The sequence below is a fragment of the Adiantum capillus-veneris genome, chromosome 4 (assembly GCF_014529385.1).
Source record: "Adiantum capillus-veneris isolate H3 chromosome 4, ASM1452938v2, whole genome shotgun sequence".
Taxonomy (NCBI): domain Eukaryota; kingdom Viridiplantae; phylum Streptophyta; class Polypodiopsida; order Polypodiales; family Pteridaceae; genus Adiantum; species Adiantum capillus-veneris.
Genome location: NC_140934.1, coordinates 126,338,617 through 126,402,505, shown reverse-complemented (window position 1 = coordinate 126,402,505; position 63,889 = coordinate 126,338,617). Strand labels below are relative to the sequence as shown.

At 45.5% G+C, this 63,889-nt stretch overlaps 1 protein-coding gene across 2 annotated transcripts; it reads right to left on the bottom strand.

Moving 5' to 3' along the window:
- Window positions 1–4,833: 4,833 nt before the first annotated feature.
- LOC147459948 (uncharacterized) lies at window positions 4,834–63,039 on the bottom strand. 2 transcript variants are annotated; one of them, XM_086511106.1, is made up of 2 exons: window positions 62,362–63,039; window positions 4,834–5,139 (listed from the first exon to the last, which is right to left on the bottom strand). In XM_086511106.1, the coding sequence occupies exons 1-2, from the start codon at window positions 62,974–62,976 to the stop codon at window positions 5,065–5,067; spliced, it is 690 nt and encodes a 229-aa protein (XP_086367232.1). In that variant the 5' UTR covers window positions 62,977–63,039; the 3' UTR covers window positions 4,834–5,064. The 2 variants fall into 2 exon arrangements, with proteins under 2 accessions (XP_086367232.1, XP_086367234.1); XM_086511108.1 differs by having other exon boundaries at window positions 62,329–63,037.
- Window positions 63,040–63,889: the final 850 nt, after the last annotated feature.

Sequence of the window (63,889 nt, the reverse complement as noted above, 5' to 3'; positions counted from 1 at the left end):
CCGAAAGTACTTGAGATGGTGTCGAAGTCGGAGACAGAATCAGAGAGTTCTATGTCGGAGAGTCCGGAGTCAGAGAGATGAAGCTGAAGAATGGGATGCTAATGCCGGAGAAGCCCACACACTATGTGTGGTAACGTCTCTGCTCTCTCTCTCTCTCTCTACACCAAGAGCCAATGTTGCTACTCAGAAGCCATCATTAGCTTGTTCTTTTTGTAGTGCTATGAAATAAAGGTTGCCAGCGTTAAAAAATCCCTACTGTGCTACTGTTTTCCATGTTTTTGTTCATTGTAGCAATAATCTATTGCTTTTCCAAGCTCATGATCCTCATTCTTCACACTGTCGAGCCCGAAGCCCTTACAAAACTCAATGAAATATCACCTGCTGCTAAAGGTTTGAGCCTTATCTCAAACCAAAGCTCATGCACTTGCCGCCATTGGAGCCAGGAGAATCATTGTGCTCTGATACCACTTGTGAGGCGCGATACGGAGTGTGTGCATGTGAGTGCAATTGCAGAGAGCAGTGCAACAGAACACGAGGTGTGGTGGAGCTCTTGTGGATCAAACTATCCATAGCCCCTTATCAAACTATACGTGGCGCCCAACCAGTATGGCCTGCACCCTTATAGTGGACCGATTGTCAATGAATCCAAAACAAAGGTTATGCTTGTGGACTCCAACCATAAGGAGAGGCCATGGAAGTTGTTGAGAGCTTTAAGTACCTTGGCCTTGAGGGCCAATCACAAGTGGCAGGAATGTGCTCTGCATCATTTGGAAGCTAGGAAGAGAGCATACTATGCATTTGAAAACATGTGTAAAGCGGGGGATGTCAAATTTTGCGTTCTCAAGACCTCCTTGACACATTGGTGACTATGATTCTTCTTTATGAAGTATGGGGTGGGATCATCTCAAAGTCCACTTGGAAAGAGTTTGAGAATGTCCAAAAACGCTCTCACAGTCTTTCTCCAAGTTGACACAAATAGCATATATTCTCGTACTTCTTGAGTCGAGACCTCTTCCAATTGAGGTTATGGGCACGGAATTTTATGTCGTTCTTTTCCTCTCTACTCTATCTCTCGCATGCATGCAAAGCACTCTAGTCGAGGAGGTGCACATGTCGTGCTCTCCCTTGCACTCTAGTGCTGTATCCCTCTCTTTGCTTGTGTATTTTGAGAACATTGTGCATAATTGATTCTGATGGTATGTATGTCTGCTTGCCTATATGCTTGCTATTTTATGCATTTGCAAGGTCGTCGCACCTCCAAATATTATAGCGCGCACATAGGGGTGTGTGTGTGTGTGTGTGTGTGTGTGTGTGTGTGTGTGTGTGTGTGTGTGTGTGTGTGTGTGTGTGTGTGTGAGAGAGAGAGAGAGAGAGAGAGAGAGAGAGAGAGAGAGAGAGGCAGGGAGGGAGAGGAAAGTCTAAGGAAAAAGAAGGAAGAGAGAAAAGTGAGTTTAGGTAGTGCCTCACCACTATATCGCATGACGTTGCGACATAGGTATCTATGGCTAGAAAGAGGCATTGCGAGAAATTTTGATCTTTGCTATCACATTCAATGACCTAGGAGAGCAATAAGGGTGTGAACTAGAGATGAACGAAGAGTCAAATTCAAGACTAGTGAACTAGGATGCATGTCAAATATTTTTGAGGACTGAAGCTTGGCAAAAGGAGAACTTGAGCTCAAAATCCTTTATTTAAACATGAAACACCTAGCCATTATGCTAATTTTCAGCAAGCGAGAAAATGTAGTTGTAGTTCCCTTACCCCTAGTTCATTGCACCTAGTGTGGTGGCAAGCCAATCTTGATGCCTATTTCTTGCCATAGATCCCCCTTGCCTTGACCTTATGCCACATTGTGACAATGCTACGGTAGACAAAAAACAAGAGGCTATGTTAAGTGCATCCATGGATACAATAGCAGTATGTGAGAGGAATAGCTTAACAAATAACTTAACAAATAGATTGTGAGAGGAATTTAGGAACATGGATGCAAGTACTTGATAAAGATAAAACAAAAAAAGGGATTATTGTTATGAGCTTCAAAATTCTCCATTGTAAAACCATGCTAATTGTTGCCATATTACGGTAGTGATGTGTGTGAATACAATTAGGATTGTCACAAACTTTTTTCCCTTACTAAGAGGTAATTTTCCCACGGCTTGTATACACACCCATCATTCTAAGGGTAGCCTCATCTTTGTAGCAACACACTCAATAATACATCTTCTAATCTTGTCTACCTTGAGCTTCTCCTTCTTCTTCTCCATCTTTGCATGCATCCTTGTAACCCGCTTTCCCAGTAATGATATTAAACCAAGCTTTGACATCCCAAATAGCATTACTACTATCCTCTTTTTGAGAGTGAGGTGATTTTGGTGAGTATATATATGGAAACATATCCTTAGAGCTAAGCTTGTGGACCTTGGTTCTTTCAAAACATTAACTGTGGTGATTTCTAACTTTGTTTCCACTATCAGCAGTATCATGCATGCAAATTTCAGTATTGTACAAGTATTTTTCCATGAAATTTTTAATAAAATAGGCACTTTAGAATCTTGTAGTTTGTACTATATAGCACATGAATTTTTTGTATCGAGTGCAATCACGGACCATGGAAGACAACAGATATCTTATGCATGTTGTCTTCTACACACAAATTGGATGAGAAAAACTACCCACAATCAGCATACATAATGAAATGTGTTCTCGCTGCAAACAGTGCTTTGAAATATTGTGCAAGGTCATGATGTATGACCAAGTTTTGTGAAAAATTATTTGTGGATGATGGTGAAGGTTCTGGTAGTTTTCTTGCTAGGATTGTTTTTCCCTTTGATGAACAAGCATGACTGATTGCATTCTTTGGCCAACATTCCATCACTTTATATATTTTGTCAACAAAATAGGAACACATGCATAGGATAGAGTAGCTGCCTTGTATGCAAGGTGTAAAGAGGAAAAATTTCTTACCTGTGAAAGGAGTATTTCTTGCTAAGATAAAATAAATCAAACAATTAATTGTTGTTGGTGAGCATATTCATGAAAATTCCCTTGTGTAGATAGTCCTCTTGGAGAATATCTAATTTTATGAAGGTTGATGGTCTTGTCTACGTATGCCACAAGAGGCCAACTATAGAAAAAAATAGGGTTAAGTGGCATGTTGTTGAATAAACATTTGTGGTTGCATTAAAGAATAATACTAATGTTGCCACCTCTCATGCTTCTTTGATTAACAAGCATGTTGCTATTTTTTTAATCTGCAAATGACAATAAGTTTTAGAAGTCTAGCAAAATTATCACGCAACACCCAAAGCTTAAGGCTAGAGAGGTTCATAAGAAAGAGGCAAATGCAGCCATTGCAGATGCTTTTATGAATGCAAATGCAAAAAATGTTGTGCAAGATGCAAAATGGGCTTCTAGTGCACAATGTCAATATGACCCATCCATTCACGATGCATGTGTCTCAAAATCTATGGATCATGTGAGTTACTTTGATTGTGGTGCTACCTCATCATGATCTGTTCACGTCTCTTGAGGTTGTACCCTAGAAGGAACAGTATCACATTTGCTAACAATGCTTCTTTTATAGTTAAGGGAGTTTATAAATTGTGTTTACTAATGGAGATGGCAGGTCTTTCATACTTGTTGATGCTATATATATATATATATATATATATATATATACCTAGGATTAAAAGATAATATATTGTCTATATTTTCATTTGCAAACCTCGGTCTTGTGTCAAATTTGTGGATGGCAGATGTACTATGCAACGTGATCTCTGTTTTGGTGATACAATGGTAGCATCTTGAACTTGTTTTATGAATGTATAAGCACAATTTTTCCAAAAGATGTATGGACGATTCATCGTGTGCAATTTTTTATTTTTCTATTTCAAATGGAAAACTTTTTCATGCACATTTTGATCATCTAGATTTATGGATGTTCATTGTCCCCTCTTGAGGCAATATTGAAACATATCTATGAGGGCTATATTTTGGGGAAATGCAATGATCTAAATTTTCTAAGGACACACAAACTAAAGCTTGCCCATAGTGACATTTGAAATTTAATGCATACTTTTCCTTTTGGAAACCATTTGTACTTTGTGACTTTTATTGGTGATTACTCCAGGCATGCATGGGTATAATTGCTTGTCGAAAGTTTTTATATGCTTTAAGCGATTTTTGCTTATGGTTGAGTCTATTTGGTTGCGCTATGAAACCCTTTGTTTTGATTAAGGAAACAATGTATTCAATGTATTCCTTGCCAGTCATGGCAAAAGACAACAATATAAAGTATTATTTATCCCTTAGAAATAGGGAAAAATAGGTTACATTTGGAGATGGCAGGATTTATAGTCAAAAGCCAAGCTTTGCCATATCCGTTTTGTCTTGAGGCTATCATGTGTGTTAGATATGCACTAAATAGGTGTCCTAGAGTATTGTAGTCTATCACGCCATATGAAGTTTGACATTACAAGAAGCTATCTATTGGTCACTTGTGTGCCTTTGGTTGCTTGGCCTATACCTTAATGCTTGGACAACAATTAAGAGAATTGGATGATAAGGCAGAGAAATGTATTTTTGTTGGCTACAATTAAAAAAGAAAACGAGTTGTATCATCCGCAAACCAAGTGAATTTTTGATTAATCAAGATGTGGCTTTTATGACAGATGCATTTCAACCTTTGTTAGCATGCACCAAGGAGATAGCTCGAAACACATCAAATTTTTGTGATAGATTGTTGTCTCTATTTTAATGACACAAGTACCAATGCAAGTCCTAATGAGACACGTGCACAACTTTGATGTTGTGGATCAACCATAACCAACTGTATCATTCGCAAACCAAACAAATCTTGATTAGTTGAGATGTAGTTTGTGGAAGATGCGATTGAGCCTTTGTTAGCAAGCACCAAGGAGGCTAATGTGAGCTCATTAAATATTTATGGTACATTGTTGTCTTGTTGTCTTGTTGTCTTGTTGTCTTTCAGAGGATCAATCACACGTAGAAAGAAACCAAAGCCCTAAATCAACTACCTTCAACCTTATCGAATAAATCTGGCTGTTACCATTGAGCCCTATCTCGTCCAGTCACGGACACGTACTGCCTCAAATCCTCAGGGAGGTAGTCCATCACAACCTGCAACATGCCAAGCCACTTCTAGCTATTACTCTCTTGAAAGATGATTACAAGAACACAGCACAGCCAGTTTTTAGCCACTCATCACCAAGTAATCAAAACATTACAAACAACTCAAAGGAAGCTTTCTTGGGGCTGCATTCAAGAGCAATTTGTTTACCAGCATTACACCAATCCCACGTTTATGAGACATCAACATAGAGGCACCGACTTTTGTACGATTGATTGCATTTCAAACGTGCCCCTCTCTCTCTCTCTTTCTCTCTCTCTCTCTCTCTCTCTCTCTCTCTCTTCACACTAATTCCACACCAACGAGGCACCCACTTTTGTACAATTGATTGCATTTCGAACGTCCCTCTATGTGTGTGTGTGTGTGTGTGTGTGTGATGGCACAGCTGAGCTTCATCCCCTGCATTCAGGATTTCACAGTAGGATTCAGATCATGCTCTCGACACTTTCCGTCTCCGCTATACATGTACACCAGAGACTGACTCTGTTTATACATATGAGATCTATAATCGTGTCAGGTGCAGAGGAAGAGAATAAGGATTTTGCTCGGATCTAGTACTCCGCAAACAAACACAAGGGACACTCTACTTCACTTGAAAAAACTTAACTGAATTGAACGAAAGAGAGATGACGAGAGAGAGAGAAAAGAGACGACACAAGGATGTCGGGTCCCAACCCTCAAGGGCCACCTTGCTCTGTTGCCAGAAGAAGTCTTTCTTTATTCTTGCACAAATGCTACTACAATGACTGGATGCTGAGATGCTGATGTTGTGGTACTGAGGTACTGGGTTCTATGTCGACGACAGGGAGGTCTATGTCGAAGATGATGAAGTCAACGACGAGGTACTAAGGGTCTTTGTCGATGACGGTGAAGTCGACGACGGTTCTGGGTCGAAGACAGTGATGTCGACGACGGGGTCTATGTCGAAGACGATAATGTCGACGATGAGTACTTCTGGTCTGTCAAGTCCGGGACTGCGATGATGATGACGAAGGTGTCGTCGTCAAGATAGGGATCTGCGATGACGATGACGAAGGTGTTGTCGTCAAGATAGGGACTGCGATGACAATGACGATGTCGATGACGACAATGGTGTCAACGATGACGGCGTCAAGGCTGAAAACTGAAAACGCCAGGCTGATATGGGCCTTCTTCTCCTTGAGAAAACGCTTGGGCTCTTGCTGAGGTGCTGCCTGGCTGCTGGGTGTCTGCCTCCTTATGTCCCTGCTTCTTCTACTTCTACTCAGTGCCCAATGGGTTTCTTTTATAGATCTTTAGCAATTTGCCCTACCTTCCAACAAACTTACAAAAAGAATTCCAAAAGTCACTTTTAATAAAATGACTTATAAGAGGTGGTTTGCGCGGTAAAATGCTTGCATGATGAAATGACTTTTCTTGTGCAAGAGAGGGTATGCAAGTGTGACTGGCATGGACATGTACGTCCTACTAGAGGCTCACAAAGGTGCCAAGCTCAATCCTAAGCTAAGACTCATTCTAGACTATGGCAAAAGCGTGTCCACGTGGCGCAAGTGAAGTGCGCACGTGACATCCCCCCCTGTTGAAAGTGAGGCACAGCTGCCGAACTTCTTTCTGTACTTCTGATGCTGACTGATGAATGCTTACGATGCCGTGGATGCACAAACCAATGCAGATTCCTCCGAAACTAGGGTCTGATGGTACTGTGGGTGCTCTGGGTGCTCTGGGTATTGTTGGCAATGCAAACACCGTGTAAGGGTCACTGTCCAGTCTTACTACGATTGCCGAATATCAGCCTGGGCTCTATACCAGATAGTGCTGACTTTGCCTGCTGTAGCAAGCGCTGTTCCCCGAACACTGACTGTGGTGAAAACATTACCGATGCTGATGGACTGTGGTGTGGTCCCGGAGTCCTTTCCAAAGGTTCAATGACGAGGGAAATGGATATACGCTACATACGAATGCAAATGGAGAAGAGGTTAGGGATCTTGTCTCCAACTCCTTCCATATCCGCATACAAAGCTAAGAGATCTTGGTACTCAAGATCTGGGTTCTCGTGTATCCGATGTCGATCTTCTTTCAAAGACATGGCAATGAAGATGGAATCTGGTAAATCCATGGTCGGGACTCGAAGATTCTTCAGGGAAAAAAATTTGGTAGAGGTTCCTTGGGTTCTTGGGCTCGATGGTTCTTCTTGGGTTCTTTGGGGTTCTTGGTTCTTGAGGTTGCTCTTTAGGTTCTTGATGGTTCTTCCCTTGAGTTCGCGAAGCCAAGGCACGCACAGAGCTCTAATACCAATGCCAGGTGCAGCGGAAGAGAATAAGGATTTTGCTCGGATCTAGTACTCCGCAAACAAACACAAGGGACACTTCACTTGAAAGAACTGAACTGAACTGAACGAAAGAGAGATGACGAGAGAGAGAGAAGAGACGACACAAGGATGTCGGGTCCCAACCCTCAAGGGCCCCCTTGCTCTGTTGCCAGAGCAAGTACTTTCTTTATTCTTGCACAAATGCTACTACAATGACTGGATGTTGAGATGCTGATGCTAAGGGGTATTGATGCTGAGGTACTGGGTACTGAGGTATTGAAGGGATACTGAGGTGCTATGTCGAAGACGATGATGCCAACGACGGGTACTGCGGGTTCTATGTCGACGACGAGGGCTATGTCGAAGATGATGAAGCCGACGAAGAGGTACTAAGGGTCTTTGTTGATGACGGTGAAGTCGACGACGGTACTGTGTCGAAGACGGTGAAGTCGACGACGGTTCTGTGTCGAAGATGGTGATGTCGACGACGGGGTCTATGTTGAAGACGATGATGTCCGGGATTGCGATGACGATGACGAAGGTGTCGTCGTCAAGATAGGGACTGCGATGACAATGACAATGTCGATGACGACGATAGTGTCGATGATGACGGCGTCAAGGCTGAAAACTGAAAACGCTGGGCTGTCTGCTGAAAACTGAAAATGCCAGGCTGATATGGGCCTTATGTCCCTGCTTCTTCTGCTTCTACTTAGTGCCCAATGGGTTTCTTTTATAGATCTTTCCAGTCGTGTGAAGGCTCCCATCCACCGGAGTGCTACTGGCTCGAGAGGCGTGAGCCACTCAGTTGGAACTGACTCTGAGATGTCCTGACACATGCTCTGCACCCCTTTCATGCCCTGTAGCTGGACAGCCTGCACCTCCTCCGACAAACCTGTGAACTCTAGCTAGTCACCTAGAGAGCGCGCTGGACCAGCTGCCATGGGACCCCAAGAAACATGAGGCCGACTCCCAACCAAGTGGCCTCTCTGAGTGCTAACCATGGGGTTCCAGACGAGGGGCTGCCGTAGGCGCTCCTCCGTGCACGTCAGCGGTCTCTGCTGTAGGCCACGCCGTAAAGCTCCCAAGATCGAAGCAAACTCACAGCAAATCGGTCCTCCAGTCTCCTGCTCAAACCAACTCGGCGCAGCTCTGTAAAGATCCATCTGGTCGAAGCTTGCCAAGGGCCTCCTGACTGAGGCACCATGGCACGAAGCCTCTGCAGCAAGAACTCCTTCCAGGGCTCCTCGCCTGGAAGAAGTCCTCTGGCGACGAACTTCCCAAGAAGGGCCCTGCTCTGCTGTGCTGGATCAATGATCCCAAGCCCTCCCTGAGAACAAGGAAGTGTGATGACCGACCAAGCCACCTTGGCTCGGGCAATCTGAGTGTCGCGACCTGACCAAAGGAAGTTCCTGATCAGCCTCTCTACCTGGCTGATAAAAGAACTAGAGAAGATCCAGCAAGAAGTGATGTACCACATAGTCGCCAACAACACCTGGTTGGCAACTACTACTCTACCAACAAGCGAAAGTTGTGCTGAGCTCCAATGTAACAGCTTTCTCTTGATGGACAGGAGAAGAGGAGCAATCTGCTGCTCGGGGGACAAGTCCAAACCAACCTGACAACCCAAGTACCGAACTGCAGTCCCTGGAGGAATCCACCTGAAACCCTCTCCTGGCATCCAATCTGGCACAGGAGCACTGCCAACCGAGAAAGCCACTGTCTTTCTCCATTTGATCAGTGCGCCCGATGCACAGCAGAAGGTCTCCAAAGCCTGCTCACATCTGTGTAAATTGGCCTCCTGGCCCTCGAAGTACAAGGCCGAGTCGTCGACAAACTCAGCGTCCAAAAGCTCATCTCCCCGTATAGGGAGTGCTAAGCCCCTCAGACCAACCTGCTGTGACACCAAAAATCTGCTCATCGCCTCCGCATAAAACAGAAAGAGAAAGGGGGCAAGAGGACAACCCTGTCTGACCGATCGTGTGAGCATGAAGCGCTCACCTCTACCGCCTGCCAAAAGCACCTGACTGTGAGCCTGTCTGTACAAAGCTGACACCCCTCTGATCCAAGCATCTGAGAAGCCCATCCTGCGAAGCGTGCCCTCTAGAAAGTCCCAGTCAACTTTGTCGTATGCCTTCTCAAAATCGAGAAGAAGAATCACAAGGTCCTCCCCACGGAGTCGTGCCAGGGCAGAAGCCTCCCAGAAGGTGAAGATGTTGTCAAGGATACTGCGTTCCTTGACAAAACCTGTCTGAGTCCCATGTATAAGGCTCTCCAAAAGTGGTTGAATCCTCAAACTCAGAGCCTTGGCAAGAATTTTGTAGGCTGAGTTTAGGATGGTGATGGGGCGCCACTGTCGAATCTCATCCAAGGAGCCACCCTCCTTTGGAATGAGGTAAATCAGGCCCTCACTCATGCTATCCGGCATCACTCCTGTGAGCAGAATGTACTGAAAGGCACTACACAGATCTCGGCCAAGCAGGTCCCAGTACTCCAAGAAGAAACTGGGAGTCAGCCCATCCTCACCTGGACAGCTACCACGAGGGAGGGCCCTAAGAGCTGTGTGCAGCTCCTCAAGCTGAAGAGGTATCTCTAGCCTCTGGCGCATCTCCTCAGTCACAAGACAAGGCATCTGTGCCCAAACCTGCTCCCTGCATGCATCCTGTCTCTCTGACTGGGGCTTAGCCGACAGTAACTCACGGTAAAAGTCAGTAGCAACTACACGCATATCCTCGGGCTCACAAACAACTGACCCATCTGGTCTCCTCAACTAATTGACCTTGGCATGCGAGTGCCGAGGTCCCACTGTCTCAAAAAAAGCACCTGTCACTCTGTCACCCACTGAGTCCACTAAGATGCCTGTCGGTGAAAGGCAAACTCATGGCGCCTCTCCTCTGTGCAAGCAAGCTCCTGTCGAGCCTGCTGTAACTGCTCCTCCAACCATGGACTGTCTGGATGCTGCTCCTGCATCCTCTGTAGTGAAGCAATGCCTCGTCTGAGACGCTGCTCCTCCTCTCTCCCTGCAGCCCGTCGAGCCAGAGACTCCTTTAGAAAAAAGTGGCTAAGCTGAGCTAGGCCTAAGGCCACTCTGTCTGCAGGTAGAGCCTGGCTGTCCATGCCCTCTGTCCAGAGAGCCTCTACCCTCTCTCTGAGTGCTGAGTCCAACAAGACCCGCTCTAGGATGCGAAGCATCGTGCTCCCACTCCTCTGCCTGTCTGCCACTGTGAGGATCACTGGTGCATGGTCCGAGAAGGATGTCCCTGCCAGGATGCCCACTGAGCCCCCCAAGTCACTGAAGTGGTCACTAGTGTAGAAGCGATCTATCCGCGATAGATTCACTCCTCCCACTCTGCGGTCCGATCTAGAGAAGGCAAGACTCTCTGGAGGCCTCACAAAGCCAGAATGCTGCCATGTATCCGAGACCCTCAAAGTCATACACAACCTCTCCCAAGTTGCTAACTCGCCTCCATGCAAAGTAGCATGGCTGCCTCCGATCCTGTCAGAAGGGTGCTCCAACATGTTGAAGTCCCCTCCTACACACCAATGGTTAACCTGTGGCAAAGACTCGACAATCTGTGACCAAAACTCTGCACGAGCACTCGCCACATTGGGCGCATAGATGTTCAGGAAGCCCACAAGGTCACCGTGAAGCTGCATAGTAATCCATTGAGCCCTGCCTGGCACAATAATCCCTCTGCCCACAATGGCCTGCTGCAGTGAGTCCGCAATAGTCATACATACCCCACCCTGGATGCCTCCAGGTCCAAAAGCAGCTGACCAAAAGGTATCATACCGTCCACGCAAAATCTGACCACATCGTCGAATGCGGCTCTCAGACAAATGGTGCTCCTGAAGCATAAGGAGATCAATCTCTCCTCCCACAAGGCAACGCTGAAGCTCCTGACGCAATCGGCCCCGCTGTCGCTGAAACTTGGGCCCACCTAGTCCCTGCACGTTCCACGAGACGATCCTCATGGGAAGCAATAGAGAACAGATGCTGCCGCAGCAGCAAGACGGGCTATCTTCGAGGCTGGCTTGGATGGGGAGTAATCCGCATCCGAGCGTCCTCTAGATAGGCGAGACTGCAGTGAGTGCCTGGCCCAAGCCTAAGCAGAGCGATCCGTGCGTAAAGCAACCTCCTCTGTCCAGGAGTCCTCATGAATGTATACATAGCAAGGCAAACACTGCGTATCAGCAAAAAAGTACACCACAATGTGCCTACATCCTGCTGAGTCTGGGGGTGTCACCGCAAACTTGGCCAGAGGCCACAAAGTCTGCAGCAAATCTGTAACTCCAAGTTCTCCCATGTGGTGAGAGAACTCGAGAACCTGTGTATGCAACCATCCCACCACTGAGTCTAGGGACCACTCTGTCTCGGTCCTCCCACAGAGGGGGAAGGAGAAACCAACTGCTGAGTCCAAGGCCTCTGTTCCCCTAGCGGCGAGGAACAAAGTGTGGACCCTGAAGCAGGCTGCCTCGTGGTCTGCTGCGGAATCGCCGAGGAAGCAAGTGAACCCGTAGTCGAAGAAATCCCAGCGGCGTCGAAGGTCAATGCTCGTCAGACCACGAGGGATAGCTGCAAGGGAAGATGTCTGAATCTGCAGAGGGGGCCGCAAGAAGGGCTGACCCTCTCTCGCTAGGCGACTCGTGGCAAAGGCGCTGCCAAGAGATCTCCTAGCCGCCGGCGAGGGACCAGTCTCCTGAGTCGACTGTGGTACTGGAGCAGGAGGAGGGGGAGAAGGAGCTGGGGGGGGGCGGAGGAGAAGAGAAGCGGGGTGGGGCGACAGAGACAGGAGGGCGAGGAGGGGAGTAGGCGGGAGCAGAGGGCGGGGGAGGGGATGTGGAGGAGGAGGGGAAATCTGAAGGTGGGGCGGCTGGCGAGGGTGAAGCTGAGGTGGAGGCTGGCGTAGGGGGCTCCTCCTGCTCAAGAGGACCAAAGCGGTTCCCCGTGGGAACCCACTGCTGCTGAGTAGGCACTTGAGGGCCACTCTGAGTGCCAGGCTGTCGCTATGGCCCCTGGCGTCGACGGCCACGGGCCTGCTGCCACCCCTCCTCCGCTGGAGCCCCAGGCTCGGAGGATGGCTCTGAATCTGTGCGCTGTGCCGTTGGCTGTGGCTGCGGCCCAGCCTTGGCAGGCTGGGGCTGAGACTGAGGTGTAGGTCGTGGCCTCCTCCGTGGACAGGCCTTCGCTAGGTGGCCCATTTGTCTGCAAATGAAGCACTGGTTCGGGAGACCCGAGTACTCCACACTCTGTCTAAACCAACCCCCACTCACCCGAGGCAGAAGGATGACCTTCGGGAGCGTGTGGGTATCTCTGACCAAAACTCGAACTAAAGGGATGCCAGCCGCCTTGGCAGCTACTGATGCTGCCGTACGAGGTGTCTCCAGGACAGTCCCGATGGCGGAGCCAATCCTGGAGAGAAGTGGAAGGTACTCCCTCCGTAAACCCGGAAAGCAAACTGAGATGGAGATGTCTGCCTCCTCTACGAGCACATCCGAAGTCGGGTCAAAACCATGTCGCCACTGTCGAAAGTGGGCGCGTGATGCTCGGATGGCCAGTGGACTCATAGCTATGACCTTGGAGGCCATCTCGGAAGTCTCAAACTCGATCTGGTAGTACCCCCGTCCGAGAATCTGGACATCCAAGATCTTGCCCACCTCTGCGAGAAGGCGGGTCTGGAGAAGGTCTCGCAGCTCTCCTCTGCTAGGACAGGTGCCGAGAACCTTGCAGATGACAGAAGTCGCCTGCAAGCGCTCTACCTCTGCGGCAAGGCTCGCTTGCTCTGTCGGCGAAAGAGCAAGTCGAATGGTGGGCTCAGCGGGGTTGGGCGAGGAGGCTTCACGCGAGTCCCTCTGTGGCGGAGCTCGAGCCTCCATCTGTGTCTACTGCTGAGTCGAAGAAGCCGACAGTGAAGGAAGTCTGCAGCCGAGTACGCCGAGCACTCGTCCGAAGAAGAAATGTTGCAGAGCCAGGTGTAGAAGACCTTCGGGAACAGTGAGGACGACGGGGGGGGGGGGGGGGGGGGGGGGACGGAGAGAGCGGTGAGCGAGAGACAAGAGGCTGCAGGCGGGGTGGGGGAGAAGCGGCCAGGGAGGGAGGGAGGGCAGCGGACGGGCTAGAGGGAAGGGGGGAAGGCAGCGGACGGGCGGGGGGGGGGGGGGGGGGGGGGGGGGGTTGGGCTAGGCAGCGCGAGGGTGAGGGAGGCAGCGTGAGGGCGAGGGGGGGGCAGCGCGGGGTGGCAGGAGGCAGCGCGAAGGGGAGGGGGGGCAGTGTGGGGGCTGGAGGAAGCGCGAGGGCGAGGGGGGGAGGAGGGGCAGCGATGGCGCAACAGGGGGGGGGGGGTGGGGTGGAGCGTGCAGCAGTAGCGAGCTCTAATCCAGGTACTTTTCCTTTACCGACTCAGAGATTTTTCATGTAAATGCTGCCCTACCTACTTTTCCAACAAACTTACAAAAAGAATTCCAAAAGTCACTTTTAATAAAATGACTTATAAGAGGTGGTTTGCGTGGTAAAATGCCTACATGATGAAATGGTTGTTCTTGTGCAAGAGAGGGTATGCAAGTGTGACTGGCCTGGACATGCACGTCCTACTAGAGGCTCACAAAGGTGCCAAGCTCAATCCTAAGCTAAGACTCATGCTAGACTATGGTAGAAGCGTGTCCAGGTAGCGCAAGTAAAGTGCGCACGTGACAAATCGTCTAGGTACAGCAGCCAGGCCAAGACTCTCCGTGGAGGAGATCACCACTTTACTGAGCAAGATGCAGCAGCAGAGGCAATACCCACAAACTCAGCCTGATCAGAGACACCATTCTAGGACCATGCCTCATAACATTTGGTATGACGAGGGTGTAGAGAGACGAGAGCACAGCTTCAAAGGGAGGGGTCATCAATCATAGACAGTCTCGAATAGCCTTCAGGTGCCTTGTGCGACGGAAGAAGTGAGCATTCCGAGCTTAAATGGAGCGAGGCTTATACCAGTTGTCCTTCAATAGAGACCCAAGAGAGGTATGGCGTTTCAGCAATTCCCTCCCTCAGTGATTACTTATGTTGATGTGTGCGGTCAGTAATATACGATCCCTGGACAGACACCCCTTCCAAATCCTGCTGAGCCATGCCTATCTAGGAGTACCTTCTTTACCACTCAGATGGTAAAGACGGCCATTGATAGGATGAGGACCGAGAGGGCATATGATCATGGTAGTCTAGTAGCAGAGCACTTTATACATGCCAGAGATATGTTGGCTGAGGTTCTTGCAGTTCTATTCAATCGTGTCATATGTGAGGATCTACCTGAGACTTGGAGACTGTCTACTATTGTGCCTATCTTCAAGGTAGGTGATCCTACGGAGCCTGGAAACTATCATATTGTTATGATTGGACAATGGACACACATTGGCACGGTTGTATGCATCTATCTTTGAGCAGTAGTTGAGCAGATGGGCAGAGAGAGAGGGCATACGGGCAGCAAGACAGGCTGGTTTTAGGAGAGGCTTCTTGACTCTTGACCATATTTCAACACTCAAAGCCATCATTGAGGAGGGTACGGCACATGGGAGACAGATTTATTGCATCTTTGTTGATTTCTGCAAAGCATTTGACATGGTGCCCGGAGCCAAATTGATACGAAGACTTCAGGAGATGAGAGTGCCCATTCGGATGATTTGGGGGATCACGGCTCTATACAGACTAGTGTTGGGACACGAACGCACTCCAGCGGTGATATCTGATTTAGTTCACTTCACTATTGGAGTGAAACAAAGCTGTCCATTGTCTCCTACTCTATTTGGTATAAGTTTCCTGATTACATTGACCCAACTGGCAGGGATCTAAAAATATACAAAAAATATATTTGTGAAGCTCTCAATCAGAGCCACGTGGTGGAAACGGTCTGGAGGTGACATCTGGGCATTTAACCCAACAACCTCCCACTTAAAGGCCCAGAGAGTAGCCTTTAAGTTATGTAACTTCCACCATCTATAGGCAATGCTCATAATGTGTCTTTGGCAAACTTTTAATAAGAGTATCTGTAGGGTTCTCATGTATACTAATTTTGATCAATGAGACCGAACCATCATCAAGCATTTGTCTAATAAAACTATACCGCACATCAATGTGTTTGGTTCGCGCATGAAACAACCAAGGTGTAAATGTACCCACTAGTTGACTTGTGGATATCAACATCACCTGCCATGTCAGAATATCCCTACACTTTTAATGGACCTTTTCCATAACACAAGCATTTGCTTTTGGTCCCTTTCAAATACCTCATTATGGACTTTACAGCATCCCAATGTGCTCTGCCAAGATTAGACATGAACTTGCTACAAATTGTTGACGTGTCAAACCACTGAAGACATGAGCCGACTTGCAGATCCAGGCGGAGGGACCTAAACCCTAGAAGCAGTAGAAGCAGCACAAGAAGTTTTACCAACTTGCAAAGTCTTGCCGAGAGGCCTATTTTCAAAGAAGAGACTTATGGAACCCCGTCCGATGGGGCCCTACAGACAAAAAATAAAGCAGGACCAACACACACACACACACACAAAAAAAAAAAAGCCTGGCGTAAAAACGTGATGATGTGGAAGATGTACAGACGCCCGCAATTTGCACTAATAACGTGGCAGTTGTAAGGACTTTCGCGAATTACGCTAGCAGCTCATGACGTGGCAAAAAGTACGGACAACCCCTCTAGCACTAGCTTTTGGGACCAGATGCTTTTAGAGCTTGAAGCTTTTCATGTAAATCGCTTTTAAAGGCCGAGGGTCTTTAAATATGACCCATGGGCTCTCACTCTGGCAGTCTACCTGGGGAAGATACAAAGGAGAGCCATGGGAGTTGTACCATGTTGAAGCAATACAAAGAAACACCGAAAGGGGCGCCAGGGTTTGGAGCGAGTGCTCTCTTGAGGTGGAACTCCACCACTCCCCATCTCGTGTGTCTCTCTCTCTCTCTCTCTCTCTCTCTCTCTCTCTCTCTCTCTCTCTTTTCAGTTCAATTGTTATTTAAAGTGCTAAAAGTTGTTTAGTTTGTTCTTGAATCTCTACCATATCTCCCCCCCCCCCCCCCCCCCCCCCCACCTTTTCTCTCATTGTACTACACATTGTACTGGGCACCTTTGTATTAGCTGGCACATCCATACAGTCCCAACTTGTACTGGTTGTATATTTTTTGTTTCAGTTCTTTTTTATTCCGGACATGGTATCAGATTCACTATGTTGTAATAGCTTGGTCTCATACGTCATTTTGGCCTTTTAAAGACGTTAATATATTATTTCATTTTTCCCGTTGGAACGTGGTGTCCGTTCCCATTACATCACTACTACCACCGAAAAAGTGTCACATGACGGGCACCATGTGCCAACAGATAAGAACAGACTGAACATACTTTTAGCACTTCAACAACAATTGAACTGAGAGAGAGAGAGAGAGAGAGAGAGTGTGGCGGATGTCACAAACTGGTGACGTGTATGGCCTTGGACAATTGGGGCAACAGTGGACAGCCGGAAACACGCCCGAAAATTACGCAGCTGTTGTACGGAAACCCGTGAATTGCAGAGCATTCCCCGCTGACATGCTGACGTGGCTGAGCGTACGGAAGTCCGCTTTTTGCGCTGAACTGTATGGAAAAGCAAGGCTGAAAATTCTATGCAATTTTTGGGAAAGCTTTGGAAAAAGTTGCTTTATTTTAAGTTTATTCTAAAAGAAGCTTTTGATTTTGAAGCTTTTGGGGCTCTGCTTTTAGCATCCCTTGTAACCTTTATTAAGAACCCAAGGGGGCTCTCTCTGCAGAGCATCTGGACGCAGAGTCTGAGAGCGAGCACCCGCGAGAGTTGTACTTTGCTCGAAGATTAATATAAAAAGAAATACCGAAAGGGGCGCCATTCTTTGGGGCCAATACCTCTAGGCACGGAACTACGCCGGGCCATGTCGACTCCAGTGTGAATCGTGAACTGTTTTGAAGTGAATCTCTACTGTGTCATGATAGAATCTTGACTTGGAGTGTCCAAGTTTGTTACAATGGTGTCAGAGCACACGAAGATTCTTCTTCTACGGAGGATCCGATCCTTTTTGCAGCGCACACAGCTTTTGAGAAAGAATCTTAGTGTCCCGACCCCAGACTTGAGAAAGAATCTTCCTACCCCGACTCCAGACTTATTAGCCACTCCCACCCTTCATACATCGCGCATCGGGCGCCCTCCCGTCTTCATTGCTCTGTCTTACAGGGCATAAACCCATTAAAAATCCCAGATTACACATGGATTCTAGTGAAGAATCTGACAGAGATGACACCTCTCAAGGGGAAGGCAAAGAAAAGTTGAAGATCAAGCGCGAGAACTGAAGAAAAGAATAAGATTTGGGCAAATTTTTTTTTTCCGACAAGTTTGCCTGAAAAGGAGTACAATCCTCAACTGCAGATTGGCATATGTGTGAACAGATTGATTAAGTACTCCAGAAACCCGAGATTGGTAATACACCTAAAGAATTACCAGATTGATACGATCTACTCAAGATGGCGTGTGGCCATTGCTTTTACTCTCAAGAAGGGAGTAAAGCCGAAAAGACAGACGAGTGCAAAAAGCAAAACTTGTACTCGCAGAAAGACATGGACAAGCAAAGCTTCAAAAAGGGCAAGAAAAAGGCAAAGAAGCCTAGATTGTGCCCAGTTTTTGACAGTTCACCGAGGACTCATCCTTAGATACTTCGGACTCCGACGATCACATGTTTTATGCAAAGAAGAAACATTTTAAGCCAACTCTCGCGAAGAAAAGTGAATTTTTCCTACCCGAGAAACACTTTTTGGGACACATTGTCTCAGCAGTAAGAGTGCAGATGGACCCGGCCAAGATAGAGACTATCCGTGATTGGCCCGATCTGAAGGAAGCTAGAAGCTTCTTGGGCATGTTCGTACTACAAGCGGTTCATTAGAAAGTTTGCAGAGGTTGCTTCCCCTTTGCATATCTTGACACAGAAAGAGAGTCCCTTTCTCGTGGGGATCCACAGAGGTGACTGCCTTTCAGACATTGAAAGAGAAATTGACTACAGGACCAGTTTTGACTTAGCCGGATTTGCAGAAGTCATTTGAAGTAAATTGTGATGCTTGTGGTCGTAGTTTGGGTGCGGTCATGTCATTGCCTACGAAAGCCGGTTGTTTTTAAGGCCGGAATTGACACCACAGATTTATGAGAAAGAGCTTTTAGCGGTTATCCATGCTCTTTACTCAGTGGCGACATTACCTACTCGGAGCGGATTTTACTGTCTTCACAGACCATCAGAGTTTACGCTACTTCTTGTCACAGAAGCAGCTATCGGAAAAGCAGATGCGGTGGGCGAACATCTTGTCACAGTTTCACTTCGAGATTGTCTATGTGCAGGGACAGAAGAATTTGGTGGCAGATGCTCTGTCTCGGAAGCCGTTGGTTCTGGCTATTTCCGTGATACATCATAGGAGCTTCGAGGATATGGTCGATCAATATGCCATAGATACAAATTTTGTAGATATTTTCACTTGGATACGGAATGGGGGGATAGTAGCGGGATATTCCATTCGGGATGGCTACTTGATGCGGAAAACCATGTTGTGCGTTACACAGCCGTTGAGGGAAAAGGTTATGACAGAATGCCACTGTCCACCTTTTACGGGTCACCGCGGCATTGTTACCACCTTGAAAGGTGTGGAGAGATACTTTTGTTTGGCCGAGACTCAAGAAGGACATGGACGATTTTGATACGCACTTTCTTAGTATGCCAGAAGGTTAAGTTTTGACAGGCATAAAGCACAGGGATTGTTACAGCCTTTTACCCATATCCACCCGCCCCTGGAAAAGTATTGCAATGGATTTCATTTTTTATCTCCTGAAAACACAGGGTGGGCACGCAAGTTTATTGCCAAGATACATGGCATGCCTAAGACAATTGTCTCCGACAGAGACCCAGATTCACGAGTTTGTTTTGGAAGGCTATTTAGGAGAACATTGACACGCGGTTGCAGTTCTCGTCATCGTTCCACCCGTAGACTGACGGGTGGAACGATGACCACTGAATTAGCAATCAGAGATTGCTAATTCAGTGGTACTGGATTTGTTGAAGTCTTCTTCCTTGAATCTAAAGACTTCATGGGAATATGCCTACAGAAACACGATCAACTTTTTGATGGGGAAGGTGCCATTTGAGATTATTGAATTTGCTACGAAGGTTTCACCCTTCCTTAGCACGAAAGATAAGATTTTTCTTTGAAGCCGACCAGTTCACGAAGGACTTGCACTTGGTCCGGAAGGCTTTGCAAAAATCTCAGTAAAAGGCAGTAGATCGACATCGTCACGATTTGAATTGAAGGAGAACGATTGGGTGCTCTTACATTTTGAAAAGGCACGCCTGAGAAAGAAAAAAGGAAAAGGAGCGGCTTTCTCGAAAGCTTAGCATGAGATACTATGGACCTTTCCAGATTCCCGAAAAGATAAATGATGTCTCCTTTAGACTGAAGCTGCCCGACACTTGGAGACTTCACAATGTTTTCATGTGAGTCTCTTGAAGCCTTTTGAAGGCGATGTGCCCGATGATGGGGAGCCAGATGAGCAACCCGAATTGGAGGAAAACGAGCATATACTCGTTCCAGATTAGATATTGGCACAGAAACATAGAAAGATAAAAGGTAAAGTGATAAGACGGTTCTTGGTTAAATTCAAGACCTACTCCGCATTGGATGCGAAGTGAATGGAGGACTTGGCAGATACTCCTCGAATTGTGAATCTTTACCTCGAAGCATTTGGTTTAGCATAGTCTTTTCCCAATGGAACCCCGAACTCAGCTTGGGCGGAATTTGCTGCAGCAGGTATGCACGAGAGGGGAGTCGTTCCACTCCTTTGTCAACAGATTGCCCTGATTTTTTTGATACTAAAGTCACTCATGTCTCTTTTGAGTTTCACGGATACTGTGAGCTGACATTTTTCTACTGAATGACTTTATGAACTGGAATTCCCGAACATGATACTGACTTGTTCTTGACTTGTTTAAGTGTAGGAACTGATAGACGAAATGACTGCAGCATTTCGGTCTGAAAGATCTCAAGAGACGTGACTGCAATAAGGATTAGTTAATCGGGCATCTATGAGGTCCCGAGTGGATCTAGATGCGATTGCTAATTACGTTGCCAATTAATCATGGTTTGAGATCCGAATGAATTTTGAATGTGATTTGTCATGTGATGTCCTCTGATGTGTGTCGATTGGTACATGTGCTAGATGTGTTTCCCTAGTGTGTCGGTACTAACAATCTGTAACCGGCCCGTGGGGTGGTAGGCGTTGGCTTTCACCCGAAATTCTTTACTTTAGACACAAACACAGAGCACTTTGCAAAGAGAACCTGCGACGGGAATTAACACTTGAATACACACACGGCTCGGAAGCTAGAATGTCCCGAGCAGACGCCGACAACCTGTAGGCCCCAAAATTGGCGCCCCTTTCGGTATTTCTTTATTCTTTGAGAGGGTAAATTACAAAGTAAGGTCCTGGGAATCCTTTACCTGTATCACACTAGATACTACCTAATTTGGCCAAATTTCGGCAACATAACAGCCCCAAAACTTGCGCGAAATCAATTCCCCTGCTGGATCTCACTTGCACTGGCGTATACCCTCTGATTCCTGCCCAAAAACAGTAAATTCAGCTTGCTGTATTTACTGGTTTTTGCCCTCTTTTCAGCCCCAAACAGTCCCCTAGCTGTCCTCTGCCAGTGGGGCACGATTCCCAAGAGTTATGGCGTCCGTATGGCTGAAAAACAGCCAATTTTCTGCACATACACAGCGCTGAATTTGCACCTGTACGGTGAGGTTATGACCCTCACCGGTGCTTGCTTTGGAGTAGCAGCTAGCTACCCCTGTTCTTGCTCAAGGAGGCTCTTGCCTCAACACAAAAGCATGAACACACACAGTTGTACATCAATCAAATGAAGAGCCCTCTTGTGGGGCATCACATAACTGCACGTAGGGGGGAGAGAGCAGTGTGTAGCGTGCAGGGCATCACTCCTAGCACCACACTGTACATGGGAGGGAAATAAAGCACTCCATAGCTCTTAACCTATGACAAAACCCAAATGAAGTCTCCTCCCAGATTAAAAATCAGCGCCCTTTTTTCTGCATGAGGCAAGTTCCTGAAGAATTGCCACTTGGTGCATTTACAAGCTTTTGCCCGTTTCAGGGTTGCCGCCTAAAAATCTCCCGACTGGTCGCCCAGTTGACTTCGCGTCAGAGTTGTAAAGTGTTCCCCTAGTCATACCGGAGGTTATGACGCGAACACATTTCGTGGCCCAAAATAGCAGTTCCCTAAATTTTAGGAAATGATTCCGTTGGGTTCCCTGTGGTCATCTGACCATCTATCCTCATTGGGACCGCATCCAAAAATGCAATGTGGCCCAACTGTCGGATATTTTCTGTTGGTAGTCCCACCTTGACTTTATGCCTTTATTGAGTTCACTTCCTAGTATACACCAACTTGCTAAGTGCGACGGGGAGACCTATATGATCTTGCTCTGAGCCTAGACATCCTCTTACTATACGAATTCCAGTGCCGACCACTACCCATTTGCGGGTGAAACTACAGTTCACATTGGCCATACAATGTCCAACCGTTTGCTACTTGAAAAAGAGTGTCTGAAAAATAAAACAAAACCCATTGGAAAGAAACCAACAACTAAAGTTAGTAGTTGCCGCGTCCTCGTGACATAGTTAACAGCTGCCACGTCCCCGTGACATACCCCCCTCTTGAAATCGCAAACGTCCTCGATTGCATACCATAAATACACGCCACTGATGATCTTGTGCTATTAACACTCTTTTATCATCGCATGTATCCGCAAGAAAGGTCGTAACTCATAGATATAAATGATTTAATGAGACCTTCTGTCATTTCCATCTATTACACTGAAGTCATATGTCTGTACTAGCTCTATCATTACCCCTCCTTTGCACACTTTGGGTTGGGGCATAAGTAGGTTGTAACCCAAAGGCTTCAAGGTAAAGCTGCAATACATTTGGTGACTCTGACAGTTCATGCTCTTCCATCCACTTTGCATCCATAGGCGGATAGTTCTTGAACTTCACCAAATAGCGTCTTGCAACTTGTCCTTTAACTTTTCTGTCCTTATATGCCAAACTTGCTCAGGTACCAAGATCTCATCAAGTTCTTCAACTTCTGGCTGATCCTCATCTGGCATATCTTCTGGCACATCACCTACGAAGGGTCTTAGAAGACTCATGTGAAACGCATTATGAATCTTCCACGCATCATGCAATTTTAGCTTGTAAGCCATTGCTGATCTTGTCAAGCACTTGAAAAGGCCCATAGTAACGCATATTGAGCTTAGGAAACAGCCGTTCCTTGCCCTTCATTTTCTTTAACCTTGCCTTTTCGAACCTTAACAAAACGCAATCACCAAGTGATAACAGCAATTCACAACGGTGACGATCAGCAACCTTTTTCTGTTTTGCCTGAGTCTTCTCCAAGGCAACTTTAATTTTCTTGTACATTTCATCCATGTTCTCAACATATCGATCTGCCTCAAAGATCTTGTCCTTTGTATGCAAAATGGGAGGAACCTTTTTGCCACCTTCAACAATCTCAAAAGGTGCTTTGCCAGTAGACGAATGCACCGTATTATTGTATGCATATTCAAGCATAGGCAAATACTGTTCCCACTTGCCCTTATTATCTGACACATAGCATTTCAGCAGATCTAAGACAGTAGAATTAGCCTCTTCTAACTGTCCATCAGTTTATGGATGAAACGAAGACAAGAACTTGAGCGTAGTGCCCATGTTCTCAAACAATCCTCTCCAGAACAAACTGGTCATGCGAGGATCACGATCACTAATAATCGATTGTGGCATACCATGGTACTTAAAACACATTGTACATGAACAAGCGTGCCATCTGATCAGATTTTATCTTCTTCCTGACAGGGATAAAATGGGCCTGCTTGCTGAACGTGCAGATAATGGTCCATATACCATCATTCCCTGTTGGCGTTCTTGGAAGATCAAAGATAAAGTCCATAGTAATGCTTTCCCATGGCTTATCCGGAATCGGCAGTGGTTGCAACAACCCTGGTGCCTTTTGCTTGTCAAACTTGACCTTTTGGCAAACTATGCATGCTCGCACAAAGGCATCCACGTCTCTCCTCAAGGTAGGCCAATAGAAGAATGTCTCAACCGCTTCAACTGTCGCATCAATGCCACGATGCCCTGCATACGGTGGGACATGACTCTCTTCCATGACCTTATGTCGTAGTGGCCTTGTGACACAAAGTCTGCCATGCATCATCATAAAACCATCTTTGAGGAGGTAGTGCTCATGATGTTGCCCCTCTTGTAACTGTTCAAAGATCCTTGCAAAATCTTCATCAGCAATATACTGTTCCTTCATGTCATCTAGCTCATGATGATAAGGAATTGACACAGCTGAAATTTGTGGCTTTCTTGATAACACATTAGCCACAACATTCTTCTTGCCTTCCACATGCATAATTTGGAAGTGGAACATGGAAAGAATGTTTGCCCATCGCATATGCTTTTCGGATAACTTTGACTGTGTCAAGAAGTATCGCAAGGTCTGATGGTCTGTTTGGACAACAAAATCAGCACCTAAGAGGCAGTGCTTCCAGCTAGAAAGCGCATGAATCACGGCCAAGAGTTCTTTCTCATAGACTTGCATAGTCTTGTCTGGCCCTTGCAAAATTCGGCTTTCATAAGCTACTACCCGTCCATCTTGTATTAGCACTGCTCCGATGCTACTACCACGCGTCACACTGGACCACAAATGACTTCCTGAGATCTAGCAAAACAATTACTGGATTTGAAGTCAACTTTTCCTTTAAGAGACTAAAAGCTGAAATCTCTTTCTGGGTCCATCTGAAAGTGACCTCTTTCTTTTGCAAAGCGTGAAGAGACGATGCTATCTCTGCAAAATTTCTGATAAACCTTCTATAGTAGGAACACAATCCCAAGAAGCTTCTCACATCGTGCACAATCTTCAAGTCTGGCCATGTCTTAATTGCTTCGACCTTTGCGGGATCCATTCGGACACCATCCTTTGAGACTATGTGGCCAAGAAAATGGATCTCTTCCAAGAAGAATTCACTTTTCTTAGGATTGACAAGTAGCCTATGACTGCGCAGCTCTTCGAACACAATGGTCAAGTGACGCCTATGCTCCTCTTCATTCTTCGAATACACTATCATGTCATCGAAGAACGTCCCAACAAACTGCTGATGTGAGCGGAAAATCCGGTCCATCATTCTATTGAACGTGGCAGAAGCATTTGTTAGCCCGAACGACATCACTAGAAACTCATAAAGAACAAATGTCGTTCTAAACGCAGTCTTGTGCACATCCTCTGGACTTTATACGAATCTGATGGTACCCACTCTTAAGGTCTATCCTGCTGAAAATTGCAGCACCCTCTAAACGATCGAGAATATCATCAATTCTAGGAATAGGAAACCTATTCTTGATGGTATTCTTATTCAACGCACGGTAATCAATACACATGCGCCATGAGCCATCCTTCTTCTGCACTAGGAGCACTGGGGAGCAAAAGGGTGAAGAACTAGGTTGAATCAGCCCCTTCTCTAATAACTCCTCAACCTGGCCCATAATCTCTTTCTGTTGCGCCGCACTAACCCTATAGGGCGGTCTATTTGGTGGGCTACACCCTGGCACCAAATCTATCCGATGATCCTCAAGCCTCTCTGGCGGCAATTGAGACGGTAGTGAATCAGAAAAACAGTCACTAAACTTTTGCAAAAATACTGACCTTTCTTTATCTAACACAGATAAATTTGACTGATCACTATCTGAGACATCACGTGCAAAAATCAAGTACACAGAAAGATGATACTTTATTACAGAAGTGATAGCAGAAGCAGATACAATAGGGACTGACTCTCCTTTAAGCTTTACATCCAAGATGTGAGTTTTGCCCCTATGCTGTACAATGATCTTTTTGTTGTAGGCATCCAAGACTCCATGCACTCGGAACATCCACGGGATCCCCAACAAGGTATCACATCCTTCCAGCGGCATGATGTAGAACTCTTCTGTGTCCACATATGACTGGGTATGCAGACGCAGCTTTCCAATAATGGGAGTAACACACTCTGAGTGGCCAGGACATGCCAACCCTGCATCTGCTGTGTACCCCATCTCTTCAGCTCTGATGCGTAGCTTCATAGCTAACTCTGGTGAGATAAAGTTGGCTTTAGCACCTAGATCAAAGAAGATGAGTGCCGTCTGATCCCTTACTTTACCCCATGTCTTGCATAACTCACTGGCATCTGTACTGGGCCTGTCACCCACCATATCTGGCACCAAACCTGCACTGGGTTTAGGCTTCTTGCCTTTCTGGTCTTCTTTATCATCGGAGTCAGCTGGTCTTTTCCTTTGTGGACAATTGGTAGCAAGTTGACCAGGCTGCTCGCATATAAAGCATTTATTTTCAGCCATTAAAACCTTCTTTTCCTCGAACCACTTGCGCACAAAAGGCTTCCTTTTTGTTTCTTTGCCTGCTCTCTAGAAGTCCCGGATGAATCCTTGTCCTTGGTGGCCTTTTCTGACCCCTGTGACACATCATGAGCTGTAACCGGCCTGTTCAATCCCAAAAAGGCGGTAGACTTTACTTTAAACCTTGATTTAGCTTTCACCCATTATTAGTCGTCTATTATACCTGCGCTATAGTGACACAAGAGAAGGGAATGGGATACAGATGCTAGAATGCACCTGTATGAGAAAACCGACACCAGATTGGCCCCTAACTTAGGCGCCCCTTTCGGTATTTCTTTATTGTTTAAAAGAGGGAATAAACGTTGTGGTTCTTTCCAAGCTGCCCCGCACAACCTTGGCTGAATTTTGACTGTTCTGGCCTGATTTCGGCAACATAACTATACTAGAACCCTTCACGGTCAGTATTCCCACGCATTAAATGACTTTCCCCATGCATAAGGGCACTTTGCAAAACCTGGCGAGAATCTGCAGCACGCTGAATTCTCTGTTTTCTGCCCTGAAAATGCGCCAGATCACCTGTACAACGGTCCCCTCGCGTCCCCGAACCTCCTGGGGGTATTAGGGTCCGTTTAGGGCCAAAACCCTAAACCTGCAAAAATACACAGCAGGCTGTAATTTACTGTTTCGGGCTCCCTTTCGCGTGCCGGTCGCATCCTTAGCAAGTCCTCGAGCTCCCGCACCTGTAGGGCTACTTGCCCTTTGAATCGGACGAGATTTCTAGCGTGAAACCTCTCCGAATTCACCTGTACCTGCGGGGGGATTAGCCGCTAGCTAATCCAGTACCTGTGCAAGAGGCTCTTGCCTCGGCAATCGCGCATGAACCCACACAACTGTACATTGGTCAAATGAAGAGCCCACTAGAGGGGCATAACATACTGCCAAAGAGGAGAGAGAGGGCAGTGCGTAGCGTGCAGGGCATCACTCCTAGCACCGCACTGTACATAGGAGGGAAAGCAAGCACTCCATAGCTCTTAACCTGTGACAAAATCTGAAAATGAGCCTCTCCCAGCTTAAAATTCAGCGCCCCCTTCTCTTGCATGAGGAAAGTGCACCAGAAGGTGCCACTTGGCACATTTACAAGCATTTTCCCGTTTTGGGGTTGCCGCCTAAAAATCTCCCAACCGGTTGCCCAGTTGACTTCACGGCAGAGTAAGAAAATGTTCCCTTTGTCATTCCAGAGGTAATGACGCCAACACATTTTCAGGTCCCAAAATAGCAGTTCCCTAAATTTTAGGAGATGCTGCCATTGTATCTTTCTAGGTCATCCGATCCTCTTTGTACACTGCGGCCACATCCAGAACTGAAATGTAGCCTCTGTAACAAAGGATTCCAGTATGGCTAGTCAATGACCCCACTTGGCTAACCATAGTCCTTGTCCAACTTTAGTGCTCTCTTGCTCTCAGGCCTGGACTCCCTCTGGACAGTTAAACACTAGCTATGCAATGCAGGGCAGTTAGATTTCCCGAGGGGTGTTTCCAAAAAGTGAAAGTAAATAGATAATAAGAAAAAAATCAACAAAAAGGATAGATAGTAGTCACACGCGGGTGACAGGAGCCGTTTTCACAAAGGGCTTCTTCGCTGAATTTTCTTTTGCTGCCCTCCTTTGTCGTTGCTCAAAAATCCACTGTCCTCTCCTTTCAACAAGACAAGACCAGTGTTCGCAACTTCCATTAGCTGAGTGAGGATAGCCACTCTGTTCTTTGTACAGTAATCGCGAAGCCCTTTAAGCAGCCCACAACAGCACTTCTCTATCTGCTCTTGTCATACCCCCCTCTTGAAATCTCAAACGTCCTCGTTTGCATCTATGTCGTACATGCTCCTAGTCAACACTGATGTATTCAACACCTGTCGACACATGTACGACACATACATGCTCATTGTCAACCCTGGTGTATTCAACACCTCGTCAACACATGTATTGCCTGCGTGTGAACCCTGTCCCAATGACATAGTGGTAGCTTCGCACTCTGCCATTGCTTTGAGTCACTAACTTTCCAATGACAAAATGATAGCTACACATTTTGCCACTGTCTTATAGTACACGTTGGATCCTGTAACACTTTCGAGCATACCCAAACCGACAGTTTAAGAATGCAGTTACACATGTACTCTTTAATAGAAGCAATTACTGTATCCTTGACAAACTGACAAGAAATACTCACTTCTATAGCACTAACCACACTTTTGGACATTCCATAAGAGCAATTGCCAAACTGACAATCTGTACAGCTCTAACATTCATGTAACACGTATTTCATTTGAACTCACTTTAAATACCATGTACATCATTTGTTTCAGAAGCCATTGTCACACTGACAATCCATGTAGCTTTGAAACTCAAGGGGTCAAGGTAGGTTGCAAATCGAAGGCTTCCAGGTAAAGTGATAACACAGTTGGTGACTCTGCAAGTTCACCTTCTTCCATCCACTTAGCATCCATTGGTGGATAGTTTCTGAACTTTACCAAGTAACGCCTAGCAACCTTGCCTTTCACTTTCCTTTCCTTGTGTGCCAAAATCTGTTCAGGGACCAAGATCTCGTCAAGTTCCTCGACTTCCAGCTGATCTTCTGCTGGTATATCTTCTGGCACATCACCCACATAGGGTCTGAGAAGACTCACATGAAACGCATTGTGAATCTTCCAACTATCAGGTAATTTCAACCTATATGCAACATCACTGATTATGTCGCATACTTGAAAAGGCCCATAGTAACGCATGCTGAGCTTTGGAAACAGTCTTTCCTTGCCCTTCAGCACCCAACCACCAAGTGAATATACCACTTCACGACGGTGACGATCAGCTGCTTTCTTTTGCTTTGCCTGAGTCTTTTCTAAGGCCACTTTGACCTTCTGGCACATTTCATCCATGTCTTGAACATACTTATCTGCTTCAAATATCTTGTCCTTTGTATGCAGTATGGGAGGAACTTTCTTGCCACCTTCAACTATCTCAAAAGGTGCCTTGCCAGTTGATGAATGCACTGTATTATTGTATGCATACTCCACCAATGGCAAATACTGCTCCCACTTTCCTTTATGCTCTGACACATAACACTTCAGCAAATCTAGGACAGTAGAATTTGCCTCTTCTGACTGCCCATCTGATTGAGGATGAAATGACGAAGAGAATTTGAGCGTTGTGCCCATATTCTCAAACAAGCCTCTCCAGAACAAACTTGTCATGCATGGATCACGGTCGCTAACAATCGACTGTGGCATGCCATGATACTTGAAAATATTGCTCATAAACAAGCGTGCCATCTGATCTGGCTTTATCTTCTTCCTGACAGGAATAAAATGAGCCTGTTTGCTAAATCTGCAAATAATAGTCCAAATACCATCGTTTCCTGTCTGCGTTCTCGAAAGATCAAAGATAAAATCCATAGCAATACTTTCCTATGGTTTATCTGGAATAGGTAGTGGTTGCAATAACCCTGGTGCCTTTTGCCTGTCAAACTTGACCTTCTGGCAAATTAGGCATTCTCGCACAAAGGCATCCACATCTCTTCTCAATGTAGGCCAGTAGAAGAATGTCTCAACCGCTTTAACTGTAGCATCGATACCACGATGCCCTGCATACGGTGGGACATGACTCTCTTCCATAACTTTGCGTCGCAATGGCTTTGTGACACACAATCTGCCATGCATCATCATGAACCCATCTTTGAGAAGATAGTGTTCATGACGTTGTCCATCCATTAGCTGCTCGAAGACCCTTGCAAAATCTTCATCATTTGCATACTGTTCTCTCATATCATCAAGTTCATGATGATAAGGAATTGACTCAGCTGAAATTTGTGGCTTCCTTGACAAGGCATCAGCCACAACGTTCTTCTTGCCTTCCACATGCACAATCTGAAAATGAAAATGGACAAGATATTTGCCCCATCGCATATGCTTCTCAGATAACTTTGTCTGTGTCAAGAAGTATCGCAAGGTCTCATGGTCCGTTTGGACAACGAAATCTGCACCTAGCAGGTAGTGTTTCGAACTTAAGAGCGCATGAATCACAGCCAGTAACTCTTTCTCATAGACCTGCATGGTCATCTCTGGCCCTTGCAAAATTCTGCTCTCATAGGCTACTACCCTGCCATCTTGCATTAGCACTGCACCAATGCTACTACCACAAGCGTCACACTGGACCACAAATGACTTCCTAAGATCTGGCAACACAATGACTGGATCTGAAGTCATCTTTTCCTTTAAGAGATTAAAACCTGAAATCTCTTTCTGTGTCCATCTAAAGGTGACTGCTTCTTTTGAAGGACATGTAAAGGTGAAGCAATCTCAGCGAAATTTCGGATAAACCTTCTATAATAGGAGCATAGTCCCAAGAAGCTTCGGACATCGTGCACCGTCTTCAAATTTGGCCATGACTTGATCGCTTCAACTTTTGCAGGATCCATTCTGACACCATCCTTTGAGACAATGTGTCCCAGAAAGTGAATCTCTTCCAGAAAAAACTCACTTTTCTTTGCATTGATGAGCAACCTATGACTGCGTAGCTCTTTGAACACAATGGCCAAGTGATGCCTATGCTCCTCTTCATTCTTTGAATAGACTATCATGTCATCAAAAAATGTACCAACAAACTGCTCGTGTGGACGGAAAATTCTGTCCATCATCCTATTGAACGTAGCAGGAGCATTTGTGAGACCAAACGGCATCACTAAAAATTCGTAAAGGCCAAACGTCGTTCTAAAAGCAATCTTGTGCACATCCTCTGATCTAATGCGGATCTGATGGTACCCACTCTTTAGATCTATCGTGCTAAACATAGCTGCTCCTCCTAATTTGTCTAGAATATCATCAATTCTAGGTATAGGGAACCTATTCTTGATGGTATTCTTGTTCAGTGCACGGTAGTCGATGCACATACGCCATGAGCCATCCTTTTTCTGCACCAACAACACTGGAGAACAGAATGGAGATGAACTGGGTTGAATCAGCCCCTTTTCTAATAGCTCCTGTACTTGGCCCATTATCTCTTTCTGCTGAGCCGCACTAACCCTGTACGGAGGCTTATTTGGTGGGCTACTGCCTGGCACCAAATCTATCGCATGGTCCTCGGGTCTCTTTGGCGGTAATTGAGACGGTAATGAATCGGAAAAACAGTCACTATACTGTTGTAAAAACATTGACCTTTCTTTATCTAGCATAGATAAATTTGATTCGTCACAATCTGACACTTCACGTGCAAAAACCAAGTACGCAGAAAGATGCTTTTTCATTACAGAAGTAATAGCAGAAGCTGATACAGTGGGAATAGACTCCCCTTTAGGCTTTACATCCAAAATGTGAGTCTTGCCCCTGCTCTGTACAGTGATCTTTTTGTTGTAGGCATCCATGATTCCCTGTACACGAAATAACCAAGGAATACCTAACAACACATCACATCCGTCCAGTGGCATGATGTAAAACTCTTCAGCATCTACATAGGACTGGATATATAGGCGCAACTTTCCAATGATGGGTGTCACAGCCTCTGTATGGCCAGGACATGCCAAACCTGCCTCTGCTGTATACCCCATCTCTTTCAGGTCTTTGAAGCCAATTTTGGGGAAATGAAGTTGGCTTTGGCACCTGGATCAAAGAAGATAAGCATTGTTTGATCCCTGACCTTTCCCCATGCTCTGCAAAGCTCACTTGCATCTGAATTTGGCTTGTCGCCCACCATATCTGGCACTAGACCAGCCATGGGCTTCTTTCCTTTCCTGTCCTCCTTGTCTTCAAAATCAGCTGGCCTTTTCTTTGTAGGGCAGTTGTAAGCAATGTGGCCAGGCTGCTCACAGATGAAGCATTTGTTCTCTGACCTCAGGACCTTCTTTTGCTCTTCCGACTTGCAAGGAAAACTTCTTTTCCATTTCTTCGCTGGTCCCTTTTCTGATTCAGCCGAAGCTTTTCCTTTCCCTACGTTGGCTGGCTCCTGAGTCACTTTCGGAGCCTCCTTGGGAACATACTTCTTCGCTGAATTTTTCTTGGCTGATCCTTCCTTGACGCCAGTATTGAATACACAATCTTCTCCCTTGAGCAAACCATTGCCAGTGTTTGCTACCTCGATGAGCTGCGTCAAAGTAGTGACTTTGGTCTTCGTACAGTACTTTCTCAATCCTTTGGGTAGGCCACAACACTATTTTTCAATCTGTTTTGTCAATGGCACAAACCTATAGGAAGTTACTGGAAGTAGAGCTTTCCAAAACTTCCGATTATAGTCATCCAGATTCTTGCAAGTAGCAGCATTAAGCTGGTGCCATTCTGTCATGACATCTGCTTCAAAGTCATCAGATAACCATGCTGCTGCAAAAATCTGCTTGAAGTAAATCCATGTGGACGGAGCTTGCCCTTGAAGCAATAAAGTTGTCCACCATTGTCCCGCATTCCCTGTCAAGAAAGTGGCTGCCTTGCGGACCTTGGAAGCCTCTGTAAAGTTTCCCCCTGCATAGGCCTTGTCAAACTACGGGAGGAATGAGAGAGCCTTCTTCCTGTCATCAAACCCTGTAAAGGTCGTGAAAGTTACACCTTTGCAACCTTCTTTGTATGGAGTTGGCCTCTCCAGCGGCGTTAAATTGTCATATGGAAGTGACTGAAACATGGGAACACTGTTAGGGTTCATTTGTGTTCCTTGGCCGCTATTAACTTGACCTGGAAATGCCATATTTGGCTGCTGATTTGTAATTCCAACCATACCAAAGTTTGTCTGTGGCATCCCAAATTGGCCCTGAGTGCTTTGAAACCCCGGTAGCATGCCCGTGATACCATACATGGGGTTAGGCATCATCGTTTGAGCACCCCCGAACACTGTTCCTGGCGTGTAAAACTGATTTCCAGGTGCATGACCAGCCATGCTCTGGAATACCGATCCACCTCCAAAATAGCCAGGGTGGTGGGAAGACCTGTTGCATAGCCTGTAGGTTGCTTCCCTGCCCATTAGAACCAGCTATAGGCTGCTGAAAGGTGGCGGGCTGAACTGGTACAGCTTGAAAGACTGGCATCTCAGCCACCTGTTCTTGCACCTTAGGCACAGGTTGTGGAGACTGCATGTTCTCCGTCAAGTCTACAGGTGTTTCCATTGACTGTGTAGTATGAATCACCTGTGCTCGAGCCTTAACAGGCTTTTGAATATGATCCAGTGACCCAACTTGCTGAGACGGAACAGGAGGTTGCAGAAAGGCTAAAAACCTTGGGTTCTGCATTACTTGTGTGAACATAGCCACAGCAGTAGCCAACTGGGTCCTGAATATATCATCATCTGTCTGTGGTGGTTTTGAGGACTCACCCACTTCATGTGTCTGTTGACCTTGTGAAGAGGAAACCTCTTCAGTCACATCATCTGGTCTGTCAGCCATAATTGCAATTCCCTGTGTCTGGTCTATGATCCCCTGTGTCTTCAAGCCCAAACTGACCAAGGCTCACTTCTATGGTAAAAAGTGATTTAATCCCGTCGATGGAACCATGTAACCGGCCTGTTCAATCCAAAAAGGGCGGTAGACTTTACTTTAAACCTTGATTTAGCTTTCACCCATTATTAGTCGTCTATTATACCTGCGCTATAGTGACACAAGAGAGGGGAATGGGATACAGATGCTAGAATGCACCTGTATGAGAAAACCGACACCAGATTGGCCCCTAACTTAGGCGCCCCTTTCGGTATTTCTTTATTGTTTAATAGAGGGAATAAACACTGTGGTTCTTTCCAAGATGCCCTGCACAACCTTGGCTGAATTTTGACTGTTCTGGCTTGATTTCGGCAACATAACTATACTAGAACCCTTCACGGTCAGTATTCCCACGCATTAAATGACTTTCCCGACGCATACGGACACTTTGCAAAACCTGGCGAGAATCTGCAGAACGCTGAATTCTCTGTTTTCTGCCCTGAAAATGCGCCAGATCACCTGTACAACGGTCCCCTCGCGTCCCCGAACCTCCTGGGAGTATTAGGGTCCATTTAGGGCCAAAACCCTAAACCTGCAAAAATACACAGCAGGCTGTAATTTACTGTTTCGGGCTCCGTTTCGCGTGCCGGTTGCATCCTTAGCAAGTCCTCGAGCTCCCGCACTTGTAGGGCTACTTGCCCTTTGAATCGGACGAGATTTCTGGCGTGAAACCTCTCCAAATTCACCTGTACCTGCAAGGGGATTAGCCGCTAGCTAATCCAGTACATGTGCAAGAGGCTCTTGCCTCGGCAATCGCGCATGAACCCACACAACTGTACATTGGTCAAATGAAGAGCCCACTAGAGGGGCATAACATACTGCCAAAGAGGAGAGAGAGGGCAGTGCGTAGCGTGCAGGTTATCACTCCTAGCACCGCACTGTACATAGGAGGGAAAGCAAGCACTCCATAGCTCTTAACCTGTGACAAAATCTGAAAATGAGCCTCTCCCAGCTTAAAATTCAGCGCCCCCTTTTCTTGCATGAGGAAAGTGCACCAGAAGGTGCCACTTGGCACATTTACAAGCATTTTCCCGTTTTGGGGTTTCCGCCTAAAAATCTCCCAACCGGTTGCCCAGTTGACTTCACGGCAGAGTAAGAAAATGTTCCCTTTGTCATTCCGGAGGTAATGACGCCAACACATTTTCAGGTCCCACAATAGCAGTTCCCTAAATTTTAGGAGATGCTGCCATTGTATCTTTCTAGGTCATCCGACCCTCTTTGTACAATGCGGCCACATCCAGAACTGAAATGTAGCCTCTGTAGCAAAGGATTCCAGTATGGCTAGTCAATGACCCCACTTGGCTAACCATAGTCCTTGTCCAACTTTAGTGCTCTCTTGCCCTCGGGCCTGGACTCCCTCTGGACAATTCCACACTAGCTATGCAATGCAGGGCAGTTAGATTTCCCGAGGGGTGTTTCCAAAAAGTGAAAGTAAATAGATAATAAGAAAGAAATCAACAAAAAGGATAGATAGTAGTCACACGCTGGTGACAGGAGCCGTTTTCACAAAGGGCTTCTTCACTGAATTTTCTTTTGCTGCCCTCCTTTGTCGTTGCTCAGAAATCCACTATCCTCTCCTTTCAACAAGACAAGACCAGTGTTCGCAACTTCCATTAGCTGAGTGAGGATAGCCACTCTGTTCTTTGTACAATAATCGCGAAGCCCTTTAGGCAGCCCACAACAGCACTTCTCTATCTGCTCTTGTCAATGGCACAAATGTGTAGGAGGTCACTGAGAGTAACGCTTTACAAAACCTCCTATTGTACTCCAGCAAGCTCTTGCATGAAGCTGAAGTAAGCTGGTGCCAATCTGTCATGACGTCGGCTTCACATTCATTTGACAGCCAAGCAGATGCAAACATTTGTTTGAAGTAAACCCAAGTGGCGGGTGCTTGTCCTTGCATTAACAATGTCGTCCACCATGTAAGCGCATTGTCCTTTAAGAAAGTGGCAGCTTTCCTAACTTTCGAGGCCTCTGTAAAATTCCCTCTTGCATAAGCTGTATCGAACTGCTGGAGGAAAGTGAGAGCCTTTGTCTTATCCTCGAAGCCACTGAAAGTACTAAACTTTACAGCTGCACCACCTTCTTTGTAAGCTTTCGGCTTCTCTAGTGCCCCCAAGTTGTCATAAGGAATGGTCTGCAACATGGGGTAGGCATGATCGGCACATCTTGGCCATTCACATTTTGCATCAGAGGTGCGATATCTGGCTGCTGTCCAGAAAAACCAGCCATGCCAAAATGATCCTGTGGCACCCCAAACTGGCCGCGGTTGCTCTGAAAACCCTGCTGCATGCCAATACTTCCATACATGGGGTTTGGCATCATGCCCTGCATACCCCCAAACATTGTTCCTGGCATGTACAGCTGACTTCCAGGCGCATAACCAGCCATACTTTGGAACACTGATCCACCCCCAAAATACCAAGGATGTACCGTGGGTGGTGGAAAAACTAGGTGCATTGCCTGGTATCCAGTTCCTTGTCCATTCAAGACAGCATGCTCGCTCTGAAAGGTGGCGGGCTGAACCGGAATAACCTGTGGAATAGGCGTTCTAGCCACCTGTTCAAGCACGGGAGGAACCTGTTTTGGAGCCCCTGACTCCGCAACATGCGAGTGTTCCCTATCCTCCCGAGCCGCATGAAGTACGTGGGCTTGAGCCTCAACAAGCTCCGTATGCAGTGTAGGTTGCCTATTTTGCTGTTGCACAGGTGGCGCTTGCAAGAACTCCATAAACCTTGGATTCGGCACCAGCTGCGAAAAGACATTCACCGCAGCAACTAAGTCCTGAACGCATCATCCTCAAGTTGCCCAGTCATAAAGCCCTGTACTACTCGAGGGACATTCACATTGAGAGGATGTACAGACTGACGTGGCCGTGAGCTCTCGCCAAACTCAAAAACCATAGGAGTCTCCTGCCTGTCCTTCGAAGAGGAACCCTGTAACAAACTTGGACACTCCAAGTCAAGAATCAACCGCGACAGCACCAAATAACCACTTCAAAACAATTCACAGATCACAATAGATTTGAACTGGCCCGGCGGAGTTCCGTGCTTAGAGATATTGGCCCCAAAGACTGGCGTCCCTTTCGATTTTCTTTTTATATTAATCAGATCAAAGTACAAGAGTGTGGCTAGGGTTTCACTCTCAGACTCTGCGTCCGCGACAGCACCAAATAGCCACTTCAAAACAATTCACAGATCACAATAGATTTGCACTGGCCCGATTGATTCTTGACTTGGAGTGTCCAAATCTGTTACAAACCCTCTTCCATAATGCCCTTCCCTTTGTGGGCCATAGTGTAATCCCACGTTCCTGTACTCTGTGTCTTTACCCAAAAGAACCGAGGCTCACTTCTTGAGGAAAAAGTGATTGATGTCCCGGCAAAACGGAACCATGTAACCGGCCCATGGGGCGGTAGGCAGTGGCTTTCACCCGAAACTCTTTACTTTAGACACAAACACAGAGCACTTTGCAAAGAGAACCTGCAACAGGAATTAACACTTGAATACACACACGGCTCAGAAGCTAGAATGCCCCGAGCAGACGCCGACAACCTGTAGGCCCCAAAATTGGCGCCCCTTTCAGTATTGCTTTATTCTTTGAGAGGGTAAATTACAAAGTAAGGTCCTGGGAATCCTTTACTTGTATCACACTAGATACTACCTGATTTGGCCAAATTTCGGCAACATATCAACCCCAAAACTTGCGCAAAATCAATTGCCTTGCTGGATCTCACTTGCACTGGCGTATACCCTCTGATTCCTGCCCAAAAACAGTAAATTCAGCTCGCTGTATTTACTGGTTTTTGCCCTGTTTTCAGCCCCAAACAGTCCCCTAGCTGTCCTCTGCCAGTGGGGCACGATTCCCAACAGTCCTAGCGTCCGTATGGTTTAAAAACAGTCAATTTTCTGCGCATACACAGCGCTGAATTTGCACCTGTACGGTGAGGTTATGACTGTAACTAAGTCAGACTTTGTAAATAATTAATTTATTTACAAGAAAAGAATTATCTAATTAGTTGTGTGCACATCAGAATAGATTTAGAAGTTTTGGGGCCTCAGGTGCGCCCAAGTTTAGGCCAGTGCACCTCAGGGAGACCCTAGCAGAAAATACCCTGAAGCCCTAGCGATTGGGAAATCGGGTCTTCAATGAAGGGGTAGATAGTAGCCTCAAATTTCAGGCTCAAAAAATTACGCGCGCTAGTGCAAGCACAGGAATGAGATGGGGTCCTTAGAAAGGCTTGATTATTTTACGGCCTTAGGATAAGTTAGTTAAAAGTATTCTTAAATGATTTGCGCTGGACCAAATGGCCGGACAAGTGCGAACAGGTAATGCCAGAGCATTGCTGGTACGGCAATGCGCTTGGGAGCAGATACAGTTTCCATTTGTTGCATCTATGTGTGCAGTTGTGCACTTAATTGCACATTTCATTAACTAGCATAGGATTTTTAAAGTCAAAAGTTGAATGGTTTAAAAATTTTAAAGGAAGTGTGTCACTTGGCACACTTTCCCATGCAATCTCTCTCTCTCTCTCTCTCTCTCTCTCTCTCTCTCTCTCTCTCTCTCTCTATGCTAGCGCCCCCTCTTCTCGGAGGCTATAAGAGAGCAGCCCCTCCCCCTCTTGCCACGTTGGCAGTGCACTACCCCCCCTAAGTTGAACGTCCTCTACGCAGTGAAGCTCTCCATTGAAGCTTGAGAGCAGCACCTTGTGGTGTATGTGGAGCCTCTGTGCACCCATCACCTAGAACAAGGCCTCTCATGGTCAAAGGCAGCTGTGGGAGAAGTTTCATCGCGTAAAGCAGTAGAAAACTCTTTTTCTCTCCCTACTAGCTGCTGCAAATTCTCTGTTTTCAGCCCCTAATCACCTGTATTAGGGTGAATTTCAGCAAAGCTTTAGTAGGAAACTATTCCTCTCTACCTACTATACACACACACAAAGTTTGGAGCGTTTCCGTCGCGAAAAGGACCTCCGTTTCGGCATTGGAACGCGCTCAGGTAACAATTTCTGGTTATGTGCAGAAAACTACAGCAAGCGTGTGTGCGAGTGTTTTGCATATTTCCTTCCTGGGTTGACTGCAGGAATGATTATGTCCGAAGAGACATAGTTAGCGGAAGATAGACTCTCGTTTTTGAGGGCTTCCGATGAGTTTTGTGGAAGATAGACTCTCCTCTACGAGAGCTTCCCAAAATCTCACAAAAAAGGAAAGATCCTCTTAGTAGTCAGGAGAGCAGTTCTTCTACTCTCTCAGTCAGAAGAAGAAGAAGGACAAGAAAGAATAGAGGGCGGGCTTTCGCCCCGTTCCTGTGCTTGTAAAGAATTCTCCCTTAGTAATAAAGATATTCTCTTTATGGGGGGGGACCAGCCCATCTTCTGGTCGCCAATGATGTGTCAAGCTTTCTCTCTTTCTCTCCAAAGTCTCGAGTATATAAATTGCATTTAACAGTCAGTTTTCGCTTCCGTACTTTTGTGACAGTGGTATCAGAGCAAGGTCATCTCTCTCTTCTTTGAGGGATTGACGACTCTTGGCAGACTGCAAAAATGGGAGGATGCGAGATAGAGTTCTCTCTCCTTCAACAGCAGGTGGAAGAGTCGCAAAAAGCTCTCTCCCATCCAGAAGTCCAAAAGATTCTCCATACTCTTGAGAAAGGGAAGGAGAAAATGCCGATGGGATCGGGAGAAATCCCGCAGAACCCAAAGGCGCCAAAACCAAGGAAAGAACCTTTGATTGGAACCTCCCGCATGCACGAGAGGCACAGGAAACCTCCAGAACGTCATGTGCGGTTTAACCCAAAGGTTCAAGAGCGGGATCCCCCTGATTCCCCTCAGTTCTCTTTCATGAAGGATCTGGATGACATCGTTGCTCCAGCAGACATGTTTCTTGACGATCCGTCGCAGCAAGAAGTGCATTCAAGGCAAAAGACTCTTGTCCATAAGGAGTCTAAGCATAGAAAGAAGGAGCATCATAAGAGGAAGCACCACAGGCAGAAAACATTCAAGTCGGAAGACAAAGATGTGAAATTCGACACCTACAATGGACGGCATGATAATGACAAAGCTTTGGCTTTCATCCGCCAATTCGAAGTTGCATTTGCTGAAGGGAATTTTAAAGAAAGCTCCAAGCTTCGCCATGTTAGTATGTACCTGAAAGGCACCGCCAGCAGTTGGTGGTTAACCCTTATCCTGGAAGATCGTAAACCCCAAGATTGGACTGCTTTCAAGAAGGAGTTCTACGCACAGTTCCTTCCTCCAGACTATGAGGAAGAGGTAAAGAAAGAATGGGATCGACTTTCACACTCAGAGAATGAAACTGTTCCACGCTATGTGGATAGGTTTTGGGACGTTCTCTTGAAAGTCACTCCATTCAAGAAGATTGACGATTCGGAAAAGATGCGCAAGTTTGAAGCAGGATTGCATGAAGCCTTGCAAAAGGCTATGAAGCTTTACACTCAAGGTAACTTGCAGATACTTATGGAATCAACCCGCATAGCTGATGGAATACATGACAAGGGTACTCCCAAGAAGATGGAGCAAAGCACTTACCATGCCAAGCAGAAGGCTCTCCATAAGCAGCCTACCTCTACTTCTTCTTCTAAAAAGAAGAAAAGAACCGCCTCCGAAGCAGAAGCAAATTCAAATCAGCCCAAGAAAGGGAGATATCTCTCTCCTGCTGAGCTGCGAACTTACATTAGTGAAGGAAAATGCTTCAAGTGTGGACAAGTTGGTCATATGAAGGGTGATTGTCTTACCAAACCTCCGCAACCACCCTCTTCCAATGCAGTCCCGGATGTACAGGGAAATACAACCAAGGATGGAAAAGAAAGAGTTCTTCTCAAAGCATGGGGTAGTATCAACAACCAACGGGCTCTCATTTTGTTTGACCCTGGCAGTACAGACAACTTCATCTCTACAAAGCTAGCTGATGACCTGAACTTATAGCCCAATCGTTTTGGAGTTTCTATTCAAGCACAATCTGCTTTCAAACTCTACTCCAATCATAGGGAAGTTGAATCTAAAGGTCGACGACTACAAAGATCAAGAGTCTTTCTTACTAGCTTCACTTGAAGGATGCGATGTTATCTTGGGAATGCCTTGGCACTACAAGATGCATCCCATTCCTGACTATGTTCAGAAAACCTTATCCTTTGGTCATAAAAGAAAGGAGTATCTTTGTACAGATGCAGGTGATTGGCGTATCTCTATCGCCAATCACATTGCCATCAAGAAAGAAATGAAAAAGTGTCTTTCAGCGTACTTGATTTTTGCAAGAGAGAGAGATGTGTCTGTTTCACAACTTTCTTCCTCTTTAGAGCAAAAAAGACTTAAGTTATTAGAAAATTATAAAGATTGTTTTGCAGATGAACTTCCAAATGAACTCCCACCTCCTCGACCTGAGGATCATACAATTGATTTGATCCCAAGAAGTTCTCCTCCAAATCAGTCCCCCTTATCGAGTTAGTCTAATGCAGCAAGAGGAAATTCTCAAGCAGGTTAACGAACTTTTGGAGAAGGGCTTAATAAGGTGTCACCAGCGTGTGACTACTATCTATCCTTTTTGTTGATTTCTTTCTTATTATCTATTTACTTTCACTTTTTGGAAACACCCCTCGGGAAATCTAACTGCCCTGCATTGCATAGCTAGTGTGGAACTGTCCAGAGGGAGTCCAGGCCTGAGGGCAAGAGAGCACTAAGGTTGGACAAGGACTATGGTTAGCCAAGTGGGGTCATTGACTAGCCAAAGTGGAATCCTTTGCTACAGAGGCTACATTTCAGTTCTGGATGTGGCCACAGTGTACAAAGAGGGTCGGATGACCTAGAAAGATACAATGGCAGCATCTCCTAAAATTTAGGGAACTGCTATTTTGGGACCTGAAAATGTCTTCGCGTCATTACGTGCAGTTTGACATGGGGATCATTTTGTTACTCTGTGGCCAAGTCAACAGAGGCTGCAGGTGAGATATTTTTAGACCCGAGGGTCTAAAGCGGGAAAATGCACAAATGAGTGACACTTGGCACTTTGAGGCCAGTTTACTACTTATAGAGAAGGCAAAAACGTGATTTATAGCTGGGAGGCTCATTTTGCAAGTCTCTGTCAAAGGTTAAGAGCTATGGAGTGCTTGCTTTCCCTCTTATGCACAGTGCGGTGCCAGGAGTGATGCCCTGCACGCTACGCACTGCCCTCTCTCTCCCCTTTGGCAGTATGTTATGCCCCTCTAGTGGGCTCTTCATTTGACCAATGTACAATTGTGTGGGTTCATGCGCGATTGCCGAGGCAAGAGCCTCTTGCACAGGTACTGGATTAGCTAGCGGCTAATCCCCCCGCAGGTACAGGTGAATTCGGAGAGGTTTCACGCCAGAAATCTCGTCCGATTCAAAGGGCAAGTAGCCCTACAGGTGCGGGAGCTCGAGGACTTGCTAGGGATGCGACCGGCACGCGAAACGGAGCCCGAAACAGTGAATTACAGCCTGCTGTGTATTTTTGCAGGTTTAGGGTTTTGGCCCTAAACGGACCCTAATACCCCCAGGAGGTTCGGGGACGCAAGGGGACCGCTGTACAGGCGATCTGGAGCATTTTCAGGGCTGAAAACAGAGAATTCAGCGTGCTGCAGATTCTCGCCAGGTTTTGCAAAGTGCCCGTATGCGTCGGGAAAGTCAGTCAATGCGTGGGAATACTGACCGTGAAAGGTTCTAGTACAGTTATGCTGCCGAAATCAGGCTGGAACAGTGGAAATTCAGCCGAGTTTGTGCGGGGCAGCTTGTAGGGAACCACAGCGTTTATTCCCTCTTTTGAACAATAAAGAAATACCGAAAGGGGCGCCTAAGTTAGGGGCCAATCTGGTGTCCGTCTACTCATACAGGTGCAATCTAGCAGCCTGTATCCCTCTCCCCTTTGTTGTGTCTTGAAAGTACAGGTAAAATAGACGACTAATAATGGGTGAAAGCTAAATCAAGGTTTAAAGTAAAGTCTACCGCCCTTTTTGGATTGAACAGGCCGGTTTCATAAGGCCTAGTACTTCACCATATTGTTCACCTATCTTGCTAGTACAGAAAAAGAATGGCACATTCCGCATGTGCATAGACTATAGATCTCTAAACAAGATCACAATCAAGAATCGATTTCCAATCCCTTGGATTGACGACATTCTTGACAAGTTACAAGGAGCAAGTGTTTTTAGTCGTATAGACTTGAAGAGCGGTTATCATCAAATCCGCATAGCTCCTCAGGATGTGCATAAGACTTCATTTAGAACAACCTTCGGGTTGTATGAATTCTTAGTGATGCCTTTTGGACTCACTAATGCACCAGCCACATTCAACAGAATGATGGATAGAATCTTCCACTCATATAGAAGCTTCACAGGCGTTTTCTTTAACGACGTCTTAATCTTCTTAGAGACGGAAGACGAACACTATAAGCATCTCGCCTTAGTGTTTGAAGAATTACGCAAACACAAATTATTTGTGAATGCTAAGAAGAGTGAGTTCTTTCTAAAAGAAATCCACTATTTGGGCCATATAGTATCTCACATTCAGGTGAGAATGGACCCTGATAAGATTCAAGCAGTTGTAGAATGGCCTACGCCAACTACAGTACATGATGTACGAAGTTTCCTTGGCCTCTGTTCCTATTATCGGCGTTTCATTCGAGCTTTTGCCGCGATAGCAGGTCCCCTCCATGACCTGACAAAGAAGCGGATTCCATTCCATTGGGGGTCTGGACAAAAACAAGCTTTTGAAAAGCTTAAGTATCTACTCAGTCACGGACCTGTTCTCACCGTCCTTGATCTTCGCAAACCTTTCGAGGTATACTGCGATGCATCTGGAGATTGTGTAGGAGCAGTTCTGAACCAAGAGGGTCACACGATAGCCTATGAAAGTCGGCGCCTTAAAGATGCAGAGTTGCATGTCTTCATATACGAGAAAGAGCTAATGGCAGTAATTCATGCTCTTTCCATTTGGAAACACTATCTATTAGGAGCTGATTTTATTATCAAGACACATCATCAAAGTCTTCGCTACTTTCTCACACAGAGAAAGTTATCAGAAAAGCGCATGAGATGGGCCAACTTTCTTTCAATGTTCCATTTTCAGATTTTACACACTTCTGGAACGAAGAATGCAGTTGCAGATGCTCTCTCCAGGCGTCCAAAGATCAATGCACTAACAACAATTTATCATGAGGAACTAGAATCTCTCAGCGAGATGTATCCTCAAGATCCCGACTTCGCCACAATTTGGGCAGATCTTCAAGCTGGTCACTCAAGGCCACCTTATTTCATTAGGGATAATACGCTCTATCATCAACAAGCAATATGCATAGCTCAGCCCTTACGACAGAAGGTGATGGATGAAGCACATAATTCTCCTTATGCCGGGCATCGGGGAATTGCTTCCACCACTAGTGCCCTCGAAAGGTATTTCTTTTGGCCAACACTCCGTGCGGACATTGAAAAACATGTACGTGAGTGTTTAGTCTGCCAAAAAGTAAAATATGACAGACATAAAGTTTATGGCAAGCTTCAGCCGCTCCCTGTGCCTAACACGTCGTGGGAAAGTATTGCCATGGATTTTATTACGGATCTTCCTCGATCCAAGAATGGAAATGATGCAATATGGACTATAGTAGACAGATTCAGTAAGCAAGCACATTTTCTTCCAGTAAAGAAGACGGTCAAAGCTGATCACATGGCTAGAATATTTCTAGCTCAGATTTTTAAACACCATGGATTGCTAAAGACTATTGTCAGCGATAGAGATCCCCGCATGACTAGTCTATTTTGGCAGGTATTGTTTGAAAACTTGGGAACTAAGCTTGACTTTTCATCAGCTTATCATCCTCAAACAGATGGTCAAAGCGAAATCGCTAATGCCACTATTTTAGATATCCTCAAGTGCTATGTTTCAGAACGACAATCCGAATGAGAACAATACTTACCAATAGTTGAGTTTGCGTATAATAATACCATACATTCCTCAACTGGTAAAGCTCCCTTCAAAATTATTTATGGGAAGCCACTCTTACTTCCTATTATGGTTACCAAAGAAAACATCTTCGTCACAGATGAATTTGTGCGCAATACTGATATTGCCCATCAACAAGTAAAGCAATCGATTCTTCGTACTCAAGAGCAACAGAAGAGAAAAGCAGACAAGCACAGAAGGAATCTCAATCTAGAAAAAGGACAATATAACCTGCTTCGGTTTGAGAAAGCTAGATTCAAAAAGCGGGTCGGAAAAGGGAAAGTTGTCAAACTTTCCCATAGATTTTACGGCCCTTTCAAAATTACAGATAAAGTCAATGACATAACTTTCAGATTGGATTTGCCTTCTCACTGGCGCATCCATAATGCTTTTCATGTCAGTCTCCTCCGACCATATGTTGGACCTCCTCCAGTGGCGCTGTCACGAGTTTTTTGGAGCAAGGGATTGCGCACATGTACATATACATGCATGGTGCATCAAATAAAGAATTGCCCATTTTTCAGAGCCAGGTGGTTACGTGGGGCCCACATGTGTACAGGTAGGACAGCATGTACATAGTGCATCAATTTTCATTATTACCAGTACCAGTATGTTTTTTCTACAATAATGAGGAGTTTATAGCGCGTAAAACTTCTCGAGGAAGCTATCCGCAGGCCGACGACACGAGGTAAGCAGGTGCGTCAGATGGCATCTAGTGGCGTCAGGAGGGCGAACGAGGTCAATATTTGCACGTGGATGAATACGGACACAAAGTGGTGTTTTCTTGTGAGAGTTGTGTAGAAAGGTCATCATTAGGACCACTTTTTGGGGCCACTTCACGTGGTTGCGAGACGCATTATTGAAAAGAAATGAGTGCCAGGTGTGCGCATGGATGCAGCAAGGTGACAACTATGCACTGCGAGGTCAGTTTTTGGCCAATTCAGGGTCCGTTTGAGGTCATCTAAAAGGCCAAGGGTGCCCAAGTAATAAAGCTAAGTGTGGGAACTGAAAAAACAGAGAGAAGACCAGAAAAAACGTGGAGAAGAGAGGAGGAACAGCCGCAGGTGTGTTTTTGGGGTTTTTGGAGCCTGTTTTGGCCGTAAACTGCTCATCCGAGGTCGGATTTGAGCACTTTGACATTGTAGACTGGGGTTTTGGGCCGTTCCGGACGCGATGGCGCTGTCCATTTTGCCAAATTCCTCACTCTTTTTCTGTTGTTTTTGCTGTGTAAGTTTCTCCTATGAGCGAAATTTCTGCTCTAGTTTGTGATTGTATCTGGCTTATTTTACCCATATTGTGTGAGCTATTTACCCCATTGGTGTTGGCCCAAGCTCAATTGTATCTAAACATCAGAAATTCTCCTCTTTTGAGATGAGTTTTTGGGGGGGGTGTGTGTGTGTGTCTCTGTGTGGAGTGGGCAAGTGGATAGTCTCTCTCCTCTCACTCCATAGGTGTGTTTCCTGTCTCGGCCAGGTGTGTTGTGTAAGCCGAGTGGTGCCCCCTAGTGTGTGTGTGTATCTTCCCAAGAGTGTGTGTCGGGTCGTTATAGAGACGTTGTGTGTGTTTTCATCCCGCTCACATTCTTTTGGTGCCCCCACTGAGGATCTTCTTCGAGTACCTTCTGCTTCGAGCTTCAAGCTTTGAGCTTCGGGATTACAGGTTACAGGTTAGGTACAGGTACAGGTGATTCACACAGGTACAGGTAGCTGGAGTACAGTGATATACTAGCATTGGTGTCACTTGCAGTTGTTGTGGGTATGGGTATGCATCATTTGGCGCCTGTTTGAGCGCATTGTCTGCTCGATTGTACGTTACTTGTGGAAACTGCCATTGTACGCCTTTGTGGAGCCATATTTGGTTTTATTTGGCAGTCCCAACCATTTCTGAGACTTGGTCTGGAAGATAGTCATTTCTGAGACTTGACTATACGCGATTTGCATTCGCCTTCGTGTGAGGGTCGATAGCATGAGGTTTTATTGAGCTGGGGGATTCTCAAATGTGGAGATCCTTTCGGTGATACAGGTAGCTGGAGCACCCTTTTCGTGACCTCGCCATAGGCTATGTACTAGTGAGTCCTACTTGATGCTCGAGTTCTAGTGTTGGCAGTTTATGCATACATATACAGTCTATATTTTGGGTTCCTACTGCTCTACTTCTGGGGAAACTCTGTCAAAATTTTTCCAAGTTATGATGGTTTGTTTCTTGGTCTTTTGAGCCATTTATGCTGTTATGCTGCTGAAATTTTGGCAAAATCAGAGGTTAAGTCAGGTGTGCCTTCTTGGGAGCTTCATGGTTGGCTTTAATGGATGATCAAAATGGCCCTCAGTTCACTCCTTTTCATTTAACTCAAAGAATTCAGATTAATGTTCATGTGTCCAGGAAGATCTTTTTCCAGCAGCGCATAGTCTTTATGTTTGGGCCAAGAAGATTGAGAGAGATCCTGGAATGTCCTTTGCCTGTTGTCATTCCGATGATTAACTATGAAAACTCATTTGATGTGCATGTGTTTGTCCTTATCTAAAGCTGAGCTCCATTGAAGTTTCTGGGGATTGGGTAGTGAAAAGTTTTGGGTTCTTGCACGTGTGTTCGAAGGGGTTCTCAAAGCATCATAATTTGGGTAGCCATGGCTTTCTCTTATCCGGAGTTTCATGGAAGAAGTGATGAAGATGTGGAAGAATTTTTGGAAAAGATTGAGGTTGCCTGCATTAGCAACCAGATTCATGACCCTACGCAAATGTTACGCCTTCTCCAAATTTGTTTGAAGAGTGATGCACGAGTTTGGTCCAAGGCATTTGAAGAGGAGTTGCGTGCAGCGGATCCACCTGTAAGATTGAGTTGGGACAATCTAAGGCATAGATTGCAAGTGGAGTTTGTGAAGATAGAAGATCCTGACAAAGTGTGGCAGAAGTACAAGGTTTGGTGCAAAAGGAAGGTGAGCCAGTAGATGCGTACATACGTAAGTTTTCATTGGCATGGGAGCGAATGTGCAAGGCCTTAGCACCACAGGTACCCCCGCCTGACATGATGAAGAAGGACAGGTTCTTGGCTGGTCTTTGGGAGAATATACGTTGGAGAGTGGAGCTAAAGAAGCCTAGGACATATGAAGATGCACTAGAGGTAGCAAGGAACAAAGAGTGGAAGTTGAGGAAAATGAGCCAGTTAGGGGTGGAGTCTTTGCCAATGAGGTCTGAATTTCATCCTATAGAGTCTTTACAAGGTCGCATGTCAGGGGTTCATCATGAACCAGTGGTTCCTCTTACTACTCAGGTTATGCCAGCAGTGGTCACTACATCGGTGCAAGATGATGGGCTAAGGCAAGACATGAGGCAAATGGTAGATTTGATGAAGAATCTCAGCCTAAACATGCTAGGTCAAGTGGAAAATAATCGAGGTCGAGGGAGGTTTGCAAATCAGCCAGGAGGTGAAGAAAGGCCTAGGAATGGTGTTGGACAAAGCAATGGTAGGTTTTGGAGGCAGACGCCCACATGTTATAATGGTGGAGAGTTGCGTCACATCAGCCCGCAATGTGATAAGCCACCAAGGATGGGGGGAGACATGTATCCATTGCCAAGACAGGTGCTAACTAGGTCAAATGATTATGGCATCGAAATTAAGGGAGACGAAGGAACCAGTGGACTGACCCAAGAGGAAAAGGGAAAGACAAAAGTGCTAAGTGTAGTCACCTTGGAGAAGGCATCAAAGCTAGAGGATACATTAGTGATGCCTATTGGGAAGAGGACCACAGAGGATAAGAAAGGAAGAAGTGCCCCAGGTCCTAGTAAGAAGAAAGGAAAGAGCCATGAAGGCGAGGATGTCAAGGCCAAGAGGAAAAGGAGAGCTCGTCGAAAGTTTCATGTTTCAGATTTTCCATTAGGGGATGGGCAATTAAGCTACGACTTGAAAGAGGATCTGACGAGCAGGAAGGCAGATGTTACTTTTGGGCAGCTTATAGAGATGGTGCCTAAGCTAAAGCGACAGTGGAAGAGTATGGTTAACCCAATGGAGAAAGAGCCAGAGAGAGGTTCAGTAAAGGTGTTGGCAATGGATGAGCTACCAGACATTTGTCCAATAGTAGATGTGTGGCATAAAAGGAAAAATTTGGGACAAGGTTATGTGGATGGCGGAGCCAAAATATGTGTCATAACACACTCATACGTTGAGAAAATGGGTCTCACAGTGGCTGACACCGGTCTCACAGTGGCTGGGGTGTCAGGTTTTCGGATCAAATTGGCAAACCATCAAAAAGTAAAATGCTTGGGTGTTGTAAAGAGCTTAGAAGTGGAGGCATATGATGCAAAAGCAGTGGTTGATTTTCATGTGATGCCAACAGGGTTGGGAGCATATCCTATTATACTGGGCAGACCATGGTTACGTGCAGTGGGAGCTGTTCAAGATTGGCGACATGGTACGATTAGCCTCTATGGAAAGACAGGTACCAAGAAGCTTTATAATATGGACACAAGGAAACGATTAGAGGAGCTTTATGAAGATGAGGATGAGTCTAGTGATGAAGACACTTCCACGGTGACAGATGAGGACAGTGATAGCACTACCAGCAGTGATGAGGATGCTGATGTTGCATTTCTTTTGATGGACAAAGAAATACAGGAGTTTGGTTTAGTTGCATTTGCGAATGAGGTTGAAGATGAAAGTGAAGGGCCTTATGAAGTGATTGAAGGGTTGATGCAAACCAAGGTTGAGTTGTCAAAGAAGCAGGAATTGATGACACAAATGATCAGTGGAGACCTCTCAGCTATGGAGAAGGATATATATTTGCACATGCTGGCTAGTTTTCCTGATTTGTTCATTACTTCATATGAAGAGATCAGAGGGTTCAAGGGCGAAGAGATGCATATAGAACTGAAAGAAGATGCTAAGCCAGTGCGGCAAAGGCTAAGAAGGATGGGTCAAGAGCAAATGGAAGCCTTGCGAGAAGAGGTGGACAAGTTGTTGAAGGCAGGGTTCATAGTCCCTGTGGAGACCACAGAATGGGTGAGTCCAGTAGTAGTCAGTCCAAAGAAGGATGGGAAGTGGAGGATTTGTGTAGATTTTAAGCCCTTAAACGCAGCCACTAAGAAGAACCCATATCCTCTTCCATTCATCGATCAGATCTTGGATTCAGTGGCAGGTTATGAGAGGTACAGTGTGTGTGATGGTTTTTCATGCTATTTTCAATTGAAGATTGCTCTTAAAGACCACACAAAGACCACTTTTATTACGTCGTGGGGCTGCTATTGCTACACAGTATTGCCATTTGGGTTGTCAAATGGACCTTCCTTCTATCAAGCGAGAGCGAATTGGGTGTTGGAACCATTCATTGTAGTTGTGTTAAAGCTTTTATGGATGACTTCTGTGTTTATAGCAGTAAGGCTGAACACCATGAGAAGCTGCAGATGGTATTGGCTCGATATGATGAATGTGGAGGACAACTAAATCCAAAGAAATGTCATCTAGCACAGCCAAGGGTGAAGTTATTGGGCCACATGGTGTCAGAAAATGGCATTGAGGCTGATCCAGACAAGGTTAAGTCTATTATTCTTCTTCCATCACCTACGAGTACGAAGCAATTGGCAACCTTTATACACAAAGTGAAGTACATGGCAAGGTTTATTCCATTGTCTTCTCAGATTCTTTATCCATTACAACAAGTGGCAAAGCATGATCCATTGCAATGGGATGACAAGTGTGAAGAAGTGTTTCAAGAGGTGAAAGAGGTGTTAGGGGGGTTGTCAGCCATGCAGGCTCCTCATTGGGAGAAAGTGTTTTATGTAAATCCATCAGTAGGGGATGATGCCATTGGAGCCAGAAAATGGCATTGAGGCTGATCCAGACAAGGTTAAGTCTATTATTCTTCTTCCATCACCTACGAGTACGAAGCAATTGGCAACCTTTATACACAAAGTGAAGTACATGGCAAGGTTTATTCCATTGTCTTCTCAGATTCTTTATCCATTACAACAAGTGGCAAAGCATGATCCATTGCAATGGGATGACAAGTGTGAAGAAGTGTTTCAAGAGGTGAAAGAGGTGTTAGGGGGGTTGTCAGCCATGCAGGCTCCTCATTGGGAGAAAGTGTTTTATGTAAATCCATCAGTAGGGGATGATGCCATTGGAGCCATGCTATTGCAAAAGGGGAAGGGCAGCCATTATATGAGGCCAGTGTATTGTGCAAGCCGAATGAAGTTGGTAGCGGGGAGAAAGTTCTCGGAAGTAGAGCTAGTGATGGCCAGTGTAATATTTGCTTGTCGACGATTTCGTCATTACTTGCTACCACGGCCTTTTGTTTTCTTGACGAGTTATGCCTTTTTGCCACAGTTAATTAATGGTACTAACATGTCAAATGTGGTGAAGAAATGGGTAATTGAGCTGCAAGAGTTTGAGTTCTCTTTTCTAGTGGAAGATAGTACAAGGGCTACCCTAGCTGATTTGTTGACCTACAAGGAGAATCCCCTTATTGTTAAGGAAGAGGTGGTGAGAAAGGTAGTTGAAGAAGTGTCACAGATCAGCAATGCACATGTGTTGTTCTTTGATGGTTCATACAGAAAGAGCCATGATGCAGCTTTAGGGGGTATAGCACTTTATCATCCAGAGGGGAAGCTAGTATGCAAGAGAGGGTTCAAATTGGATGCTCATAGTAACAATGAGGCTGAATATGCTACTCTGGAAGCCGGATTACACATTTGTTTAAAGCATGGGGTTCGAAGGTTGAGCATAAAAGGTGATGCCTTGTTAGTGGTGAAGCAAGTGCTGGGTGTGTGGAAGAGCAAGAATGGCTCATTGAAGGAAATGTGTTTCAGAATTAAAGGCCTGTTAAAAAAGTTTGAAGCATGGAGCATCAGACACATTGAACGTGCTCTAAATGGGGAGGCACATGAAGCAGCTCAAGGCATGATTGGGGAGCTATTTGTGTTGAGGACCAACTTACCTCTTTACCATGGTCGGGAAAGTTTGGCTCAAGAAGAGGAGTTTTTGCTAACAGGAATCATTCCAAAGGAGATTCAGAAGTCTAAGAAGTATGGCTTTGTGTGTAGAGCATATAGGTACAAATTGACTGGTGATGTCTTATACATGAAAGGGGCTGATCTCGTGTTGAGACGTGTACCTTGGCGAGAGGAGCTTTACAGAGTGTTGGAAGAGAATCATGAAGGCGCATGTGGTGGCCATTTTGCTCTAAAGATCACCTTACATAAGATTTTGCAAAAGGGGTATGTATGGCCTAGTTTGCACAAGGATGTTCACCATTGGTGTAGGTCTTGCAATAGGTGTCAAGCATTTGGGAAGAGAGTGTTGAAGCCAGAGCTACGAAAAACCATTATGGCGTTTGATGTGTTTGAAAAGTGGGGGATTGATGCAATAGGCCCGTTACCTATCACAAGCAGGGGCAAAAGCTATATCTTGACGGCAGTGGACTATCTTTCTAGATGGACAGAGGCTATAGCAGTAAAACAGATCACTGCAAAAGATGTGGCAAATTTGTGTATGATGAAATATGTTGCAAGTTTGGGGTGCCATTAGAGCTACTTTCAGATAAGGGGCCAGGATTTAGAGCTAAACTGCTAGACTTCTTATGCACAAAGATGAAGATTAGGCACCAGCATACCACTCCTTATTACCCGCAGTGTAATGGCTTAAATGAAAGATTCAATGGTGAGTTGGTACAAATTCTTTCTAAAGTGACAGAGCACCAAGGAAAGAATTGGGATTTGGAATTGCCTAGTGCATTATGGGCTTACCGTACTTCGGTGAAGACAAGTACAGGGTTTACTCCATTTCATTTGGTGTACGGAAAGGAAGCACTATTGCCTGTGGAGGTAGAGTTGCCTGCGGTCAAGATGTTAGAGAAGTTGCTTGGGCCGCCTAGTGATGCATTCAAAGAGAGGCTCTTGCAGTTACAAGAGGTCCAGTTGGATAGGATGAGCGCATTGGAGCATTATGGGCAGATGCAGGATAAGGCTTTGGCAAAGATAAATGAAAAGGTCAAAAGTAAGGGTATCAAGAAACATGACTTGGTTTTGCGCTACAACAGTAAGCTGGATAACACCTTCCAAAAGAAGTTTCAAATTAAGTGGGAAGGCCCTTTCAAGGTAGTGGAGTGTTTCCCGAATGGTACATATCAGTTGGCTAACCTGGATGGGTTTCTACATAAGTCAAGGGTAAATGGATTGCGTCTTAAATTGTATCATGCCAGGTTGATGATAGTCGAGCAGGATGAGCTGTATGTGGATCAAGGAGTGTTGGTGAGGGATGAGGAGACCTGTGATGCGGCGAGTCTCATATCTCTTTTTGCTGCTGCTGATCATGAATGATCTAGCAGGCTAGGGCGTGGGCAAATTATGTCAGGAGTTTTTTGGAGCAAGGGATTGCGCATATGTACATATACATGCATGGTGCATCAAATAAAGAATTGCCCATTTTTCAGAGCCAGGTGGTTACGTGGGGCCCACATGTGTACAAGTAGGACAGCATGGACATAGTGCATCGATTTTCACTATTACCAGTACCAGTATGTTTTTTCTACAATAATGAGGAGTTTATAGCGCGTAAAACTTCTCGAGGAAGCTATCCGTGGGCCGACGACACGAGGTAAGCAGGTGCGTCAGATGGCATCTAGTGGCGTCAGGAGGGCGAACGAGGTCAATATTTGCACGTGGATGAATACGGACACAAAGTGGTGTTTTCTTGTGAGAGTTATGCAGCAAGGTCATCATTAGGACCACTTTTTGGGGCCACTTTACGTGGTTGCGAGACGCATTATTGAAAAGAAATGAGTGCCAGGTGTGCGCATGGATGCAGCAAGGTGACAACTATGCACTGCGAGGTCAGTTTTTGGCCAATTCAGGGTCCGTTTGAGGTCATCTAAAAGGCCAAGGGTGCCCAAGTAATAAAGCTAAGTGTGGGAACTGAAAAAACAGAGAGAAGACCAGAAAAAACGTGGAGAAGAGAGGAGGAACAGCCGCAGGTGTGTTTTTGGGGTTTTTGGAGCCTGTTTTGGCCGTAAACTGCTCATCCGAGATCCGATTTGAGCACTTTGACATTGTAGACTGGGGTTTTGGGCCATTCCGGACGCGATGGCGCTGTCCATTTTGCCAAATTCCTCACTCTTTTTCTGCTGTTTTTGCTGTGTAAGTTTCTCCTATGAGCGAAGTTTCTGCTCTAGTTTGTGATTGTATCTGGCTTATTTTACCCATATTGTGTGAGCTATTTGCCCCATTGGTGTTGGCCCAAGCTCAATTGTATCTAAACATCAGAAATTCTCCTCTTTTGAGCTGAGTTTTTGGGGTGTGTGTGTGTGTGTGTCTCTGTGTGGAGTGGACAAGTGGATAGTCTCTCTCCTCTCACTCCATAGGTGTGTTTCCTGTCTCGGCCAGGTGTGTTGCGTAAGCCGAGTGGTGCCCCCTAGTGTGTGTGTGTATCTTCCCAAGAGTGTGTGTCGGGTCGTTATAGAGGCGCTGTGTGTGTTTTCATCCCGCTCACAGCGCCAATACAAGAAGATCCTCCAGAAGTCGAAGAGACTGAGAAAATCCTTCAACCTGAACAGATAATACACCACTCAAAGAGACAACTCAAGTCGGAGAGTCTACATCGAAAGTATTTAGTCAAGTTTAAGAATTACACTCCTTTCGATGCAAAGTGGATGACTGAGTCCGATCTTAAGAACTACCCAGACATCTTGCACAGTTATGTTCACGCTCTACAGTTGAGGTCAACTGTTTAGAACCAAGAGGGATGTAACTGTCACGTGACACATCCCAACCCTATGTGTCCGTGGACAAGCTACACCACAGCAGGGTTCAATCAGTCCGATCAAGTTAGATTGGCAGTGATCTGGCCCTTTTGTGAGTCTATTCTTAGACCGTGCATGCCCAGTCACTTAGCATAGATGCATATCCTCCGGTTGCACACAGCATGATCATCGGAATTCCCATCAGAATCCATTAGAAGCAATTAGGGAAATTTTCCAGTGCATTTATCCTATTTTCCTATTTTCACTTATTATTTTTAAGTGACTTTCCAACAAAAGTAGGTAGGGCAATTTTGCTAAGTTAATATATAAGCAAACCCAAGTTAGCACTAAATGGCAGAAGAGGCAGCAGGAGCACCTTGCTCAACAGGCAACTTCTGAACAGAACCTTGGTGGATTTCCTCCAAGCAAGATCCCAAGCCTTGGCGTTTTCTCCAAGCAGCAGATTCCTATCCCTAGCGCTTTCAACAGCATTCATCGCCGGAAAGCCAAGCCCTTGGCGTTTTTGCATCAGATCGTCATCGGAAAGACCATCACATGCCTGTCGTTTTTCATATGCCCAACGTTTTTGGAAATGCAAGATCAGCTAGCGTTTTTAGCCAACCTCAGTCTCTAGCGTTTTGGATTTCAGCAATAGAAAAAGTAGCAGATTCAACCCCGTAAAGATCATCAGTTTTCAGCCATGAAGAACCTCAGTTATCATCCCTAAAACGCAGATCTGCAGCAGTCAGAAACGCAGATTTTCAGCCTATGGAATAGCAACAGATCAGCCCCAGGTTGGTTGCAAAAGTCCCCCCAAGTTTAGCCTAAAAACACAGCCCAAAACAGTCATTTTCAGCCACCGAAACAGTCTCCGAATTCAGCGATTAGAAGATTTTCAGCCATCTCACCGTCGTCGTCATCGGCATAGTCCAAATTGCATCAGTCCATTGCATACGCATTGTACACCTTTGTGCAATCAAAGTAGACCACTCTCGCCAACGAGAGTGGGGCCTTCGGAGGAGGGCTTTACAACCTCTCGGTGTCGTATCTCTTCTCTCTCCTTCTCTTAGTCTCATTCACTTGCACGCACAATATCCACTCACTTTGTTCATGATCATAGCACTCTACAAGACGAAAAGCTCTCTCTTTCCCTAAAGAACTAAAAGGAACCTTGAGCAATAAAGATCACTAATCTTGAGAAAATACAACATTCATTCCGCTGCACCTAACAGTAACTAAGTCAGAATTCGTAAAAATTTAATTTATTTACGAGAAAAGAATTATCTAATTAGTTGTGTGCACATCAGAATAGATTTAGAAGTTTTGGGGCCTCAGGTGCGCCCAAGTTTGGGCCAGTGCACCTCAGGGAGACCCTAGCAAAAAATACCCTGAAGCCCTAGCGATTGGGAAATCGGGTCTTCAATGAAGGGGTAGATAGCAGCCTCAGATTTCAGGCTCAAAAAATTACGCGCGCTAGTGCAAGCAAAGGAATGAGATGGGGTCCTTAGAATAATAACCCTAAGGCCTGATTATTTTACGGCCTTAGGATAAGTTAGTTAAAAGTATTCTTAAATGATTTGCGCTGGACCAAATGGCCGGACAAGTGCGAACAGGTAATGCCAGAGCATTGCTGGTACGGCAATGCGCTTGGGAGCAGATAAAGTTTCCATATATTACATCTATGTATGCAGTTGTGCACTTAATTGCACATTTCATTAACTAACATAGGATTTTTAAAGTCAAAAGTTGAATGGTTTAAAATTTTTAAAGTAAGTGTGCCACTTGGCACACTTTCCCATACAATCTCTCTCTCTCTCCCTCACTCCCTCTCTTCATGCTAGCGCCCCCTCTTCTGGGAGGCTATAAGAGAGCAGCCCCTCCCCCTCTTGCCAGGTTGGCAGTGCACTACCCCCCCTAAGTTGAACGTCCTCTACGCAGTGAAGCTCTCCATTGAAGCTTGAGAGCAGCACCTTGTGGTGTATGTGGAGCCTCTGTGCACCCGTCACCTAGAACAAGGCCTCTCATGGTCAAAGACAACTGTGGGAGAAGTTTCATCGCATAAAGCAGTAGAAAACTCTTTTTCTCTCTCTACTAACTGCTGCAAATTCTCTGTTTTCAGCCCCTAATCACCTGTATTAGGGTGAATTTCAGCAAAGCTTTAGTAGGAAACTATTCCTCTCTACCTACTATACACACACACAAAGTTTGGAGCGTTTCCGTCGCGAAAAGGACCTCCGTTTCGGCATTGGAACGCGCTCAGGTAACAATTTCTGGTTATGTGCAGAAAATTACAGCAAGCGTGTGTGCGTGTGTTTTGCATGTTTCCTTCCTGGGTTGACTGCAGGAATGATTATGTCCGAAGAGACATAGTTAGCGGAAGATAGACTCTCGTTTTTTAGGGCTTCCGATGAGTTTTGTGGTAGATAGACTCTCATCTACGAGAGCTTCCCAAAATCTCACAAAAAAGGAAAGATCCTCTTAGTAGTCAGGAGAGCAGTTCTTCTACTCTCTCAGTCAGAAGAAGAAGAAGGACAAGAAAGAATAGAGGACAGGCTTTCGCCCCGTTCCTGTGCTTGTAAAGAATTCTCCCTTAGTAATAAAGATATTCTCTTTATGGGGGGGGGACCAGCCCATCTTCTGGTCCCCAATGATGTGTCAAGCTTTCTCTCTTTCTCTCCAAAGTCTCTTGAGTATATAAATTGCATTTAACAATCAATTTTCGCTTCCGTATTTTTGTGACAATGACCCTCACCGGTGCCTGCTTTGGAGTAGCAGCTAGCTACCCCTGTTCCTGCTCAAGGACGCTCTTGCCTCAGCACAAAAGTATGAACCCACACAGTTGTATATCAGTCAAATGAAGAGTCCTCTTGTGGGGCATCACATAACTGCACGTAGGGGGGAGAGAGAGCAGTGTGTAGCGTGCAGGGCATCACTCCTAGCACCACACTGTACATGGGAGGGAAAGAAAGCATTCCATAGCTCTTAACCTGTGACAAAACCCAAATGAAGTCTCCTCCCAGCTTAAAAATCAGCGCCCTTTTTTCTGCATAAGGCAAGTTCCCAAAAAAAAATCAGCGCCATTTTTTCTGCATGAGGCAAGTTCCTAAAAAATTGCCACTTGGTGCATTTACAAGCTTTTGCCCGTTTCGGGGTTGCCGCCTAAAAATCTCCCGACTGGTCGCCCAGTTGACTTCGCGGCAAAGTTGTAAAGTGTTCCCCTAGTCATACCGGAGGTAATGACGCGAACACATTTCGTGGCCCAAAATAGCAGTTCCCTAAATTTTAGGAAATGATTCCGTTGGGCTTCCTATGGTCATCTGACCATCTATCCTCATTGGGACCGCATCCAAAAATGCAATGTGGCCCAACTGTCGGATATTTTCTGTTGGTAGTTCCACCTTGACTTTATGCCTTTATTGAGTTCACTTCCTAGTATACACCAACTTGCTAAGTACGACAAGGGGACCTATATGATCTTGCTCTGAGCCTAGACATCCTCTTACTATACAAATTCCAGTGCCGACCACTACCCATTTGCAGGTGAAACTACCGTTCACATTGGCCATACAATGTCCGACCGTTTGCTACTTCAAAAAAAGGGTCTCAAAAATAAAATAAAACCCATTGGAAAGAAACCAACAACTAAAGTTAGCAGTTGCCACGTCCGCGTGACACAATCTGTGTCTGATAAGACAATTTATGGCCTCTGTTAGTTTTGCAGGCGTAATCGAGGGCGATTACAATGCTTTCAAGAGGGGGGTATGTCACAAATTGTCACAAAGTGATGACGTGGCGGACAGCAAAAACCCTAATTTCTGCCAGAAACCCTAAAATTCTTGCAAACCCTAATTTCTGCCAGAAACCCTGATTTCCGGAAATCGCGGAGGCTTTTTTTTTTTTTTTTTTTTTTTTTTTGAAAATGATGAGCGTCGCGGAGAAAAGACTCTCTAAGAGAGAAAGAGAACTGATGCTTTTTATTCTAAAAGCTTTTGAGGCTCTGCTTTTGGGCATCCCTAGTAATCTTTAAATTAGTGGTGAGGGCCTCACTTCTCAGGGTATCTGGACGCAAAGTCTGAGAGTGAAACCCTAACCGCTCTCTTGTACTTTGATTTGATTAATATAAAAAGAAATACCGAAAGGGGCGCCAATCTTTGGGGCCAATATCTCTAGGCACGGAACTCCGCCGGGCCAGTGCAAATCTATTGTGATCTGTGAATTGTTTTGAAGTGGTTATTTGGTGCTGTGGCGGTTGATTCTTGACTTGGAGTGTCCAAATCTGTTACAGTGGTATCAGAGCACGGCCGATTTCTCTTCTACGGGAAATCCGATCCCCGAAATTTTTTTTCCGCGACACCTATGGCTTTAGGCAATGATCAGTCGACTCCCTCTGCATCTGGAGATGCGGGCTGGGATCACAACGAAGATTCAGACAGAGAGTATGGCCCGCCTCAGCCTACTCAGGCGGAGCAAAGAGAGATGGAACGTCGTCAATTGATTGGCGATGCAACAAAGATGATGCTCAATTTTGCCAAGGACCCGAAGATGGCAAAATATATGAACCAGACCTCTTTGGAAGAGGTACAGATGGAGTAGCAAAGAACCACAACCCCACTCCCGAAACCCGCTCTCAAGAAACCTTCTGCCTCCAAGAAAATATACAGAGAAGGAACTGGAGAACGTGGTTGATGCACGGATTGCTTAGCATTTTGACACGCAAAAGAAAGCCAAAAAGCAAGGCAAAAAGCAGAAGAAAAGCACTGACTTTCCAGGTTATTTGGGTCGTCAGTCGACTTTTGAAAAGGCAAAGAAACAGAAGAAGCGTGTTCGATTTGAAGGAGTACCCAGTTCTTCTTCTTCTTCTTCTTCTGATAGTTCTTCTAGCTCCTTGGATTCGAGCGAAGAAGACAGAAAAGGTAAAAGCGAAGCAAGAAACAAAGCTTCGGAAAGGGCAAGAAATAGGCAAAGAAGGCTACATCTCGCCCAGAGACTGACAGTTCTACTGAGGACTCGTCTACAGACAGCTCAGATTCTGATGATGGAAACTTTTATGCGAGCAAGAAGAATTTTTACAAAGCTAACCAGTATGACTTTCTCGAAGATAAAAGCAAGAAAGTCCGAGAGTTTAAGGAAGGTGGCCACTCGATCAAGTTTGATACTTTTCAGGATACTCAGATGCTTCGAAGGCTGTCTTTTATACAGCAGTTTGACATCACTTTCGCGGGAGGACGCTATTCAAAGCACTCCAAGATTCGGAGAGCTACCTCTTACCTTAAGGGGAATGCTCGTACTTGGTGGTCCACGCTTCTTTTAAACAAGACTGCGCCAGTTAAATGGATGAAATTTAAGAACCTTTTTATTTCTTCTTGGTTGACGCAAGAATATGAACGAGATATACGAGCTGCTTGGAACCATCTTCGGATGACCAAGAAAGACACAATCAATGCTTATTGTGAAAGATTCTGGAGCTCTTTTCTACCCGCTTCTTCATTCAAGAAGATCTCGTTCAGAGAACAGATTGAGCGGTTTACCTTGGGTCTACCTACAGAGATCCGAGATCATTGCTTGGAATAGAAGTCAGCTTCTATTCAAGAGTTGATGAGTCATGCGAAGTGGGGCTTTGCCATTCACTCTGGCAGTCTGACCTACCCCGCAGATGAGGCCATGACACAACGAGCCGAACAGACTTCTGGGAATGAAAGTAGAAAGAAAAAGAGCAACCTAGAGAAAAAGGATGCACGACCCAAGCTTACTCCCGAGGAGAGAGCTCGCTTCATCAGAGAGGGGAAGTGCTTTGGATGCGAGGAACATGGACATATCTCCGCGAAGTGTCCTAAAAAGGCACAGAAAGAACAGAATGATAAAGACAACGACAGGTCTGAGAGTTCGAGAGCAGCTGAGGAATGTGGCAGAAAAGGCAGATAGAAAAAAGCAGAACTGGTACCTCATGGCATGGGACCTGCACCGAATCTAATGAATGAAAGTACAAACTTTGCCGCTTTTGGGACAAAGTGAAGGATCGGGAAGCTCTTTTGAAGGAGCCAAGGCCAACTTCTTTTCACTTGGAATTGGCGGCTCGATTTGGAATTACGCCCGACAGACTGATGCCACAAGCAGAGGTAGTTCGACTGGCACCCGGATGGGATGTTGCCATTACACCGAGCATTGGCAAACTTCGTTTGCAATGACAAGGGTGTTCAGGGCACGCGAGTGACGTTCTACTCAGGATCCCTTGGTACCACAAGAACTACGCCGTGGTTGACTACAGGGCCGAGAAAGCGACTTTGATAAATGAAGGGCTTAGAGCTTGTACTTGATGAACTTCAGTTTCTTACTCATTCTTTTGGAAGAGAACTGAACGATGGATAAAGGTTGAATATGTTTTGACCTGATCAAAAGAACGCCAAGATTTTTCTCCACACTCATGCCGATTGCTTTTCGGAGGGCCTGAAGATCAAACCATTGATATGATACCTGGAAGCATGTCACCGAATCGGCCACCTTACCGTGTGAGCCGAGTACAGAATGAAAAGATTATGAACCCAGTGAAAGACCTCTTGGAAAAGGGTCTTGTCCAGCCTAGTACTTCACCGTATTGCTCTCCAGTGTTGTTGGTTTTGAAGAAAGACGGATCTTGGAGAATGTGCATCGATCATAGCACTCTCAACGAAATCACCATCAAGAACAGATTTCCGATTCCTAGGATCGATGATATACTCGACAGGTTACAGGGATCCTCGTGCTTTAGCAGGATTGACTTGAAGAGTGGATATCATCAGATCAGGATAGCGCCAGGAGATATCTACAAGACAACTATTCGGACGACTTTTGGGTTATTTGAGTTTTTGGTGATGCCTTTTGGCTTAACCAATGCTCCTGCGACATTTAACCGGATGATGGACGGGATTTTTCGAGAGTACAGGCTATTTGTTGGCACTTTCTTTGACGACATCATTGTTTTCTCCAAGAATGAGGCAGAACACAGAGATCATCTGCTTCAAGTCTTTCAGGCATTACGAGATCACACGTTAGTGATTAATGCAAAGAAAAGTGAATTTTTCCTACCAGAGATACACTTTTTGGGACACACTGTGTCAGCAGCAGGAGTACAAATGGACCCGGCCAAGATAGAGACTCTCCGTGATTGGCCCGATTTGATGTGAGAGAGAGAGAGAGAGGCGGGGGGTAATTTTATTCAATTTGTCCAATTCAAAAACATTGTAGGCCAACTATGTGTATTAAGAGAATAGAATAGATAGTATTAACGTTTCTATGTGAATGAGATTCAATTGAATCTGTATAGAAAGAATCAAAGCATGGCGCGCGCGCGCACACAGAGAGAGAGAGAGAGAGAGAGAGAGAGAGAGAGAGAGAGAGAGAGAGAGAGAGCAGGCAGCCGATTTCTAGTTGCATTTGCATTGGTCCACATGGTTGCCAGCTAGAGTTAGCCACACATCACATGATTTGCAGCATTGCCAACGGCTAGCCACAGGCCCAGCACTGTAACCAAATTTGGGGCCTATAAATATTATACCTACCCCTAGAAAACCAAGGCTCATAAGCCTTCGAATTTTTGTAAGTGAAGAAGAAACAAACAGTACGTACATACTGAAACACTAATGGAACTGTACATAACATCTTGATCCACCAATACAGTGAATTTATGCAACATTGCATCGGAGAAACTCGATCATATAATGGGGCAAGTCAATCCCAAATTTGCTTCGCATCTTTCATCAATCGGATGTGACTAAAGATAGACGGTGTGTTGTTGAGGATAATAAATGATCGAATCCGAGTATTGATGCACTCCTATAGCTTCGCTTCCGTTGAATCCTTTGGCTTCTAAAAGTTGCTACTGACAAAACCTTTGCTCCCATAGCTTCGCTCCCATTGAAAATCCTTTGGCTTCTAAAAGTTGCCTAAGAGTCAAAGAACTCACAGTTTGCTCAAGTAAAGAAAGTTTTCTGTTTAACTTTCTGTCTTCAAACTTGGTGCATTATCCAAAATTTTAACTTGAAGCTCATATCAAATTTAGCACATAAATAAACAGTTCCATTACTATTCTAACACCATTTGAAACCTTCACATTTCTTTGTTCCAAGCAGGCCAAGAACCGCTATGATACTAATCTTTCATTGAATCAAGAAGACAAATGATAGGCTTAAAGTTTGTCTCAGAAAAGGGCTTTATTGATTTATTTGTGTAAGTGAAAGTCTGGAATTACCTATGACATTTGGAAGCACTTTTTTCTGCATACCTTCCAAAGCCTTCGGCGTCGATCAGCAGATAGCTCATTGGCAGTGAGAGATCCCATGGGGAACTGTAGATGTTGTAGAATACTAACAGACTTTCCACCTGGTGCAGCACAAAGGTCAAGAACACGGTCCTCGGGAGATAAATCTAGAGCTTCGGTGGCCAAAACCAATGCTGCATCTAGCAAATAGCATGTGTATACATTCTTATCATCTCTCTCAGGGTGAGGAAATCTGTTATCGCAGTCATAAAGAGGCACAGAGACAAACTGGATTCGTCTCAGATTAGTCATGCTTTCCATGCTGTCTGCAAAAACTGCCATATCCGCAAACTTGTTTGACAGGCAAGTGGCACGAGGCTTTGCATGCAAAGCCCACAGTAGCGAGGACCATCTCTCACCATACTGAACTTCATAAAATGCATGAAACGCTTTTACTACCATAAATTTTTGCAGTCTTTCTTGCTCCTCTCGGGCCAGCTTTTTCTGTTTGGTCTTTGACATTACCGACTTTTGCTGCTGTTGCTTCTTGGAAAACTTAACCCTAGCGCTTACGGGCGGGGAGGTACCCTCGAGATCGCTACCAGCTTCTCCTTCGACTTCAAACTCCTGGGGTTGCATCGTGCAGCAATTCGGGATGGCGTGGAGATAAGGTAATCGTCTTACGACACAGTTTCCTTAAAAGTAATCTATTTTTGACAAAATAACAGCTAGCTTCTAGAAAGGGACTCAAGGAGACAAAGCAACTCTCTCTCTCTCTCTCTCTCCCCCCTACGACGTTAAAATCCTCTTCTTCTCGGGCGCGGTGGGGGGCAGGGGGTTTGCGCGCGCTAATAAGAATAGGAAAATGGTATAACCTTTCTATCACCCAAGTGTGGTAGATTGGTTATACCATTTTCCTCTTGAATAACTGGTCTTGAGTTCGACTCTCCTCATCGGATAGATCTTTAAGGTCTCTTGGGATAATTTCCTCTCTCTCTCTCTCTCTCTCTCTCTCTCTCTCTCTCTCTCGTGCGCGCAACTAGGGTTGGACGAAGGTGCAGCCTTCTCTCTTGTGCTCATCTGGGTGTAGTCACTGGTTCTATACAGGCAAGCAGCCCTCCTCCTGCCATGTCTCTCTCCCCATGTCATGCAAGTGTAGCTTGTTTTGGCGCTAAGCTACAAATTCCGTCGTCGCCTCCCTGCGGCTCCCAATACCTATTGCTAAGCCGATGCCATCGCACTGTCATTGACATCTTCAAAATGTCACCTCAGTGGCATTTTGTTTGAGGTCCATTTACATTTTTTTATATACTAACTCTTCGTTTTGACAAATTATCAATATGAAAAAAGCACCATTAGGAGATACAAACGACGAGTTGGTATATAAAAGGTGGTTCACCCCAATTTAGAGACAAAAATTTGGAATCTTGCTTATGTACCAATAATTACTAAGGCTTTATTATTTACTATGCCTTACCTTAGAAAATAATAGGTATGTCCAACAGCCAATCTTCTCCATATGTCGACCTACTCCCACCATGCCCTACAGGTT

Coding starts and splice junctions, on each gene's coding strand:
- LOC147459948 (XM_086511106.1), bottom strand. CDS start 62,976: ATGCAACCCCAGGAGTTTGAAGTCGAAGGAGAAGCTGGTAGCGATCTC. Junction 5,140..62,361: donor GACGCCGAAGGCTTTGGAAG/GTATGCAGAAAA, acceptor GGCATGTTGCAG/GTTGTGATGGACTACCTCCC.